This window comes from Colias philodice, chromosome 15 (genome assembly GCF_061535455.1).
Source record: "Colias philodice isolate Cphi_HAF_F1 chromosome 15, ilColPhil1 Martin Lab GWU primary, whole genome shotgun sequence".
NCBI classification, from domain to species: Eukaryota; Metazoa; Arthropoda; class Insecta; order Lepidoptera; family Pieridae; genus Colias; species Colias philodice.
The window spans coordinates 11,132,834-11,201,294 of NC_143100.1; the positions used below are offsets into that span (position 1 = coordinate 11,132,834).

Below are 68,461 nucleotides of genomic sequence, written 5' to 3' on the forward strand. Positions count from 1 at the left end.
TGTCTATGAAGAAAATCAATTAATCTTATCTCATAATATAAACTGTCCCATATATCACAAATACAAGGGAATACGGGATTTCATTTTTGAACCTCAGTCACAATGTAACGAAATTAAACAAAAATAAATGAATCCAAAAAAGATACGAAATTAACGTATAAAATATCACCTTATAAATATCTTCAGAAATTGTATAATATAGAAATAAAAAATAAATATTAAAACATTCAAAATTAATCTCTCTACAAAAATACACATCTTTAAATATCTCCAGCAATTAATCAAATTAATGTTAAGGAGATTGCAATTAACACTTTATTATTATGTTTCATTACCATATTTTCAAGATAACACCATCTTATATAAAAAAATAAAATTATATGAAAGAGGATTTTTCGTATATTTTAACGTGTTTGAATTTAGGTCATTTGCATTGATGATACAGTGATGCAAATTAATTATCACTGTAATAATATTATGCGTTAAGGTTCCGTAGTTTTAAATAGCAAATAATATGATTTTGATTTATAATAATAGTTTCATGTAGGTATGTTTTTTTTAAATCACATTAGTATTTACAGTCATATTTTTCCAATTTGCAACTATACTGGAATCATATTTGAATTAAGAAAAATCTTTACTATCTACTTAGTAAAATCATTGTTTAATGAGATGTAAAGACATCGCAAACACTTAAACTTTATTATTTTTTCATCTGAGTGTTCAATTCTTATATTACATTTTTTATTGCATAATATTATGTAAGTATATCATGCAATAAAAAATGCATTTCTGTGCAATAACTATGCTTTGTTTCAAGTTACCCTCTATACGTGTGCCAAATTTCAAGAAAATAGGTTCATCAGTATTTGCGTGATGGAGTAACAAACAAACAAACGAACATTTATCTTACACTACGCTACCCCAAAATCAAAACTTTCTTCCATTAAATAATTTACTCATCTCAAGACCTTATGTAAGTTGATTGACTCCTCACGTAACGGCATACAATGATAATAAAAACTGTAAACACTCCGCTGGACCGCTATAAAGTTTCATTAACGAAGCCTTTTATGTTCTAGAACAAACTGAAAAAAGTATATAGACTCGTGACCTGTAGAAAGAGGATATAACATTGATTTAGGGCTTAGAACAAAGATTTAGGGTATTCTGTCCTTGTTTTGCTTTGTGATTAATAAATACAAGATTCAAAACATAGTATTTATTCATATAAGATATCGACATTTTTCTTTGTTTTCCTTGAATAATTGATGTTGCTTTTTAAAGAAAAAACAAACTTTATATCCCACAGTAACTCTTTCTTTTAAGCAATGTGTTAAACTCTCTTAATTAATATAATATTATTAGTCGCAATAGCAACCTTTCGTCTAAGTTTTTATCCAGTATAAACCAATTTCCTGTATTTTTCATAAAGATGTGTAAGGAAACTCAAACACCTCTGCTGAAAATCAAGCTGATTGAAATAATCAAATAAATAAACAAAAGAAAATGGCACAACGAATTCCTACCCAACCTCAAACAATCAATTAGAGAAAGTCATTATCGATGTGAAATGGATCACTCTGTTTAATTCGTCTTATTACATAACATGAAGAAGATTACGTATTATGTCTGCACATAAATAAATATTATTAGCTATATCCTCTTATAAAACCAATAAAAGTGTCGTATTTTTGTCACTATCATAAATAAGTGTTGGACGCAAGTGCTGCATTGACTAAACAGTGAAAGGCAAAGTGACGTTTGAGATGAATTATTGTATGATTTCTAATTTAAAGTTACGAAACTATCAGACCGCTTTGTGGAGGGCGTGACTGGCCAGCTAGTTCGCTGGAAAATTGAATGGAGACAAAAAGTTAATACGTTTGACTGACCCACTGTCTGTGTTATGTCGCATGGAGGTAATGAGGCTTCCGTTATAATAACATAATATAAGATGAATATTCTTAAAACAAAATGACAAAAGGCTTCACTAAACTCATGGCTAAAAATATGCTTGAATAAAAATCATTGCATTATCACCGATCCTTGACGTGTAGTGTTGGTGGTCTGAACTACATTTGTTCGTTTAAAGTGGATCAAATAAATGTAGTCTAAAGAAATAGGTTACAAAGTCCAAACATACAAGTGAAGATAATGAATAAAAAATAAATAAAAGTGTTAGTTTAATAAAATCGCTTCGCTCTGTCCGTCTCTCTATTATATGGTTAGCTATCATCTTATTACTGTTCTGTGTTATTACTTAAGCAATAGATATTGTCATCCAAGAGTAAGGCAATACATGTTATGCATTAATGTCGCAGGTATCTTGTCGAATCTGCTATTTGATTGTACGACTCAAGGAAACGAGCTGATACCGATTCACCGCGAAACATACTATATAACATGGATAATACAAAACCAGGGCAGGTCACTAGTGATACAATTTATACAATATAACTTCAATGTAAAATTAATCCATATTTGAAAAATAATATTTTGGAAGCGAAGAGCAACACTTTTATTTGAATCAGGCAAAAATATTGTTTCACTATTTTACTTCACTAAATATGAGTACGATTACACAACCTAGATATAAAAATTTAAAATCCTCAATCTATAAAGTATATTTAGTTCCAAGAGAACTTTGAAACTTTATTATAACAAGATATAAAAATAATTAGAACCTCGACGAGATAGCGCAAGTTAAATACCTCATCGAACTTTGTACATCATTTCTGATTGGCTATTTAGAAAAACGTGTTAAAAATCTTAATTACTCGTCAAAATAATGCTATAAATAATTCTGTGCTAAATAAATAGGCCTGCCAAATTAAAAGGACAGGCGATTGAGGCCAGCTGAGAGAAAGCTTCGACTTCAGAAACAATGCGAATTAAGATTTCTCGAAAACAATTTTACTGGAAAGCTATTGGTATTTATGTGTAAAGTGATCTTGTGTCATCGTATTGAGACCTAAATTATTATGTCCTGTTAGTGATAAGGTAATGTATAAAATCCGTTTGATGCCGTATAATAAAAGCCGTTGTGATGTAATAATTGTTGTTGATGTTATTTATATTAAGTTGTTCATATTATTGTTTCAGGTGACTCGACAGTTGTGTAATAAAATTGAATATAACAATATAATTCAACGTATGTATGTACAAAATAAGATAGAGCATGAAATGTTTAAAGTCGCGTTTATTCTTCTAAAGTTTTTAATTAATGTAATATTTTAATCATTCATAATTTTCTGCATGTACTTTTGCAGTCAAATTTGAATGACTATTTTATTAGAACTACACAGCCATGTTCCTATAGACTATTATCTAATATCTAATATATATTATAAAGGCGAAAGTTTGTAAGGATGTATGGATGTATGGATGTTTGTTACTCTTTCACGTAAAAACTACTGAACCGATTACAATGAAATTTAGCACACATATAGAAGGTAACTTGGATTAACACATAGGATAGTTTTTATCCCGGAAATCCCACGGGAACGGGAACTATGCGGGTTTTCCTTTGCAAACGCGGCCGAAGCCACGGGCGGAAATCTAGTAACCATATAAACCTCTAGAGTACATTTCTGAGGTTCAAATATAGTCTAGAAGCATTTCCCCAATAGTTAACAGAAACTGTAGTTAAGGAAGTCAATATTTTACTTGACTCGCTTTGTACAGGAAAAACGGAGTATTTAACGGCTACAAAGTTGGAACATATAGTTTTGTGTATTTACTCTGACCAGATACATCTGGTGGATACATCCTCTGCGGATAATTTCGCAATCCCCTCGCTAATTATTAAACATCCTACTCATTGTGTATGTCTTGTAAACTGTGTTACTTATGTATGTGAGTACATATAAGGTTATTTTTGCATCCAATTCGTATATTATACTAAAACAATGGAGAAGAACTTGGTTCTTAGTAATAGAACTAATTGTACACATAGTACTAGCTTTAGTCCGTGGCTTTTCTTATACCACATAATATGAGAAGCTAGATAAATAAAGTTGCCTGCGAACTATAAAGCACAAGCTTTCCGCCCGCGGCTTCGCCCGCTTTGTCTAAATCCTAATAAATTATATACTATAAAACCTTTATCTCGAATCACTTTATGTATTAAAAAAACCGCATCAAAATCCGCTTCGTAGTTTGATAGATTTAAGCATACAAAGGGACATAGGGACAGAGAAAGCGACTTTGTTTTACACTATGTAGTGATAAGCTAAGCGTAGTAATTCCTCAAGTTATATCATATAACTGCAGAAGATATGACCGCTCATTTGGCATTTAATACCATAAAGAAGAGAGAAAACCCAAAAAAACACAGATTGTAGATATTATAGACCAATGGGTCAATTGTTATCTTAGGTGTAACATATATTGACCCATTTGTCTCTATCCCACTTTGATTCTAGGAAATTTATGTGACAAATATTGTTCCACGGATATTTGCTAGACAAATGTATATACATATAGACAGCTTTTTTGAAACGATAAAACTTTGTGACGTCACTGTCCGGAAGGACATAAGAAAACATAATATTGTGTACACGTGTGTAAATGGAGATGAAGAATACATTTAAAATAACGCCTACGCCTTCGTCCTATCCAAAAATGAACTGTACTCACAAAGGACCTTCCTCTATTTACTATCCTATTGAAGTCGAATAAAAGTTGAAGAATCTGCAAATTAATGTATTGTGGAAATGTGAATTTCATAGTTGAAGTACAGTACGATACTAATTTTTAATTATATTTATTCATTATACTAAAAAAAACTTATTATTAACATAGAGTTTTGTTAAAAGAACATGAAATATAAAATATAATGAAAACATCGTGTTTTAAAAATAAGGCTATATTTCAAACACTTTACATTAATAGTTGCAAAAATTAATTAATGTATGAATGCGATATTTAAAAAGATAAATATTTTTAAATTACATTATACGTTAATAGGCTTTTTAGCATCTTTTAGTCACTAAACAAATAAAATGGCTATTTAGTATCCTCATGGAGCTAAATGATCTATTACGTGAGCTTTGAGAACTACTTTTGCGGTCTTATATTATAAAAAAAAAACTGTCAAATAGAGAGAGTTTTGAGAGAGCGGATTATGAATTTCGCGACTTTTTTTAAATTGATTTATTACTTAAAGATTCGTGTTTTTTTTTTAATTCTTGACAAAACATATTCTTGTTGTAGTGTAAATAATTTTATTAATGTCAGTATTATTCATTCATCTCTTCTACGAATATAATATGGAAGTATCAACGCAAATTCACCATTTCTAAATTATGCCCTTAGATGCAAGTATTTTCTCACTTATATTATTCCTGCTTAACCAAAAGATATCTAAATTAATCTTAATTAACCCCAAAAAAATTTCAAGACATTAAAAACACTTTATCCCTAAAAACCGCGAACCTAAATACATAATAACAAAACAACTTCAGCAATTATGACCTTTCTTAGAACGTCCCTAAGTAAATGTACAAATTAAACACAACACTTAACCCGTTATGCAATATTCAACTTTAGCAGTTAAGATTTAAGTCTATTTTCGATTAAAGCTTTTGGTTCTATTATTTGCACTGGTGAAAGTCTTGCTTTCATCTTTCAAATATGTAGTTACAAAATCTGAGACGTAATTGAAGAATGTTCGGTTTACGGATGCTGTACTTTTTTGTGGATTCCATAATAAAATTATACATATTTCAATGTAAAGATATAAATAAATATATGTAATATTAGTTGTTATTTTTTTGCGAATAAATAGTCTAATTTATTATATTAAGAAATGGAAAAAAAATCGTAGGGATGTTTCAGGAATTTTTTGAAATATCTGTCATATTTAAATTATAAATATAAATATCATGTTTTGGAAGATTGGATGACTTGAGGTTAACATTTAAATTATTCTTTAGAAAATTTAAGCTAGCTTGTAAAATATCTTTAAATATTTAAACATGGCGTAAACTTTCAAGTGTCTAAGTACATGCTTGACGTTAAGTGTCAACTTAACAACACAGTAAATAATGAAAATGGATGTTTAATATTTTGAAGTAAATACGTTATCTACTGTCGTATAAGCAATGAATATCTTTAAAATAATATATGCATATTTTTATATAATATATCTAAGAACATAAATATATTATTTAATATACTCCACTATTATTATTTTCATATGACTCAAAGTAAACTTGTATTATAGATTAAATGTTTGATTCAATAATAATAGTTTAAAAAAACTAAAAAACACGCTTTTTATAGAAAACTGAACCAAAAAAATAGAAAATTTTATCAAATTAGTGTATTGTCATCGGTCCTCAATAAATCTACAAAGTTTGAACGAAATCTGGCCGTTTAAAGTGGGTCAAAATCGCGCCCAAAGAAGTCGGTTACAAACAAACAAACATACAGGTGAAGCTAATATAAAGCGTGTAAAAAGGATGAAATTGAGAACAAAGTTTAATTTTTTTCTCCAAAACTCTACGATAGCACGGAGGCATTAGGAAGTTGAGGTTTAAATATTGTTATAGCGTATGGTATAACGTAATATGACTGAAATTTCGTCAAAAACACTGGGTTATTTTACATAATGTGCCTGAAATCGTGAACTATAAACGTGGTGCTTCTAAAGATTTTATACAGGGTTTTGGCTTATGAAAAAGCACGTAAGTATTCAAAATACTCGAACATTACATTATAGCGCCTCTGTTCTAAAGAATATAAAGGTTCACAAATAATTCGATCTATTAAATCAGAAAAGGCACTGAACTCTCGACCCTCAAAAAGAAAAATAAACCTTGAACTACTGAACCACTGATTACTATCATAAAATGCAAATAACTTCTTTTTTAGTTTGATATTATTTAAATTTTATAGGCTTAACAAAGACCATATGAATATTTAAACAAAAACTAGGCTAAAAATAAAATTATGACTAATTTTTGGTTTGATGCAAAATAACTTTTATTTTAAACGTGTAAAAATGTCGATGTCGTTCCCTTAATTCAGATTACTTTACATTATTTGATCAAAATTTTCAGCAGATTTAAGAAATGGTGTGTTATTATAACACCTGATGAATCTTTATAACAAAATGATGATCACACATCATTATGCCAGGGTAAAATCGGTTTTGTATTACAGAAAATAACATCTTTACATTTCTATACAAATGTTCGCTTTTATAATATGAACTATAAAATACTAGTGCATACTGAATAACCCTTTTGTGAATAACGAATCTCTAGATACCATAAATTGACATACCTAAATGCATTAACATACATTTCCGTTGAATACTATCCCTTTCTAAGGTCTTTGTACATTATATTACCACAATATTACTATGTCATGTACCCATGTGATGTTCCTTTTCGCTAATGGCTTCACTATAGTTTATTATATTTTTAGACAGTGATAATCCAAGTAAATTTACAATTTGTTTCAAACCAATAAAGTTATCCTCTAATGTTATCAATGATCGAAGCCTCTAGCAAATCCATGCAACCTTAAAATGCATGCAATGCATAAGCATACATTTCATACCAACACAATATTAGTTTAGCCTTTCTTTCCTAAATCAATCTCTATGCAATAAACATCCCTACTAATATTATAAATGCGAAAGTAACTCTGTCTGTCTGTTACGCTTTCCCGCTTAAACCTCTCAAGTCTCAACTGATTTTAATGAAATTTGGCACAGGCAATCTTTAGACCCTGAGAAATAACATAGGCTACATCATTGCGAAATTCACATTTATTGCGAAATATCTGTGCCTCCAGTGAATAAGGGAGTAAGACGAGTTATTCCCTTTGGTTTTTATTGCACCATTGGATTCAGCTCGTCAAAATACACAACATATCAAAAGGTCATATCTCTAGCTGCGTCCTAACCCATTTTTTCGAATGACCCAAACGGTATAAGTAGGGTGTGATTAACGGTATAAGTTACCTTATCCATCATTTTAGGCAATCGCAAAGGAACTATTCGTCTCGAGACAAAAGTACCCACGAACACAAAGACGTATGTGTAGTTATACTTTTTGAATAAAGACTTAATTCATTTTGTTCCATCAGTCCTAACACTATTTTAGTATAAATGCATTTGTGTCATTTTTCTAACATGAGCATAAAGGAACAACTCTTTTAGTGTCATTGGTTCAAGTGACGACATGAGACAGTTTGGCATTAATGCCGTGTTGCTATTGGTCTATTTGAATACTGCACGGAAACAACACACACTATTCCTTATTATTTTTAAATCGTTTTTTCAATAAATCTGCAACAACAAATCTTTATATTTTTTAAAAAAGGTATTAACTATTTTTTGCAATAGATATTAAAAATACAGTTAACACATTAAGTGCATTTAATAATATTATACTCTTTGTTTATATAAATACAGAACGATAATTGAATCATCTAAAAAAAGCCAACAAAAATGTTAAACTCGTTTTTAAATTAAAAAAAAAAATATCTAACTACAATAATCAAGACAATAATACTATAGTCTATAATAGTCACATAAAAAAAAGAATTTATAACCAGTCTTGACAATTATGAATATCTGTGATGAATATTGTTTTCTCCGCATATAGCGTTTTAGCCACTGTGCTTTGGTAATTTGCCTTTTTTATAGGAAAAAAATCCGCAATATCGATACTTCTTTGGTCCTGCATTTTCGTAAACATTTTATGGATACTCTGGTACCACATATTTTGAAAAAATTGGGCTATTTTCACGTAGAGTCTCTTCAAAGTGCGTGCCACAAGTCGTATTTGCATCCAAGGCACCTTCAAATCTGTGCTTAATTTGCTCATAAAATCTTTGCGGCTCATTGTTTTTTCTTTATTTATCTACATTATTTTGATATTATATGATATAGAAATCGTTAAAATTTAAAACTTTTTCTGTATTAACTGAACATACAGGAATATGGTTTTCGGGCTTCTCTTATCTCTAAGTGCTTGTATCCTCAATGTATACCACCATGACATTGTGGAGTTGCCACTTTTATTATCTATATTTTATTATCTCTGGCGTTCCGAAACGGAACGCACTTGATCGAATTTTAAATTGATTCGACGATTAATTTTCACTAGGACAATAGCTAATACGCAAAACGCAATACGCAGTTGATACGTATTTAATACCAATACTCAATTATTGTCTCCTGCTAACCTGTACAGACTAGACTCATTGTGGTGACTGGTGAAACATTGTATAGCATTAACAACATAGTACTGTATTATTGAAAGATCGATTAAAGGTTTATTTTACAATCTACGACTTTCATTATACATGGGTAACAAGACCCATCTTCAGCCACCCAATCCCCTTGCTTGGAGTCCAAATCCAACGGAGGACAATAATCGTCATTTACTAAAATTGAAGGTTCTTCGTCCTAGTATAAAAGTTGTCTGGATCCCATTTTATACTCAATCTATAGTATAATACTATAGATATCATGTGAAACGTGACTTGGAAAAAAAATATTCAAATAAATCACAAAATAAAAATTTGAAACAATCTTAAAAGTTACGAAAAGCCCAATTATAGGTACGTCAAAATGACGCACAACATCCTCTTTACAACCAAATGGCGGAATTTACCGGGATGAGCCAACTATGTACTGCTAGGTCTCGACGGCTAATAAGTTGGTTCTGGATTTTGCAGCGATTCGATGGTAAATATAGAAGAGTTCATACGTCAAATTTACGTAGATTGGACTTCTAGGGTTAAATGCATAAATACCTAAATGTTGTTTTGTTTTAATTATCTAATAATGATTAAAAAACTCGTTGATTTCATTCGTTTTTCAAGCTACGTGCATAGTTTTTCCACTAAAATGCCTCAATTGAGTCATAATGTACACAAATTTCAAGCATAATAAGTCACATAATTTCTATAAAACCAAAACTGGCAATAATATAAGTCGTGTTGTGCGATTATGAATATAGTGCATAAGGGCATAAGTCGTTATATTGCAAAGAGTAAAAAAAAAATTATGTGAATATATTGAGTTATTCCATGAAGTACTCGTTCATAAGGCCACAACTACAAAAAAACACGAAAAAAGTATATTTATGGGGTTGTTACAATATGTGTTCATATGTAAAAATATAGTCTAACATCATATCTTACACATACAAGCTTAAATTTTTGAATTAATAAAGATTTAGTATTATTATATAGTTTTTTGTCTCTCCTGAAAAGTGCTGTTTTTGAGTTATTCCCTTATTCACTGGAGGCACAGATATGTACCACGGGCGAAGCCGGGGCAGACTGCTAGTATCCAATAAATTGTCATCTAGGAACTTCTAGCTTCATATATATGTATACAACATTATATTCGACCTACAGCCTTACATAAGGCTTACATAACATAACCCCGTATCTCCCCTAAAGCTCGTCTTGACGTGAGTTTGTAAGGTGCGCTTGCGCAGTTGACCGCTATACCTTGAGACCGCGGGTCGACATAGATCGCGAGTGTTTTGTGTGTGTTGTGCTTTATTTATTATTTATTTTAGGTAAGTTTCATTATTAAATATTATTCTATATAATTATTAAATTTAATGTTTGTATGTGGTTAATTGTTAAATAATTTTTGTGGATGGAAAAATAAAAGGTGTAAATTGTGTTATAAAATATTTTATGTAACTCAGGGTAAAAAGTATAGGAACTGCACATGGCACTAGGAATATTTTTAATTATAATGCAAATATGAAGCTTTAGACGTTGATTTACAAAATATATTTAATCAATATAATATCTATGTATATTAAAGCTCATCACTAGAATTTAATTATTTTGAATCTCCCCATTTTACATAAATATTGTATGGAAACTATACAAGAACAAATTCTAACTGTATTAAAATATTAAACACAAATAACTCTAGGTATATTTAATGGCTTATTGCTGTTATTTATATACCTACTTTTAATACTGTAAAGAACGAAAACGACTAAACAGCTTTTCCCCATTGAAAGAAAACTTAACCCCTAAACTTCCCAATACAAGACAGCCCCAAAGTCCAAGGTAATATAGATAAAATCAAAGTTTAATAGCAGGCTCCAGAAACTTTTTCAATAACAGATAAAATGCAATTTAGAAGATATTTATGAAAATAACTATCATTTTGTTAGTTAAAGAATTATCCATTTATTGTATGGGAACATATTTGGGTAGTTTTAAATTTTTAGTTGAGAAGTGAATATAATAGAAAGAAGGTACTTTCTTTTATAATTCAAATCATTTTAAAATGAGCAGATAAACCATAATAATTATAATGATTTTCATATGAAATAATGTAACCATTATCGGTTGCCTACCTTAATCCAGCAAAAATAACTTCCTAAATATAAAAAAGAATGACATCGATACTATTATCACTACTATCTACGTATATCTATATATAGTTATATATATATACAAAAATAAAAAAATGAAACCCATTTTCCTTGGTCACGCCATCACGCGTGAACGGGTGGACCGATTTCGATAATTCTTTTTTTATTATATTCCTTGAAGTACGAGGATGGTTCTTATGTAGAGAAAACGTAAATATGTACCACGGGCGATGCCGGGGCGGACCGCTAGTTAAATATATAAAAGCGTTTTAAAGTTTTTTATCTAACGATTTTCATAGCAATTTATAATGTCTTTCGCTAAAGCGCTAGTATTTATTGATAAATTATTTAGATCAAGACTTTTACTTTCATTCAAACGACAGTTTACCTGCTTAAGCCTTAATTATAACATTTAAAAATGCAACGGAACCAATTACTATTACGGCATAGTTTAGTGACCGTAACCATTTAGTAGGAAGTAACTTTACACCGACGGTTATCTACAGATAACTCTCAATACTTTCACTCGAAGCATAGAAGAATGAGCTTTATTTTTCAGTTATTTTATACCTACTTTGCATTTATATAAGAATACTAGCGGTCCTCCCCGGCTTCGCCCGTGGTACTTATTTACGTTTTCTCTACATAAGAACCATCCTCGTACTTCAAGGAATTTAATAAAAAAAGAATTATCTAATTCGGTCCACCCGTTCACGCGTGATGCCGTGACCAAGGAAAACGGGTTTCATTTTTATATATTTAGATAGATAGGTATTAAAGGTAATCCGTTTTTTCTGGAATCACGTAGATAGATGGAGTAGCAAGTACGTCAAAAAATATCCAATTTATACGATTCATGTACATTTACAACTATCAGCAATCTTTATTCCTTTAAAATTAATATGAATATCAGTTTTGAATAAAGTATTAGTTATTTTCCATCTAATTTCTTAATACTAACATAATATATAGTGTAAAGTGAATTTAAAGCACTGTTTAAAATTTGTCTCCTTTCACCCGCAAAAGTGATGATTGTAATGACTCAAGATTATTACAGACAAATTTTATAGAAAGTTTATTCGAAGAAAACAAAAATACATTAACGTGACAATACAAAAAAAGGAACACACGAATAAAACGATAGTTCCAGTTTATTATGATTTGATATAGTTCAAATCAAAATTTTAAGTCTGTAATGCACCACCACCATTAATGTAATCCTCCTAAATTTTCGGGTTGTCTGGCAGAAATCGCTTACAGCGATAAGACTGCCCTCTGTACATGTTATAACTTGTATAGCTCTTAGTTTCTAATCCTGTATTTAGTGTGCAATAAAGAATTTTTCATTTCATTTCATTTCATTCATTTGATTTCAGATTAAGAAGTCTTCATATTATTAGGTACTCTGTACTTTATACAATTAACTCGAGATGTGAGAACCACTTCGCGCGGTCCCCCCGCGCAGTACGGACGTTATAAGTTGGGCTCTTTAATAAATTATCAAAAGTGTTTTAAAAGTTGTGTTTTTTCGCTTCAAAACAATTAATCATCTTACAATTATTACTCCATTATAAAGTGTGCATAAACAATAACGCATATATCCAGCAATAACGGACTAAAACAAGAAAATAGTTTCAAAAGTTAACGTTCACAGTGATATTGTGTCAGTGATTCTCGAACAGTTGCCCGTGGCCGTGAGTACGACTCATCTACACGCTGCAATCTATGATTGGTTGTTTCACGCCAGTAGTTCCCATCTTGTGTCGTATAAACCTTAAATTCGACCATTCTTTCAACTGCAAGTTTGGCTCGTTGCGTGAAGGCACGACTGTCGTATTAGCTGTACTCAACGTCCTGGGTTCGAATCCAGCGAGTCCTCACAGATATTTTTTTTTTCTTTTTTTTTATCTTCTTTTTATAATGCCTAAACCACTCATATGGGGTTGCTGTGACCAGGAAGAATACGATAAAGATTATATAAAATGTTCAAATTGCAAAAAAGTTTTTCATCTGAAATGTATCTGCCCAAGTGATCCTATTGAAGACTATCGTAACCAAGGATCTTACTGGAAATGCCCCCTATGCAGGCCAAAAAAATCTAAAGATGATAGTACTCCCGTGCGTGACAAAGCAGGGAAAGCACCTAGCATAACAAATATAACTAAACGATGTAATAAGCGCCCAGCACTGTTTTCACCGCCACAGCAATCTATGACTGCGATCTCTCATGACGATCTTCGTGAAGTTGTAAGGGAGGTACTAAAGGCGGAAAACAGTGAAATGCTTCAACAGCTAAGGTCTTCGTTATCCTCTGCCTTTAATGCTGAAGTAAAAACACTTAAGGCCGAAGTTCAAGATATAAAAGATTCTATAACTTTCATGAACGCCCAGTATGAAGCATTTCAAAAACTAAAGGAAGCAGAAAAAGACTCAGTGTCTAACTTAATTCTTGAAAACTCAAAATTGCAAAAGACTATAATAAATTTAAACGAACGAATTGAACAACTAGAACATCAAACAAGGGCTTGTAATTTGGAATTGCAATGCATTCCAGAGTCACGAAGTGAAAATGTATTTGATATTGTGTCAAGAATTGGTGATGCTATTGGTTGTAAGATACAGGATGAGAAAATATCTCGATGCACCCGAACTGCAAAGCAAGACCGTTCTAGTCCTCGGCCACGATCGATTATAGCCCAGTTTTCAACCGCCAAAGTGCGCGATAGTTTTTTGGCTGCAGCTATTAATTTCAATAGGAATAAAAATATTGAAGATAAGCTTAATACTAGTCACATTGGTCTTGGTAATGAGCGCAAACCCATATACATATCTGAGCACCTATCTCCTCAAACTAAAATCATCCATGCAGCGTCTAGAATAAAGGCCAAAGAAATTGGCTACAAATATGTTTGGGTCAGGAATGGAAAAGTCCTAATGAGAAAAAATGATGGTGCTGATTTAAAAATTATTAAGAACTTAGCCTATCTTGATAAATTATCATAATATATATATATATATATATATATATATATATATATATATATATATATCTTAGTGGCATGATAAAATGGCTTTCTCTATCAAAAATGCTTAGTATTTATTACCAAAATACGCGTGGTCTTCGCACAAAAACACATGAAGTATATAGAAATATTTGCATTTACAATTATGATATAATCATTTTCACTGAGACATGGTTGAATGACGCTGTGTTAAGTAGTGAGCTTTTTGGAAGTGATTATAATGTATACCGGAGGGATCGCTTCATATCTGGAGCGACAACAAAGAAAGATGGTGGTGGTGTCCTTGTAGCAGTCCATAAAAATATAATCTCTACTCGCTTGATTGAGTGGGACGGTGATGGTGAAGACCTTTGGGTAGCTATAAACGTAAGCTTCGGAAATACAATCTCAAAACTTGTTTTGTGCACTGTATACCTGCCACCACCTTTAAATAAAAATTGTTTGGCTAAATTTTTAAATAATTGTAACAGAGTCTCAGAACTACACGAGTACCCGACTCTTATCGTTGGAGATTTTAATTTGAGTTCATTTTGGTGTTTTAATTCTAATCAATTTAATGTAACATCTGGATCCATTCTGGATTCCATGTTAAGAGATTTTTGCAATGTTAATAATTTAATACAGCATAATAATATTCCCAATGTGCATAATAGAGTTCTAGATCTTGTTTTAGCTGATTTAAATAGTTGTAATGTTAGTGAATGTTTTAATTGCTTAACTAAAATTGACCCATTACATCCACCACTTTTAATCACTACTAATTTTCGCCTCTCTTCAAATTTGATGCCCAATAATAACAGGGAAGTTTATAACTATCACAAAGGCAACTATGTTGAATTACGAGGTTATCTAGCAGATATAAACTGGCAAGCAAAATTTGAGGAGTGCGGTGATGTTACTGACATGGTTGATATTTTTAACGACATTCTTAAAAGATCCATCCAACTGTTCATACCACTTTTTAAAAGGAAGTCTAAACAACGACATCCCTGGATAAGCCAGACGTTTCTCAAGAGACTTAAAGAAAAAAATAAAATAAAACAACGCTACAATAAATATAAAAACCCCATAGATAAAATTGAATTGCAATTATTAAACAGTAGGTGTAATCGGCTTGCAAGAACTGACTATATGAATTACGTTGCTGGCGTTGAAAAAAATATCAAAACTAACTGTAAGGCTTTTTGGGGCTATATCAAAAATAAACGTAAAAATTCATTAACATATCCCGATATTATGCACGATGAAACTCAAACAGCTGATAACGGTGCAGATATATGTGACCTATTTGCAAAATATTTTCACTCAGTGTATGACGGAGCGGAGACCTCGGATCCTATTACGCAACAAGTCCCCACTAATGCTTGTGACAGCCTTGGTTCATTGTATATTGAGCGTAAAAGAATTAGGGAAGTTCTTAAATCATTGGACAGGTCAAAAGGTGCTGGGCCTGATGGATTTCCTCCTATATTATTAGTTGAATGTGCCGATTTACTTTCCTTACCTTTGTGGTTAATCTTTAACGAATCGCTTAATTCTGGAATGTTTCCTATGCAATGGAAATCCGCCAAGGTTGTTCCGATCTTTAAAAGTGGGGATAGTGGTTCAGTTCGTAACTATAGACCTATTTCTATTATATCGACATTTTCCAAGGTATTTGAAATCTGCACGTTGCCTTTTATTCAATATCATTTTAAAAAATATTTAACTGAAAGTCAACATGGGTTCACTAGAGGTCGCTCCACACTTACTAACCTAGTCCATTTTTCTCAAAATATAATTTCTGCCATAGACATCAAACAGCAAGTCGACGTCATATACACTGATTTTAAAAAGGCGTTTGACATGGTTCCTCATAAAATTTTAATTCACAAGCTAGCAGCACTTGGTTTTTCTGGGTCACTTTTGAAATGGTTGGGTAGTTATTTGGACTCACGTTCGTTCTATGTAGTTGCAAATGGGTTTGAATCACCGTATTATAGCATCAAATCTGGCGTACCACAAGGCTCGCACTTGGGCCCTGTGTTGTTTAATATATTTATTAATGACATTGTTAGCTGCTTCCGTAACTCCACGCCATATCTGTTTGCGGACGATCTGAAATTTATGCGTGTAATAACTCGCGACGAAGACACTTTTCTCCTTCAACAGGACTTGAATAGTCTTGTATTTTGGTGTGAATCAAATGGCATGAAATTGAATATTGAAAAATGCTCTTATATAACTTTTTCACGTAAACATGTTGGCATTAACTCAAAGTATTACGCCAACAATCAAGAATTAGTCAGAGTTGAAAGTATCAAAGATTTGGGCGTTACTTTTGATCAAAAATTTACTTTCCTAGCCCACATTGAAAATGTTGTAAAAAAGGCCAACCAAATGCTTGGGTTCGTAATCAGAAACGCAAGATTATTCAAATGTCCTAAGACTAAAATTATTCTTTATAATACCTTTGTACGTAATGTCTTAGAATACTGCTCAGTAGTGTGGCGCCCTCACTTTGCTACACATTCACTTAGATTAGAACGGGTTCAAAAAAGGTTTATATGGCACCTTGCCTATAGTCAAAAATTAAGTAAAAGTCTAATTTCGTACTCGAAGCGTCTGGATTATTTTAAATTGGTATCGTTAGAGAGAAGGCGCGATAATTTTGATATTTTATTTTTATACAAATTACTTAGAAATAATATTGACTGCCCTCAACTGCTTTCCTTGATTGGCTTCCGAACGCCTAGTAAATTCCCACGGAAACCGATCCCTCTGTTATCGGTGCCCGTCATGAGGACCAAGTTGGGTTCCTTCTCTCCCTTACCGCGAATATGTAGAAATTACAATCGAATAATAATAAATCACACACTGGATATACATTTTGACAATTTTGGGAAATTTAAAAAAACCTTACTTACGATCAACCATGTCAGTGTTTAATTAATACTACCGCATAATTTTAAGTTTATCTAAGTTTAAAAAAATGAATTAATTCTGTGTTTTAAATGAATTTACTTGACTGTTTTATGATGTATTTTAAAGTAACGTTTCGCTTTTTACTTATTTTAAATTATAATTATTATCTAAGTTGATTATTATTTTTTATGAATTAAGATTGTGGATAATTTGAATTGAATTAATTTTTAAGTATGTACTTGTTTATAATTTATTAACTAATAATTTTGGAATGTATTGAATGTGTTGTAACGTATTTTTTATAGTGCATGCAGTGCTCATTTTTTATTGGTTGTCCATCATGTTCTTTATTTTTTGTGTATTTTTTATGTAATTTCATCGATGTACAGCTGCTAATGAGCCTTAATAAATAAATAAATAAATAAATAAATAAATGTGACTTGTATTTCTACAGAAACATACAAATATATATTCGATATATACTTGTAGTTCTGCAAAAACATGAAATAAGGTATATTTTATGATAATATGTTTATCTTTCTTCATTCTCATTCCTCACAACAAACTACATTTTTATTTAGAATCTTGAAAATTCCTTTTCTATTTACCGAATACATTTGGGATTAATTGGAAAAAAATTGTACGTGACTCTCTTGTGAAACAAATAGATTTTACAAAGTCAACGGTACACTTTCGGCGGATTTTTCATATCTTATTTAGGTCGGATCGTTATTCTAATGGAAATTTGAATTAAAGTGGTTTAAAATTATTTTAGTGCTCGAATCTTAAATATTTTTGGAGCGATATATAATTACTATGATTACAAATTCATGATTAAAACAAGGTACATTTTCATGATTAATTTATTTATTTTATGTGTTTTGAAATATGTATTACTATTTTTTGAAGTGTCGTTGATGGTCAAGTGCTTACGAGGCAAAACTTTGCTTTCTATTCCACGACATAGGTCTCAAACACTAGAATCCTTTAGCATTCCTCAGAAAATTTGAAATACAATTATATCAAATACTAGCTTTCCGCCCGCGGCTTCGCCCGCACTTTCAAAGAAAAGCCCACATAGTTCCCGTTCCCGTGGGAATTCCGGGATAAAATCTATCCTATGTGTCAAAGTTACGTTCTATATGTGTGCTAAATTTCATTGTAATTGGTTCGGTAGTATTTGCGTGAAAGAGTAACAAACAAACACGTACACATCCTCACAAACTTTCGCATTTATAATATTAATAGGACTTACACGTGTTATACTTAACAAGAACCTCCTATTTAATAGTTACAAGCTAACAAGAATGTAATAATTGTACCCTAGAGCGATCTAGAAAGTTTGTTGTTAGAGATAATTAAATCTGATATACATTCTAAACATGAATAGATTTGTTGTGTTCAATAGCTGTATTACTAAGTAATAGAACAACAACTTCTAATTCCATGCTAAAAACTCGTTTTTACTTATAAATTTAACTATTCACTTCATTAAGCCAATAGTACATTAATTACAATCGTTATATCTAATTGTAATGAACGGCAAGTGTAGTTATTAATTATTTCTTAAATTTATAACTGAAAAATGAATATTTCAACTCAATACTAGCGTTCTCTGCCGTATACTGCGTCAATACATTCATTACAAAAATCATATTTTATACAGCAAATACATGGCAAATACAATTCCTTCGATTCGTATTTTATGACTATACCTAATAAATACAATAATTACCACAAAACAAAACGACTCAAAACCATTGAGATAATATTACTACGTATGGAGGAGACACCACGAACAAAATCTGTGCGCCATTTTTTTGCTCTAACTAAGTTTTAAAAATTATTATCTAGTTAGGTACTTAACGATGAAAGTTATTCCTTTGCACTTTTCCGTATTATTTGTATTATTTGTGCAATATCGTAACACACACGAAGGCATGTTTGATGCGTTTCACTTTAAAACCATTAAAAAATACCGCTCAACATACGTCACATGACGTATGTTGAGTGGAACATAAGTGATGAAGGCGGTGTCGTCTCCTATTAATATTATCTCAATGCTCAAAACTATATAATTTCACTACTCACATACTTACCCTTTCTAATACTACCAATCTATCTTATCTGCAGTAATTTGAAATATCCTTTCATTTGCTACATTTCCTGAATACCATGTCATATTTACTCCGCAAACAAAGGGCTGTACAAAGCTAGAGAGAAATGCAATCGTCTGAATGTCAATTTCTAAGATGACGAAGCAATCACTTACAAGAACTTTGCAACAAGGAGAAATCTCTGGTCTACGTTACATTTGGTACACTTTCTACTCATTTAAGAGGCCCTTAACTGAACCCTTAATGTCATTTTAGTTTGCTGAGTTGTGTTTATATTTGGTTTATATGCATAAAATACAGACAGTAAAATACGACTTACAAAATTATATGACAAATTGTTTTAATTGGTAAGAAATAACCACAGAAATAACTGATTAATTAAAAATCAATATTTATAATTACGATAAAAATGCTAACATAATACCTAATATGAGTTATGTATAAAAATGTCTTATTTAACAAAAAGGTTTCAACTTAATTGTAAGCTTGAGTTTTTTATTTGTATAGTATAGTACCCACTTTAGCCAACAAAAAACTAGAATTTATATTGAATTTGTATGTTTAACCTGTATAAGTAAATATTCAATTGCAATTCGCAAGAATTTAGAGAGCGATGATTAATCAAATCTCTGAATAATATAACTTAGTATAATAAAAATAAATAACAATAGTTTAAAAAAACTAAAAAACACGCTTTTTGTAGAAAACCGAACTAAAAAATAGAAAATTTTTATCAAATTAGTGTATTGTCATCGGTCCTCAATAAATCTACAAAGTTTGAACGAAATCTGGCCATTTAAAGTGGGTCAAAATCGCGCCCAAAGAAGTCGGTTACAAACAAACAGGTGAAGCTAATATAAAGCGTGTAATAAGTCGGGTTTTCCTTCCTAACGCTATCTATAACTCCAGAACGCACGAACCGATTTCCACGGTTTTGCATTCGTTGGAAAGGTCTCGGGCTCCGTGTGGTTTATAGCAAAGAAAATGTGTCTGGTGGCGAAACAGAGTTTGCCAGGTTTGCTAGTATAGTATAATTTTTAACGTAATTTGTTTCAAAAATATACGGTTCTTTATATTATTTGTATATTTTATATGGTTATTTATGATATTTGAGATTGTAAAGAATTTTCGCACTTATCTAAATACTATTATCATTCACACGCTTTTCTAAAAAAATTGCCAAGATCATCTCAATAATTATGCTTAAATATACCCGTACTCATGTTAAGCAAAGATTTCACATAATTTCAAGTAATGATTGTCAAAATATTCAAGGAAAGTTGGTTATGCAAGTTCAAGTTATAAGTTGTAACCCATTGACCGACAAAGTACCGTAACCTTTGCATATCCGGTAAGATGCGTAGTCAAAGAGCTGGGAAACTTTTTATTAGCATGAGGAAAATAATATTTTATTTACATTACGTTTTAAATAAGGTTAAGTTACAGTTATATAAATATATATTTTGCTATGGTTATTGCGCAAAAGAGATGGGTTTTATGTATGAAATAATAAACATTAACATAATTAATTAATAAATTCATAATATACGACATAAAAGATACAATAACAATGAAAGTCAAATAATTAGTAAATATTTCAGGACATTAAGTTCTCAGAATATCTACATATTATGTATTTAGGCCGATAGAGGGATATTTTTAAAAGAAAATTAATCAAAACAAAATAAATAAAAAAACAACATATTCACATATTTTCATTGTATTTCATATTATGTAAGAACCTATGATCAAATTTTAACATAACGCACACTGAAATAAATATATCTGTAAATATGTATAATAATATCGCTCTTACACTATACCCTGAGGTTCAACACATTATAAGATTACAAGATTTTAACACTCAAAAGAAAGTAAAAGTAGCATTCAAAGGTTACGATAAAAAGTTAAAGTTTATGCGTCACTTTAATCAGTTTTTAATGGAAATTTAAAATTAAAACTGCATTTTAATATAACATTTGTTGTATAAGAGTCATTTAAATGTCTTTTAGATAAGGGTTTATATGATTACTAGCTGCGCCCCGTGGTTTCACCCGCGTGGCTCCACTCCTATTGGTCTTAGCGTGATGATACATAGCCTTTCTCGATAAATGGGCAATCTAACACCGAAATAATTTTTCAAATCGGGCCAGTAATTCATGAGATTAGCGCGTTCAAACAAACAAACAAACTCTTCAGCTTTATAATATTAGTATTGGCTGTCCCGGCAAACGAATAGGCTAATATGGTTGGATAATAAATAGTATTTGGTATTAAATGAATGAATGAAGTTATCAGTAACCAACATCATGCATTAAAAATCACAAAAAATGTTCCGAGATATAGTATATAAGCACGCTTCTGTAGCAGCTTTACCATGAAGATGGTATTTATTTCTAAAACAATAATTGTATATTGTATCCTATGTTTATAGATAATGTATTAAAAAAAATACTTTGACAGCCATTTGTCGTTTACTTGCCACCTTGCTTGCCACTAAATTTCATAACATAAAGTTATGCATCTATGAATTGTTGAATTCTTATGTTATTTCTTACCCTCGTCCCATGTACATGTGCTTATTTTATGTAATTATTTTTGTATTTTCCAGGTATCGTAAAAGCTAGAAATGGCGACGTTAGTTAATTCAACGCAGAGTGTTTTAAAAGACACATACGACTATTATTTATGGACTTTATCATTATCAGGTAAGATTACTTTTTAAATTTATATTATACTAGCGGTCCGCCCCGGCTTCGCCCGTGGTACATATTTCGCAATAAAAAGTAGCCTATGTTCTTGCTCGGGTATCAAATTATCTCCATACCAAATTTCATGCAAATTGGTTCAGTAGTTTAGGCGTGATTGAGTAACAGACAGACAGACAGAGTTACTTTCGCATTTATAATATTAGTATGGATTAAAAGTTATAACTTATAAATTTACGTAGGTAGGTATTTTATTTTTATTTTAAACTTCCCTTGCTAAATTTTCTATCTATGTATAATAAATGACTACTCGTCCTGACTCCATCCGGATTTATTCGAGATAACATTCTTAATACTTTGTATTGAAGAAAGATTTTTAAACGGTTATGTTGTTTTTGAGTTCGGCTAGCAAGAATATAGCTGAGCTAATTGAATAGAATATTAGAACTGTTGATTGATTTTCCATGCCTTTTTAATTACCTCAAATAGCAAAATAATTGTTAAATTAAATAAATACTAAAATATAGAGAACGATAATCTGTAAGCGATAATATTATTATGAACAAAATTCATAATCAGGTCTCTCTATATCCTCCCTGAATGTTGTTCATCTTTAGGTCAAAATATAGTCCAAGTGATTTAAACAAAAGGAAATAAAAGTTCAATAGTACATTGTCTTGTATGTCTCATAAATAAAAATCTAAAAGGCTTAGAATGTAGGTAATACAATTGCGAAGTGGCATTCAGGAAAGTATTTCTCGAAGCTATTTCGTAAATACGTCGCATACGGGCGGAGCAAATATTTGAAAAAGTTTTTGTGACAACAGCTACAACTAGAGAACAGTCTCTAAATTTTCTACTGAGCGACAAAAACTCAGTTATAACTGAAGTTTGGGTATTAAAATGGTTCTTAATATCATATGAAGGAACTGTATGATAACGAAAAAAATGTCTCTAGAATATCATGTATTTAATTTGACTTCTATTAATCTATGTCTATCTATCAAAATTCAGTCAATCTCCCAAAAATACACTCGCCATTATGGCACATTATTGTTCCCAAAATCTTCATCATTAATTCTTTTAACTTTTTCCTAATTCTATAGTTGTTTAATGGAGAAATTTTATCAAAAGAAAGATTTAACGTACGTATCATACAGACCACGTTCAACTTCCAATTGCAAACTAAACGATTCGCTTTACGTATGGGACATTAGAAGTTATCCAATAATATTAAACTTTTAAGATTACGTAGCAAAATCCACGTGAACACGTGTGCCGATAAATATAACTCGATGCACAAGTTACCTGCACTTATTTATTTGCAAATAAACATCCTGAAATGGTTGAACTAGTAAGTTCGATAAAGATTAAACTTATGTACAGATTCAAAATAAGTTCTAGAGTCAACTACAGAACAAATTATGGAAGCTTCTATTAATTTCTATTACGTAATAGTTGTAATAGGTAGGTACATAATTAGTAATAATAACTAATCAAATTCATTATAACCTAATATTAATGTTTTTTTTTATCGTAATGGATCTCGTAAGGAAATAATGAAAAGTTTCTTATTCACAAATAAGGTGTTTAGTTTTCCACAATAAGAACTGCTTAAACTTAAATGAATTATTGCTAGAATTTCTTTCTAAATTCACTCTGGTTAACTAATTTCATTTAAACAGAACAAACGAGCTTTTTCTTAAATTTCATGATAAATAATTTATCATTTGTGTTATTTAAATAAATGATTGCATAATACCTGCATCTGTTACTATTTAGATTCATATAATTTGAATAACTGCATTTTTATTCATTATTGAGAATAACGAGAAGTCTAATGTATTCCTTCGCACTTAACCTACAAAAAGCCAGTTTAAAAAACGAAAGTTTATTATTTAACCTGTGTAGTTAGATTGATGTTAGGTATTATAAGCAATATGCGTTTATCGATTTATCAGTGCATATTAACACTTTATTAGTGTTAAATTACAATTTACTTAGATAAAGAGCTTTTTTTTTAATCTACTACGTACATGCGATAATTTATCAAGATGGATATTATTGAATGAGAACGAAATTTGTCACTGAAATAGATATAAGTTTTTTTTAAATAATAATATAAGATAATATTGAGTCTATTTTTCATCCGGGTGAAATGCATATTTTTCCATTTTTCTCCGTTTGTGTAGATGGTTGCTATGGCTGTAGATCTTAAATATTTATTACAATTATCATTTTTTGAACGAACTTCTACATAATATGTAGAAGTTCGTTCAAAAAATGATAATTGTAATAAATATTAGGTTTACACTGGGAAGACTTATTGTAAGTTTTTAAATTCTTCACTTATTATTAGGTTATCCTATCCAAGCGGAAATTCATACAGGAGTGTAAATACATATTTTATCATCTTTATAACAATATGTTTGCTATCGGAGTAAAAAATACATATCATATCGTCACTCCTTCCTTTATCCTAATCGTGCAATATATATATTTTATTTTTATTTTTATTAGTCTTTATCTGTTTGTAATACCGTGCAAATAAATAAATAAATTCCTTGTTCCAGACAAACGAACAGAAGGCTGGCCTCTAGTCGACTCACCGCTCCCCACATTCGTGTACACCCTCCTCTACCTCTTCATAGTGTGGATCGGGCCTAAGCTCATGAAGAACAGACGGCCGTTCAAACTAACCTGGCTGTTAGTGCCGTATAACTTGGCAATGGCTGCACTGAACGCGTATATAGCGGTACGGTTGTTAACGGCGTCGTTTCGGTTGCGGTATAGCTATATATGCGAACCGTGTAGGCAGAAGTATGACCCGGATGAGTTGCAAGTAAGTTTTCATTTTGAGGTGTTTAATATTATACATTACGTGTATTATAGCTGAGCCCCGTGGTTTTCCCGCATTGCTACGATCCTATTGATCTAAGCGTGATATTAGAAAGTCTTCCACAAATAAATGGGCTACCTAACACTGAAAGAATTTATCAAATCGGACCAGTAGCTCCGGAGATTACCGCTTTCAAGCAACAAATAAAGCTTTGTCTTCAGCTTTATAATACTGTATTGATTGGTGTATGTAGATATCTAGATCAAGAGCAACTGTGATGATTTTTGTTATCTGTTAAATCTAAGTTTTGCAAGTACAAGCATTATTTTATGTAAATAAATTTCTAATAGTAATAAAAATAATAATGAGAGTAGTACCCACAGACATTTGATACGTCTGTGGTAGTACCATCATACCATATTTCATAGAACCAATTGAAATCACACTGAAATTCTCTAATTTATGTACACGACAATTCTAGCGGATCCATAAAGTTCAGAAACATTATCATGCATGATACTGCAAATTGTGAGCATGTTACCATTGCAGTGTTGAATCTCATTTCCTATACTAGCATTATTACGCAAGAGTCTGATTGGTCGTAATATGAAAATTTTGTATAAATAATCGATCTAATATTTCAATTTCCAAAATACAAGCAGCCAATTTGCTTCTAATTTTTGTCTTTTTTCGTTTATTGTAAAAATAATACTTTTAGTATTTCTTGTTTTTGATTTAACGCGAGTATTACGTCTTGGAATCTAAATAATCAATCTGGAAAATGTTAGGCGGCAAAAGGAATGTAAGGCTGCCTAGGCTTCTAACATCAAAGTTTCACATCAAACAACACAGAAATAAATAAAATTTCAGTGTGTTTATGAAATATCTGAATATTGTTTCATAATGTACTTGTAGGTATAAAACATTGAAGTTACTTTCACTGAGCAAAATGAAACAAAATTTAAGTTAAACTACTTTTATTTTTGTACGAGAACGAAATTTGTCCGAAAAACAGCTCAAATTACAAGAAAAAGTTACTCGAGCTAGCGTATAACAATTAACTAAAAAAAGTTACAGCATAATATAATAAACTACTTAATTACAATAAATTAATTGAGTTAAAAACTAATAACATAGCAACCGTAAAAAGAATCCCCTAATTGCATTTACTAGACGTAAAACTTTTAATTATTAAGTTTTGTTAAGCTATTGTTAAGCTATTGTTAAGACATTGTTAGCTTGTTAACCATTTTGTTTAATTAAACTTTTCCATTTAATACGTCAAATGTTAAATACTTGAGATTGTATTTAAATTCATTACTTTTTTTCAACATCCATTATGTTGTATAGAAAATTTTTTAACAAAAAAGGATATGTAATGAAAAAGTTTATTAAGTATGCGTTATAATACCTACTTTTTTACTTCAAAACTTGACCAATCATTTGCCAGTAATCAATTTTTAATGAAATTAAATATTACATTTCAGTATACAAATTTAAAACAATATATTAAAATCAGCTCTCCCGGCAAACGTTGCTAAAATATCTAAAAATTTGACTATAGCTCTAAACTATTTACAGATAGCGGACGCAGTGTGGTGGTATTACTTCTCGAAGCTTCTAGAATTCTGCGACACATTCTTCTTCATTCTACGGAAGAAAGATGAGCAGCTAACCTTCTTGCACGTATACCATCACTCCACTATGTTTTCCTTCTGGTGGATCGGAATCAAATGGGTGCCTAGTGGATCAAGTAAGTATACTCTGAAAAAAAAAAAACTGGTTTTTTTAACCTTCATAAGAAATTGTAAGCATTTTAATTGAATATTATCTATTGACAAATAAATAATAAATATTGTTTATTTCTTATCATATCTACATAGGCGTATACATATACATACCTACGTATCCTATCATTTCATTGATTTTCACATTCCTCTTAATTGCTAGGAAGTTTATGTAAAGCTAAAAAATATGTATATGTACGTTACGACAATATATACGTCTAAAGTTTTAAACATACAAAAAGTTGCATCCTAATTTTTATTAACATTTAAACAATTATTAAATTCACTTTCTGGTTTTCACAATTTTTTCTGCGACCACTTTATCGTCGTTGCTATGAAATCCGCTTGAAATTCGCTTTGTTAGTGTCAGTTGCATATTACACTCTTAGCATTGAATGATATTCTTTACGAGTACGTGGGTTTATTTTCTGTGACCATTCTATTCAACAGAAGCTTTTTAGATTCCTAGTTTCTATCAGGACTCTCAGTAGCGACTTATCAAATATACTAAGGCGAATTTTTACGGTAGCACCAAAATGTTTTATTATTTTTGACCTTGATTCTAACCGCATAAATCTAAAAATTCAAGATGTATTACAAAAGTCGATCTCCTAAACTTACGAATCTAAAGAAAATCGATCAGTGTAACAGACGTGAAATGCATCTGGCCCATATCCCACCGGGAACGCGGGAAACCTTATATTTACGTTTATATCCCCGTGGTACAAACGCTAAGTAAATTCACATACATATACGTCTTGTAGCCTTTATAATGTTTGGTCTGAGACGTATACCTATTTAGTATTTACCTCCGCGTCTTGGCTTTTGATCAACAAAGTGCTGGGTTTATTCTGCTTGGCTTTTGCAATGTCATGCACATTCTCTTGTGCTTTTATTGGATATTATATCAAATAATGTTTGTTCAATTTTCTGAATATGCAAGATTGATACAAATATCCTTGCATGAAATAGAAATACAGATAATAAAAAGAAATTCAGTAATAATAATAGTTTTATTTTGTTTTGTTGGCTTTGGTTGGCTTTTGCAGTCTTCAGTCAATCTTTTTTTTATTATTTATTTTTATTTATAAGTACATTTTTCTTCTACTTGTTTTTATATTTTGTTTACTCTTATATCCTACCGCCTCCTTGGTACAGTGGTTGACACGTGAGCCTAGAACCGAGGGGTCGCGTCTTTGATTCCCGGTGGAGACGAAGAAAGAAAAATGTCTCGGTCTGGCAGGACACAGAAGGCTGATCACCTACTTGCCCCTAAAGAAAAATCGATCAGTGAAACAGATGTATGCGTAATGCATCTGCCCCTTACCCCACTTAATTACTAATATATTCATTTGTTTTCAGCATTCCTACCTGCGATGGTAAACAGCGGTATACACGTGCTCATGTATACTTACTATGGACTATCCGTCTTCGGCCCGACAGTCAGCCAGTACTTGTGGTGGAAGAAGTACTTGACTATCTTGCAATTGGTGAGTATATTTGTTTGTAATCATAACAAAAGATCAATGGAATTATCTTTATTAATAACTAGATTTCCGCCCGCGTTTTCAAGGGAAAACCCGCATATTTCCCGTTCCCGTCGGATTTCCGGGATAAAACTTATCCTATGTGCTAATCCAGGTTACAATCTATATGTGTGCTAAATTTCATTGTAATCGGTTCAGTAGTATTTGCGTGGAAGAGTAACAAACACGCACACACATACACACACCCATCCTCACAAACTTTCGCATTTATTATTATTAGGATATATATTAGTAGGATAGGATATTACCTAGTGCTCATATACGGATGTACGACTCTTTCTAGAGCCGCCTTAGTGCCCCTCAGTTACGTTTTAATATTAAACTTACCTATAGGGGCGTGTTATTAGGATTCAATGATAAAATAATAAATTTAAAATTACCAAATAGGATCTCTTTCATTTTAAATCTACAACAATGATATATGAATTGTAAATAAATAATTATGACTTATGAAAATACTTATTTATTTATCTACATAACAAATAGAGAATATGCATTTGATTTAAATATTTTAGTTGGTTAAAATATGTATGATGTACTTATACCATAACAATTTAATGTAAGTATACATTATAATTCATGAGATTCATTTTAATTATTGTTGTATTATAAACTCCTAGTATTATTGTTAAAGATTCACAAGTAACAGAATAAATTAGCAGTAACGGACAATGGTAATTAAGTCAGCCAGAATTTACAGTTGAATCGAGTCCAATTAGCAAAATATCGCAAAGGGAAAAGAGAAGCTTTCCGATTCATTTTGAATGCAATTCTGATTATAAAGGCATGCATTTTTAACGTTTGTTACGTTTTATCGGACTATTCCTACGATAAATCCATACACTTGTATTGTGAAGATAAAGCTTCTATGAAAGTTGTAACTGAAGAATCGATTTTGATAAGTTTTGATATAAGAAAAAGTAACTTAAGACGATATTTTATTACATAAAGATACTTTATTTATTTATTTATTTACTAGATACTTATAGTGTTTCTTCTTCTAGTCATGCATTTTTATCAAACAATTATTTATTCTCACTTACATTAGTTACGAGTCATATTACCATAAATTCTCAATAATAAAATCTCCAGAAAATCTCCTTTGAGAGTCAGTAAAGCTCTCTTGATATTAAATAATTCCTGAGTGCTTAAAAGACTGTTCTCTCACGGTTAATGGAACTTATACTAATTAAGCATTATTTTATACATTTTTTTGATATTTTAATAGCATAGCTGTACATGTCTCAAATTAAAAACGTAAAAAAGTATAATTAGATAATATTTTAAGCATTTCAATAGGAACTGACGAGAAATCAGAAGACTTTAGTGGATTTTTGAATTACTATGTCCTATACTTCGCTGAGAACATTAAGCTGTCTTCATTTAATATGATATCTAGCTCTCAGGTTCTAATGGAAGTGTTTCATTGGTTTATGAGTTATGGAATACGGAATGCACTTGTGCCAATGCACATAAAATATAAGCAATATTTCATGTACATGGGCAAGTGCAGTATCAACAATGCTTAGGTAGATTTAGATATAGGATAAAAATACCTTTTTTTACCGCTAAAATGAAAAGGTTTTCCATTCAACTGTATATTTATTTAACTTCAGACTGGCTGTGATTTGAGAAAACTTTTATATTACAAAGCTAGTACGTCCACCCTGCTGGTGGTGATTTTTAAATTTGGTTAAGTCCTATTAATTTGAAGGTGGTAAGATATTTTGTTAATAATGTTTAAAATGTTAAATCAACCAAACTCTACGAAGTCCAAAGCATTGTTTTACCAACTATAAGTACTGAGCAGTCTCAAAAGATTTCACCATCGATTCTTATTCTCTGTTACCTTTCAGATCCAGTTCACCTGTGCCCTGATCCTGGGCATCAACGGCATCAGGACCGGCTGCGAGTTCCCCCTCTGGATGCACTACGTCCTCATCATCTACATGATCTCCTTCATTGTACTCTTTGGAAACTTCTACATGAAGGCGTATATGGCTAAGGTATGTGATATTGTAAAATCGTGATTTGTGTATACAATATCGTATATAATGTGTGTTAAATGTGAATTGTGTTAACATTATTTATTGCAATCATTATAGAAAAAATATCCATTTTTACTTAAGTAGGTACGTAATTATTGAATGTTCTTCATTTATATTTAATACATTTCTGAACTAAGTACCTACACTAGCCGTTGTTCATCGTAAAAGAATTTGTTCTACAAATTAACTATACACTTCTCATATTACATTTAGGGTCGCTTTTTCAAGCCTTGGTTAAAATTTATCCGTCCAATAAAGTATAACACGAACATTTTAAAATGTCACCTGTAAACTGTCATAGACGGACATTTAGAATACATTTTTGAAATGGTAGTTTCATACGTTATTCGATGAATAAGTTTTAACCAAGGATTGAAAAATCAGACCTAAATTATTAATATTATAGAATAAACTCATCCGCTTATTAAAATGTAATAATAATTAGATCAATGTAAATAACAATCAATGCAAAATTACGATTAATTCATTCACATTTTCATCATGCATAGTCTAGAGTCTAGACTATTGACATAATTTTATAGAGACATTCTTTATTCAATTACTTCTCCAAGTACTAAACAACTACTCAAATAAACATAAAATAATTTCACAACCAAGTAAAAGCGGTCACCAAAAACAAAAACTCACCCACTTAACCTTTAAAAGTGTGCCGAATAAATAACCAAAAAAAAAAGTATTGAAAATGAATGTCAGAAGAAATCTCTCTACAGATGAACAGTGTGAAAACTATGATGCAACGCTTCACTTTCACTCTTACGCAAGTTTTATGTAAGCGTTTGATGGTTAAATGGTACGTGTTAGATAGCTTTGGTACTTTCAAATCGTTTTGAAAACTGTTTTAAAATGGCGGTTTTTAGGTTGGTGCGTTAGGAATGTATGTGTTTTTTGGGCAGTGGTATAAAATTGTTGAAAAACTCAATTTTGTTGTTAAAATAACTAAAATCAAAGATATATTATTGTCGGGTTGTTGTATTTACACGAAAACATGCAAATATTATGTATTATTCACATAAAACAAAACAATTAAAAAACTGATTTTGAAATTCGGGAGGACTGAAACCTACCTCTATCTAACTCCATAAAACAAAACTCATTTTTACTAACTGTATTTTCTCTCTTTTCCAGGGAAGCAAATGTATGGAAGTCAGATACGGACAGTGCCTCGACGACGAAGAAACTATTGCAGCTAGGAAATTAAAGAATAACTAACGTTTAATTATATTTATCTACGTAATTTATTCAAATAGTCGATAATGTAGTTTTAAGAGCTCTCTCAGTATCATACCATTGTAATGTATGTAATAAATAGTTGTTGAATTTAATATTGGTTTTATTAACTTAGTGTGTAAATTGCTGCTTTTCATTTAGGTTATGTATTGAGAAATTATTACACAAATTAGTTTTAGAAATTATAGAGCTGCTAATAAGTTAAACTTAATTCATTTGAAGTTAATCCTACGATTAAATTATTACAGTGAGCTTCAAATAAAAATACCCTATTGTAAATTTCAAAGTGAACTGTGAAGGATGTAAGGACATATTATTATCTATATCTGATACAAAAGTGTGTCATGTTGCGGTATTTGTTACCAAGCTCTTTCGAAATGGCTGGACCGATTTTGATGAAACTTTGAGTGCTTATCGGATCGGTCTGAGGGTCGAACAACATCTATTTTTCATAGAAATTACAATAGGAATAAATGTTAAGAGTACAGCAGAACAAAGTTTTCCGGGTCAGGTAGTTAAGTTTAAATTTTAAATTCGCTGAAAGTAAAATAAGAAATAAGCATACTGTTTACAACTTCTTTGTCTGTAAAAAAGAGAATTTCTATTGTGCCAGAGTATGCGGGTTTAATTTCCACGTCTTAAAAGATATTATAAAAAGGGTGTAATAAATATTTACGACAAAAACCATTTAATCGTTTTTTAATTAAACTTAGATTAGATACACATTATCTTAACTTATTCTCTGATGAATTGGCGCAGTTTTTAAGTAAAAATTTTTTTTATTTTAGTATAAAGATAATAGGAAAGCTGCGTGTTTTTATAATATTATGAAATATAACATTTAGAATCACAGATTTGAATAACAATAACGTACCCTTGAACATACATTTCTTTAGTAAAAAGATTTACCTTTTGTTTTGCTTTTAAAGGAAAATCCAATTGTATTTATCCTCTTCCATTGCCCTCAAGACAACCTCAGATCTTAGAAATAAACAGTGATATTTAAAAATAAGCTCTATTCCAATAACATAAGGTATTAAACTTACTGGCACTGAGCTCAGGCTATATATGCCACTTTTTGAGGTCGTTACAAAACTTCAGGGCATCTCTTGCGCCTGATCGTCTTTAAGACAAGTTCAGATCTTAGAAATAATAGAGTGTTGTTTAAAAATTAGCTCTATTCCAATAACATAAGGTATTAAACTTGCTGGCACTGGGCTCGGGCCATGTAAGCAACTTTTTGCGCCCGCTGTACAACTTCTGGACATCGCTTGCGTCTGATCATCTTGCAGTCCTGGAAGAAGCCTTCGTTTCTTGGGAAACCATTGCTGCCGTCGCAGAATGTGACGAGACCTAGAAAAAATAAGGAAGATTTGAAAATAATTAATAAAACAATTAGTTATGCCGAAGAATTTCACATCTCATCATTCGCATTTGCCAATTAAGGAGGATTACTTGTTGAACTATTGTATAGTGCCTAGTTCCAATATACGATCATAATCATATTTGTCATCTTTTTTTCGGAGATACACCTAAAAACTCTAGCTAAAAAATAACATGTACGTACTTTTTTTTGTTTTCATATAGTTTATTATTGCATAATACGGTTGTAAGAAAGTCCATAGACCAATTATTTAAATACGTAACCCGATTTCAACGTAATTATTGCCCATAGTAAGTGTAGACCAGATAATATCTTTATATAAGAAGCTATAATCATAATAACATATTAACTCATTTTCTTTAATGAGTACCTACTAACTACTGGAGATGTAACCATGGTAGAGATTGTCTAATCTAAAAATGAACGCCCCTCCACTAAACTTAAATGTTTCAATGTGTGAGGACAAATAATTATTGAACCACTTTATATGTGTGCGCGCGTCGATTCTACTGCAAACTTTGACACTCGCGCACTGATTTGTCAACTAATCGGGCGATCAGTTCAGGTGCCTAGCATTGTATGGCGGGGAGAGCGCGCTATGTACGGAATGACACGTCCGTTCTGTCGTGCATCGCGTCATTTATGCACTAGTTGGCCAACTGGTCCTGTCGTTCGGGCATGGACGGGACTGGAGGACTGAACGACCAATGAGGCAGACCAATTTGTGTGTATTGCGTCTATACACGTACTTTGAATGTGAGCGTAAACACAGTGGAGGGGCGTTCATTTTTAGATTAGACAATCTCTAACATCATTATTTCTATCATGTTATCTCAACATATTTAAACGAGACAGTAACTCTGTCTATTTTTCACGCCTCAACCCCTGACCGATTTGGATGAATTTTGGTACAGAGACAGCTGGAGACCTGAGATAGGACATAGGATAGGTTTTATCCCGGAAATACTACGAGAATGGGAACGATGCGAGATTTTATTTGACTACGGATGCGAAGCCGCGGGCGGAAAGCTAGTTGGAAATAAATTAATGTTCAGAATGCATCATGGTCTTTCTTTATTGCCACAACGCGTCCTAGAGTGTTTTTAGTAGAGCCATAACACGAATTACGAGATTTAGATATTTTACTGTAAACACAACACGTTTAAAGCTACATATATTTTCGCGCAATTAATCTTTTTGGTCTTCAATCATCAAATATATTTTTGCCTTTTTGTGTTTTCACAGAAATTGATAGAAACCAATACTATTTACTCAAAGAATATTCTATCAAGGTTAAATGTTATTACTTCATGTAATCCCATTAAACCTTCAGTGACCTGAGAAGCCTTATACTAACAACAAGTCTATTGATAACCTAAATATCAATATTCTAGATTGATTCTGGTGTCTATTTTATGTCAATACAAGATTCCACTAGACAAATTTGTATTGGAATTAAATGTATTTGATCCATATTCCTTGTCTAAACTTAGCTCTTCAAAAAACACGCAAAATGTTGGTCTGAAATTAGAAAGAAATATTTGAAAGAAAGAAAGAAAGATCATTTATATGACTGCATAAAATTAATTCAATTATTTATTATTTATTTAATTTGAAAAAGAAAAATTCCCCATAACCTAGTAGAAAGAGAAAAACAAAAGTAACACACGCTATAAGTACTTTCTATAATAGTCAGGTTTCAAAAAATCTTCATTTAGATTAACTTTAAAATCTATTGGTTATTTTACTAGTTTTTTGCCTCGGCCCTGTGTTGAACAAAGAAAAACCAAGAAATATTTAGCGTATGCCACTCAAGAGTAGCTTTCTAGAGGTGAAATAACTTTAAAATTCGGTTAAGTACCTAGTTGAGTTATACTTATAAATATACGAAAAAAGATTCAAGTTTTGTGTATTTGCATAATATATTAATATATATATATATTAATATTATATATATTAATTATATTAATATTATATATATATTATATATATTAATATTATATATATATTATATATATATATATATATTAATATATTATGCAAATACACAAAACTTGAATCTTTTTTCGTATATTTATAAGCAGACTAATACGGCTCATACTTCCCCTGAGATACAACCTTAGTCTAAGAATTATAATATATTATGTTTTCGACACTATTTACTAGGTTCTTATCCTGGCTTTACCCGGATTAACCCGCGATATAAAAAATTAAATGTACCATAATAATGTAACGTATTAAAGATGTAGAGCGCTATCTTATAGTTTATTTTTAAAGTAGGGCAAAGAGTTACTGAATTAAATCGAAATAATTGTCTAAAGTCTCTTTTTCTGTTTAAATTATTAATATTAATTTTATGCGGTTAAAAATTTAACTTATTATTCGTCTCTCTTTAGATTTAATTTTCACGGAAATATTTTTTAAGAAAGTGAGATTGTCCCGGTTCACGTTTCTTAAAGATATTTTTATTTCATAATAATTAAGGTCGTAACATTGGACTTTAAAATATTTTAATTTTGAGGAATTGTTTTTAAAATTTAAGATTTTTCGATACCAGAATTGCTTAAGCATTTATAGGTAGGTATAATATTATTATTTTCGCGACATACTTCATTAACGAAGTAGTTATTCGTCGTATTAACTCTGTCCGTCTATCTGTCCTTTCTTCACGCCTCGAAACACTGAACCGATTTGCATAAAATTTGATCTTAAGATAGTTGAATACCTGAGAAGGGAAACAGTATTAGAGGTTTTACCCCGGAAATCCCACGGGTAAAGGGCTAAGCAGGACCTTTTACTGCGCGGGCGAAGTCGCGGGCGGAAAGCTAGCTAGCTATTTCATTAAAAAAAAAAATCTTTATTTCACCTTTTGGATATACAATATTGGTTATGAGGCTCTGGCTCCCTTGCTAGGCATAGCCTGTGTTAAGATGAATGAACCGACTCAAAGTTGCAAGGGAAAGTTATATTAATTCGGATGTTGGATATAGTTAAATATGTATTTTGGAATAGAAACTATCAGTAGCTAACTCGTAGATATTAAATAGGTAATATTATATCAAAGTTGTAATATGTAGAGTTTTAGTTTATTACCGATAATTCTGACCGACTAATATAATAAACTTGAATAAAAAAGAGTAAGGAAAACATATGTATGTTTTCCTTTGAGGATAGATCCTTTCTCCGTGAAATTTAGTAAAAAGATGGACTGGAATACCAAAAAGGATACTTACTCTCTACCAGAATATTATTATCATGCGAGTAAAGCCACGGGCTCCAGGTAGTTTTTATTTCACTTTTATTTAAGAGCGAATCATATTTCATACGTTGTTTCTAATTTGGGTTTCTTTTCAGTTTTTAGGATCGTAGCGGAATGTTAAAAAGTTAATTAATCTTCTTCAAGTTTGAGGTTAAAAAGCTTAAACATTTTTTTAATGACGCTGTTATTTAGAATTTCAAACAATGTACTCTTTAGTTGTAGGTAATATATTTTTTACATATAAGAAGTTATAAATACTATGTAGTAGGTACTCATTTAAAATCTCTTATCCCGCATTAAATGAAAATCTATTTATAAACATCGCCAAAGTCTATCTCTACAAAAAAGTTTATCAAAATGTTTACATCGCGTCAAAACGGAACATATTATATACATATTTTCTGCATATTAAATGTTGACCTAGAATTCCTTAACAAACTAGACGCTATTGAAATCATTGTTCAAAGAGAAACTTTTAAACAATATTGCAGTTTCACGCGAGATAAAAATGTACAATCCCACTGGAATTCCAGGGCTAGATATCCCGGTAATATTATCCAGTACATGTATTTTGAGTTATTGTTCGTAGCTTAAAAGCATGAATGTCGAAACTTGATTGCATATTTTTAAGTTTTAATGCTCTAAGATTTAAGTAATGGTTATATGCATTATATGATTGTCGCAAGTTATGTTCTTAAAATCTCTTATTTAAATAGGGTATATTTTTTATTTGGTGATACTTTCATAAGTTGAACATTTGAAATAAAGTAGTCACAATTATTCGTATATGTGGATAATGTGTGCATGCTTGAAGTCTTTACATATTTTACTCATAAGCGGCGAATAAGCTCTTTCGAATAACAACAGTTTGATTGGAGTTTGAATTTTTATTTTTTTTCCAAAGGAATTTTGTTTTATAGGCAAGTAGTAGCCTATACGTGATTATTGCATCTGTATAATATTATGTTAATTATTAATTTGTGTATGTCTGTTTATAGGCATTAATTATAATGGATGTATGTTGGTGTTAATTTATTTTTTTATTTTTTTTTATTATTTTATAAAAAAAAATAAAAAATAAATAAATAAATAATGTTTATATAAATAAATATCTTTGTCTTATAATCTAAAAAACCTTTACAGCTACAGATAAAAATCACAATTACCAAGTCCCCAAACACGTCCACCACGAAATTCCCCCTCGAACTTCATACCATCAGCTCTCCAGAACACTCCATGGCCGTGGAACCAACCTTGCATGAATTCTCCTTCATACCTAGAACAAGATCCTTACATATTATATTAGAACCTTGGAATAAAGTGCTATTTGTACTGAGCACGAGAAATACATGTAGTCTTTTATCGCTCTATTGATATAGTTTATTGAAGGATTATTTGCATATAATAATATTATGTAAGTTATGATAAGTATACGATGGATGCTATTTGTTCGTCTTGTTTTTACTACAATTCATATAAAACTTACTATGATCATACTTTTGAGAAATCAAAGAGTTTTAACTGAATTTAAACGCATATTTTATTTATTCATTAGATCAACTTTAATGTCTGCATTTAGATATGATATTAACATAAAATTCAAATAAGAAAATACTAACGTATTATTAATTGAATATAAATGCTCAGTGATTTAGAAAACCATAATGGATAATAGGTACCTAAGATTTAAATATTCATCTATGTTAACGTGTCATCTCTACTTAACTTAAACATGAAGCCTAAAGTTAAATGACGTGCTTCTAACTGAAATTTTAGTAAATGGTGTAAACGTTCATTATTTAAGACAAATGGTTTTCAGAAAATGTTAAGTGCTCGTCACTTCATAATCAATCTTTAGGTGTTATTTTAAGTTTTTATGAAAATATTCAAAGGGATGCATCTAACTAGTACCTATTTTAATTCTGATTATACTGAATCAAACTTTCGAAGAGAATAAATCGTATTGTCATAGTAAATAAAGTCTTTAGCAATATTCAACATAAAATAATATCTGCGCCTGATCAAATTTATTAGCACAAAATTGGAAACACAATTTTGCTAAGCTAAATTGAGTGAGAAAAATGTTTAATATTTAAGCATAATATTACTCATACTTCCCGCCAATATTGCTACAGATAAGTTGGAGTAAATTTCATAAAATGCTGTGTGAAGATTGGAGTTTTTCTTCGAAATCCAACCGTCTGGAAGTTATTTATCAATGTGAAACAGGGAAACGATTGAATAATGTATTTTTTGGATATCTAATGGATTATGGAAAGATTTAAAAACTCGTTACAAATGAAATATTTTTGTCATGCTTTATCCTAAATTTACAACTAACATTTTATGTACAACAAAAAATTAATAATTAATAATAATATTTTTTTTAGATAAATATAATAAAATATAACACTAGCTGTGCCCCACAGTTTTACACGCATTGCCCCGCTCCTGTTGGTCTTATCTTAATGGTATAATATAATATAGCTATAATAATAGATAATAGCTTTCCCCGATAAATTGGCTGTCTAATGCTGAAACAATTTTTCACATAAACTAACAAACATTTCAGATTTATAATATTAGTATAGATACTCTTAATCAGGCAGTATTTAAATACCAAATAAAACGCAGACATTCAAGGTGGCATTTTAACGTAAAAATCACCAATGAGCCGTGAATTATTGCGACGTTTACTCAAATCAAAAGTCGGCCGTGCTTGACGACCTGAATATAATTTATTACCCTTTAATGTGCTTTGCCGATACCTTATTAAACACCTTATAAATATTATGAACTGCCATTTAATATGCTTATTAAAAAATATATCATGAATTTATAGCTGCTATATACTGACTACGGAAAAAGCTATACTTCGCTAATGCACACTACAAACTGCATACAATACATACGATACAACACACATATTACTGCAAGCTCCAAAAACCAGATCCATATAATTAATTTTTAAAAAAATATTTTATAACATACAAATTATGATTGATTGGATCTGAAATTGGTTATAAAACAACAAGTTTAAAAAGGAAGGAAGTAATTTTCTTTAACAAGAGTAACATGAGAAAAAATATTTTATGATAAATATTTTAAAACAAATCTTCCATAATTAAACAATTATAATAAGTGATATGTATTAATCTCTTAATCTCTATTATTTATTCTTAAATTAATTATTCTAAATCTCTATTTGAAATAATTACGCAATTGTGGAGATACTAATACTTTACATTTATCATAAAAAAAAATTATGTTCTACAATTTTCCACGCTTATCCCATAGGTAGCAATTTGCTGTAAATTGTCGCTAAGAGTCTAAACCTAAATATCTGATTTAATTATTCGTCCAGGTATTTTGTAATTAATGTTCCAAAGGGTATAATGGCCATGTTTCTAATTATTTAGAATCTGTTTATCTTGCTTGCTCTATAATTACAGGTAATTTTTAGCTTAAAAGATGCAAAAGAACCTAATTTGTTTAGGGGCATAATAATTGAAACCCGACTCTTTTGTTTTAGTGATGCAATAATCTAATCTACTTTTTCTATTTTACATAAGGGCGTATTCAGAAAGAAAGCTTGAAACTTATAAGCGCTTATCGGCGCTTGTCATGTTCATATATTTTCCTGTCAGTGCTGGTAACCCGCGCAGGAAAATATATGAACATGACAAGCGCCGATAAGCGCTTATAAGTTTCAAGCTTTCTTTCTGAATACGCCCTAAGGGTTTATGCCAAAAAGACTATGTTAGATCATCTTGGTCACAGATTAACATAACATAACAGCCAACAAATTTTCTCTTTGAAAAGGCTAAAATAAAGGATAAAAAGGTAAAAATAAGAACTTCTTATTTCTATTCTAGTCTCAATTTCTACAACTACCTATATAAAGTTGCGAAATAAAACGTCTCACGACCAATTTACGTATATTATTTCACAATGAAAACGAAATACAAAACAAAATAGACATTTTTATTTATCAGGTCTAGAATTTACTAGAAAACATTTCAAATATCCACAAACAAGTAATGTAGTTTGAACACTATCTAGGCCAAAAGCTACTTAATCAGACCAGTCGTATCTTCGTCCCATCTGGAGAGACAAGGTAACATAATATTATTCAGAGAAAACTAGTATAAGTCTAGACTACACAGTAATTGTGACATTATGTAATACTAGCTTACCGCCCGCGGCTTCGCCCGCTTGGTCTAAAACCTAATAAATTATATACTAAAACCTTCCTCTTAAATCACTCTATCTATTAAAAAAAACCGCATCAAAATACGTTGCGTAGTTTTAAAGATTTAAGCATACAAAGGGACATAGGGAAATAGGGACAGAGAAAGCGACTTTGTTTTAAACTATGTAGTGATATTGTTAATTATCGATTTGAATATCAATCAACTCTCACTGCCATATTTTTTATTTATGTCTTGAATGAGTTAACTGAAAAACAACTTCACTGATACAAATTTTACCGTAAAATGTTCGAAACGTTTGGTTAATTAAAACAATGAATAAATCGCGTTTAAAATCCGTTTATAAGTTTTAATTTCTAAATGTATAATAAAATCAAACACAAGGAAATAGTATTTGATAACTCACATCAATAGAAAAAGCTAAAAGCATTTTTCCTCGCTGACGTAATCTTTTATTTCTATTATCCTAGCTCTGGGTAGAGCCGGGAAAATTCTCTTGTATGTAGTGTATCATACAATTTAAAAGATAACTTTCTCGCTGTATTGTATTCTGCACGTCATCTCAGTTAGTAGACAAATAATATTTTTGTCAAGATTCTATTATTTGATAAAACATATTTATAACAATACAGTGGGTGTATTTTTAAAACTTATTTGGTGAGTATTTATTATCATAACTATGGTGAAAATATTAAAAAGATTTTCCGTAATAATTTAATGAAATTGAATTACGATCAATAAAATGAAAATAGTCTTTGTCACAAGAATTTATGTAACTTACTTCTGATGAATAATATCTCCAGAATCGGTTTAAAAACTTTCCCATTGCATCCATTACGCGTACATACTAATTTGCATATTATCAAATCACACCCAAACATACTATATTACCACTATCTATAATTATTTAGGACACAAAAAAACATACTTTTACTTACTGGCACTATTTAAACCACAAATAGGAACTCACTTGGCACCATCAGGGAACGTCATAACTCCGAGTCCAGAGCAGAGGCCGCTCATCAAAGACCCGTCATACCTCGTCCCATCAGGCAGGATAAGGTGACCCATTCCATGCTTCTGGCCCTTGGAGTTCCAGTCACCCACATACTTGGTACCATCTTCGTATTTGTACGCGCCGGTCTTCGCCGCGCCGGGTTCTGATGCTGGAAGTAGATTTAAAGCCACGTCATCTATACTAATATTATAAAGCTGAAGAGTTTGTTTGTTAGAACGCGCTAATCTCAGGAACTAATGGTCCGATTTGAAAAATTCTTTCGGTGTTAGATAGCCCATTCATCGAGGAAGGCTATAAGCTATATATATCATCACGCTCAGACTAACCGGAGCGGAGCCACGCGGGTGAAACCGCGGAGTGCAGCTAGTTTTAAATATAATAAAAAGAAATAAAGTATGGGAAAACGTAGTTGTAATGTATGTTAGTTTACTTGTTATAATAATCAGCTCTACTAATCCTCTATTGAGAAACTATAATACGCTCAGGTTTTAATGTTTACATGATATTTTTAATTCATGTGTAGATGTTTTATCAATCACAAAAATAGTTATTTTTCTGTCATCCTCCTGTCCTTAATGAAAATGCACTGTTAGTATTAAATCTTAAATAATTATATAATGTCAGTTGGGTCAGCGATTGAGCTTGGATCCCATTTTTACATTTGTGGTTTTGGTGGGGTCATTACTTTTTGTACAGAAAATTACTATGCAAATTTGATTTACTTTATAAAATGTTATGTAGACTTTTAATAAGAAGACAGGCTCCTGAAAAACAGTACTTCTAATAAAAAGTATTGGTTCTGAGATACAGTAAACAGACTCTTTATTAATTGAAGATGTTCGTAAATTATATTAAACACTAAATTTATACCGTTACCGTAAATTCAAACTAGCACAGTACTAATTAGATATTATGGTTCATGTTTCAAACAACCTTACTCTAACGTTTAGTTTGGCCTTTCTTCATACTGTACATTATCTTAATAAGGCTATATTATATTCAAAAGCATCAGCATAACACCTCTTGTTTCTAAGAGTTCATTTAAAATGTTTTAGAATAAAAAAAAACATTAAAATAAATAAACAAAACGTATAATATCGGTTAATCTGAAGTTTTTGAATAGGGATTGAGATATATTTTTTTATTAAACTTTAAATTCTGACAAAGTGAAATAAAATTATAAAGCTTTCACAGATTCTTCCCTTTGGGATTTAAAGACAAATGACATCAATGAACTTCCATTAATTTGATTGAAGGCTGATAATAATTGGTAATATTTTCACTAAAGTATATTTTCCGAACGGCGTTCCAAGATAAATATTTTTTTAATGCGGATAACATTTTGGTAATTCCGTCATAATCAGTTATTATGGTAACAACGAATTGATACAATTATTATGACATTAGTCTATGAAATTTTCAGTAAAATAGGACTTATGGAATAAAATCACAAATTTTTTTTTTTTTTATATACAGAAATAGCCAGGCATTTGACTGCACAATTACCTGATGGTAAGTAGTGATGCAGTCTATGAAGAGGCATGTCTGCCTAGATAGAGCCTATTCACTCTTGCCTTGAATGTGTTTAAGTTGTATTTATCCGGGAAGACGGAAGCGGGACTTATATTAAATCACATCATATTTTACTGTCTTTTTATGAATTCAGTACAAATCAATTTCAGAAGCGATTCATTCGTGTAATAATATCGAAATAGAATATTAAAATATATATTAGATAATTTTCTCTTTTATGAAAAACATATTACAATTCTATGAAACATTTCATTAGGTACGTGACAGAAATAATATAAACTATTAGCTCAACCAAGCTCAACAAATTATCCCCTAACTAGTACTCCCCTTGCAGATTTGTCAAATTAGAGGTCTATTACACTTGATATTCGGTATACAATGTTTGTTTACATAACTTCACGTTAATTTGATTTATTCTATATGCCTACATTTGAGTAGTGAAGTGATGTACTTTCATGTGAGTGTTGTAAATAAGCTTTTATTTTAATTCGTTTAGGGATATGAAATTGTAAAATTTAGATTTAAAAATAAAATCTGTGTAAATGACTCTTTGAGGCTTTCAGGAGTAAAGTAAATATTTTAACTTTTATTTATGAAAAATTAGTAAACAAGCTAGAGGTTGATATAAATATAAGATTTCATTAGAATCGTAGTTATACTAAGCCTAAAATTTTTGTCACTTAAGTTCCCCTCAGTGATATAGGATTTTCACTTGGTTTTCATTACAGCAGGTAAATTACTTTAAAATGTTATTTATATAATCATTTTACTTTAAAATGCTTATTTATAAGATACATTGCAAATAATTTGGATAAGTGCTCTTACAGTGAACAGGTAATATTCATGGGTAGTGAAATATTTACCTCAGAGGTTTTTTTCAAAGGATTTTTACTGTATGAATCAAATTAAATGAAATCTTCTTATATATAAAATTCTCGTGTCACAATGTTAGTCTGCATACTCCTTCGAAACGGGTGGACCGATTCTCATGAAATTTTCTGTGCATATCGGGTAAGTCTGAGAATCGGACAACATCTATTTTTCATATATACCACGGGCGAAGCCGGGGCGGACCGCTAGTTTTATTATAAAAATTTAATTTCTGAAAATGTATTTCATTTTTGTTTTTAGGAAATGGAAGTTATAATCCTGAATTTTTAACCGTTGAATATGTATTTTTGTGTTACATATTTTGATTTGAATAATTTTGATATCAATGATAGGTCTAAAATGAAACTCGACGCGTTTGAAATCGGATATCCCTGTCACTTCTAAGACAGATGAGGATAGTGTTATATAATTAAACATCTTGAACACAAGCACCGTTCAAGCATTCGGAAATATACCGTTTAGGAATGGATTGGATTTCTGAAACGCGAAATCTATTACCTGTTTGAATAGATTAGAGTTTTGGGTTACGAATCACGACGTGGTCTTGTTATTTATAGTCCATTGAATAAAAAGTCCTAGAGTGCGTGAGTTAGTAACGTAAGATGTTTCTTCGGAAACATGTCAAGAGTCCCTAGGTAATAAACATACTAAAACCCCGGGCCACTAGGAGGAGCCCCGGAGTGGGGGGAGGGGGGAAATGGGTCCATTTTTTCATTTTTCGCTTAAATCTCAAAAACGGTACATGTTAGAGAAAAACTTTCAAGGAAAAGTTGAAAGGCCATAAAATTATCTACAAGTTGTACCTTAATCATTTTTTCCTATATCCTACCGTTTCTGAGTTATACGCAGTAAAACATGATTTTGGCTCAAACAATTTCCACATCAATCGATCAAAAAATATTTCTTTCTTCCAAAAAACTCAAATGTGCAACTTGTGACCGGTACTGATAGATTCCTCTTAATTAGGTCTATAATTGGTAAAATAAACACATTCCTCCATGGAAGCCTTTAGGAGGAATCGATTGTCAAAATATTATATTATGGTAGTTTGAGTTACTGAACTTGATCTTTTTATTTTTTTCTTCCAAAAAACTCAAAAGTGCAACTTGTGACCGATACAGATAGATTGCTCATAATTGGGTCTTTCATTGATAAAAATACCAGATTCCACCACGGAGGCGTTTACGGGGAATTGAATTTTATTAGGGTAGTTACGATACTTGAACTTTTTATTTTTTTTCTCCAAAAAAACTCAAAAGTGCAACTTGTGACCGATACTGATAGATTGCTCTTAATTAGGTCTATAATTGGTAAAATAAACACATTCCTCCATGGAAGCCTTTAGGAGGAATCGATTGTCAAAATACTATATTAGGGTAGTTTGAGTTACTGAACTTTATCTTTTTATTTTTTTCTTCCAAAAAACTCAAATGTGCAACTTGCGACCAGTACTGATAGATTGCTCTTAATTATTTCTATAATTGGTAAAATAAACACATTCCTCCATGGAAGCCTTTAGGAGGAATCGATTGTCAAAATATTATATTAGGGCAGTTTGAGTTACTGAACTTGATCTTTTTATTTTTTTCTTCCAAAAGACTCAAAAGTGCAACTTGTGACCGGTACAGATAGATTGCTCATAATAAGGTCTATCATTGATAAAAATACTAGATTCCACCACGGAGGCGTTTACGGGGAATTGAATTTTATTAGGGTAGATACGATACTTGAACTTTTTATTTTTTTTCTTCCAAAAAACTCAAAAGTGCAACTTGTGACCGGTACCGATAGATTGCTCATAATTAGGTCTATCATTGATAAAAAAACCAGATTCCACCATGGAGGCGTTTAGGAGGTATTGAATTTTATTAGGGTAGTTGCGATACATGAAGTTTTTAACTAACTACCCTAATAAAATTCAATTCCCCGTAAACGCCTCCATGGTGGAATCTGGTATTTTTATCAATGATAGACCTAATTATGAGTAATCTATCTGTATCGGTCACAAGTTGCACTTTTGAGTTTTTTGGAAGAAAAAAAATAAAAAGTTCATGTATCGTAACTACCCTGATAAAATTCAATTCCCCGTAAACGCCTCCGTGGTGGAATCTGGTATTTTTAGCAATGATAGACCTAATTATGAGTAATCTATTTGTACTGGTCACAAGTTGCACTTTTGAGTTTTTTGGAAGAAAAAAATAAAAAGATCAAGTTCAGTAACTCAAACTACCATAATATAATATTTTGACAATCGATTCCTCCTAAAGGCTTCAATGGAGGAATGTGTTTATTTTACCAATTATAGAACTAATTAAGAGCAATCTATCAGTACTGGTCACAAGTTGCACATTTGAGTTTTTTGGAAGAAAGAAATATTTTTTGATCGATTGATGTGGAAATTGTTTGAGCCAAAATCATGTTTTACTGCGTATAACTCAGAAACGGTAGGATATAGGAAAAAATGATTCAGGTACAACTTGTAGATAATTTTATGGCCTTTCAACTTTTCCTTGAAAGTTTTTCTCTAACATGTACCGTTTTTGAGATTTAAGCGAAAAATGAAAAAATGGACCCATTTCCCCCCTCCCCCCACTCCGGGGCTCCTCCTAGTGGCCCGGGGTTTTAGTATGTTTATTACCTAGGGACTCTTGACATGTTTCCGAAGAAACATCTTACGTTACTAACTCACGCACTCTAGACCCCCCTTGGAGGGACTCATTCAGTGGACTATTATACATAGTTTTGGCTATGATCTCTTGCCTACTTGTAACATTTTTTAATGTTTAACATCATCACTGGACAATAGATAGTAATTAATGACTACTTCATTATTCTCCCATAAGAACAGATAAGCTCGTTTATATTTGCTTCTGTAAGCGTATGTTATATAAATTAATCTTTGTTCCAAATTCTATGACCTATAATTACAATAATTGTGTTGATGAAATTCCAAACGTAAAGTAAACGTGTATCTTTCGGATTTCACCAGCTGCCTCAAACCTTTACATTTCGATTTAATCAATCCATACTAATATTATAAATGCGAAAGTAACTCTGTCTGTCTGTCTGTTACTCAATCACGCCTTAACTACTGAACCAATTTGCATGAAATTTGGTATAGAGATATTTTGATACCCGAGAAAGGACATAGGCCACTTTTTATTGCGAAATATGTACAATAATATTATGTAGTAGTTAATAATATCAAATCTTTTTTATTTCTTACTTTTCCGTTTTTGAAGTCGGTTGTTTTTAACGCAGTAATTTTTATTTAATACTTTTTAGTGTATTTTTCAACACGAATCAAACGAGCCCAAACTCGATAAAGTTGAGTCAATATATTACTGAGTTCCTATGGCCACCTTCCGATTCCATCATCAAATCAGCTTCATGTCATGATAATGTTTCATCGCTATCAAATTTACATACGTATTCAAAATTTCAGCTCAATCGGTTACCGGGAAGTGAATCAAAGTTACTTGCTACATATCAACTTAGTCATCGAACACAGACAAAAATGCTCATAAAATAAAAACTACTACTGGGCCAAATCGACACCATCCCGCATCGAACAAAAAAAGAATCACGTAAATCGGTTCAGAAACCTCGGAGTAATCGGTGTACTTACATTCATAAAAAAAAATATACCGGCCGAATTGATAACCGCATAAAATCGCATGGAGAGCTTAATTTTCATTAAAGGCTCTAATCGCACGGAAAGCTAAATTTTCACAAAAAAGCTCTATTCGCACGGAGAGCTTAATTTTCTCAAAAAACTCTCATCGCACGGAGAGCTTAATTTTCACAAAAAGCTTTAATCGCACGGAAAGCTTAATTTTCACAAAAAGCTCTAATCGCACGGAGAGCTTAATTTTCGCAAAAAGCTCTAATCGCACGGAAAGCTTAATTTTCACAGAAAGCTCTAATCGCACGGAGAGCTTAATTTTCACAAAAAAAGCTCTAATCGCATGGAGAGCTTAATTTTCATAAAAAGCTCTAATCGCACGGAAAGCTTTATATTCACAAAAAGCTATATTCGCACGGAAAGCTTAATTTTCACAAAAAGCTCTAATCGCACGGAGAGCTTAATTTTCACAAAAAGCTCTAATCGCACGGAAAGCTTAATATTCACTAAAAACTAATCGCATGGAGAGCTTAATTTTCATTAAAGGCTCTAATCGCACGGAGCTAAATTTTCACAAAAAAGCTCTAATCGCACGGAGAGCTTAATTTTCACAAAAAACTAATCGCATGGAGAGTTTAATTTTCACAAAAAGCTTAATTTTCACAAAAAGCTCTAAGCGCACGGAGAGCTTAATTTTCGCAAAAAGCTCTAATCGCACGGAAAGCTTAATTTTCACAAAAAGCTCTAATCGCACGGAGAGCTTAATTTTCACAAAAAAGCTCATATCGCACGGAGAGCTTAATTTTCGCAAAAAGCTCTAATCGCACGGAAAGCTTAATTTTCACAAAAAGCTCTAATCGCACGGAGAGCTTAATTTTCACAAAAAAGCTCATATCGCACGGAAAGCTTAATTTTCACAAAAAGCTCTAATCGCACGGAGAGCTTTATTTTCACAAAAAACTCATTGCACGGAGAGCTTAATTTTTCTCATTAAGCTCTAATCGCACGGAAAGCTTAATTTTCACAAAAAGCTCTAATCGCACGGAGAGCTTATTATTCACAAAAAGCTCTAATCGCATGGAAAGCTTAATTTTCACAAAAAAGCTCTAATCGCATGCGGCATGAAGAGCTTACTTTTCATAAAAAGCTCTAATCGCACGGAGAGCTTTATATTCCCAAAAAGCTCTATTCGCACGGAAAGCTTAATTTTCACAAAAAGCTCTAATCGCACGAAGAGCTTAATTTTCGCAAAAAGGTCTAATCGCACGGAAAGCTTAGTTTTCACAAAAAGCTCTAATCGCACGGAGAGCTTAATTTTCACAAAAAAGCTCTAATCGCATGGAGAGCTTAATTTTCATAAAAAGTTCTAATCGCACGGAGAGCTTAATTTTCACAAAAAGCTCCATTCGCACGGAAAGCTTAATTTTCACAAAAAAGCTCTAATCGCATGGAGAGCTTAATTTTCACAAAAAGCTCATATCGCACGGAAAGCTTAATTTTCACAAAAAGCTCTAATCGCACGGAGAGCTTAATTTTCGCAAAAAGCTCTAATCGCACGGAAAGCTTAATTTTCACAAAAAGCTCTAATCGCACGGAGAGCTTAATTTTCACAAAAAGCTCTTATCGCACGGAGAGCTTAATTTTCACAAAAAACTCATCGCACGGAGGCTTAATTTTCAAAAAAGCTATAATCGCATGGAGAGCTTAATTTTCATTGATGTAATTTCACTTATTTCGATGACATTTTAATGATTTTGAAATAAAAAATTGCGTATGGCACCTATTTAACAACGAAAAAAACGTCTTGCAATAACAAATTTATGTCTGATGGATCTATCTAAAGGCAAAATATTAAAAATTACGCGTTAATAAATGACTTTAAATTACGGATATTTTCCTGTGCGCACTAATAAACGCAACCACTACCGCCAGCCAGACAGCGCGGACTCTAACCGAAATAGCAAGAGAAACAGTATATCAAAAACCCAACTATACTAATATGACTTTTTTTAAACGTTAATAGCTCCCGTACCATAAAAAAGATTTGACATTATTATTTACTAGAGTGCGTTTCACGAAAGAGTTCCCCTGCCGTTATGTTGGCTTACCAGACTGTCAAAAACGAAAATATTTTTTTTTAATCAAAAATGACAGAGAAAATATTCTCCTTTCTAGGCAGCCGACCCCGTAAGATACGGGATAAGGCTAGGAAGAAAGGAGAATATTTTCTCTGTCATTTTTGACAAAAAAAAAATATTTTCGTTTTTGACAGTCAGGTATGCCAACATAACGGCTCGTGAAACGCACTCTACATAATATTATTTATATGTGCTATTTATTAAAAAGGTTTGATGTCGGTGCACGGGCTTAATACTAAGTGCTTAATGTTCGGCACCAACTTCAAACCTATTTAATAAATAGCACATCCATACTAATATTATAAATGCGAAAGTAACTCTGTCTGTCTGTCTGTTACTCAATCACGCCTTAACTACTGAACCAATTTGCATGAAATTTGGTATAGAGATATTTTGATACCCGAAAAAGGACATAGGCCACTTTTTATTGCGAAATATGTACCACGGGCGAAGCCGGGGCGGACCGCTAGTTAAGGATATAATTAAATTACTTTAAAATGAAATGTCAAGTGACATTTAAAATATGCTTCAGTTTCTTTTTTACCTTATCCGCTAGTTAAAATAACAAATGGGGAATGAAAATCTACGTCTAATGGTGCATATAGACCTTAAAACATAGAACTAGAGCTCTAGCTCTTTAAAGCAAGAGCATTATTTCATGATGTTTTAGTAATAAACGAAAACTCGTATTCAGTGTTGTTCAGTATTTTCGAACGCACTAAGAACAACGAAAGAATGCTCTACGCCTGTTTTCACTAAAATCATCTGACATAGTTGGCTTCGAATTAGCATTTGCTCGTTTGATGTAAATGCACCGTAATGCTAGGCGTCCATTAGAGGCGGATCGGGCCGGGCCGCATCGCAACGGGCCGTCTGTAATGGACGCGCTGTTTGCTCCTGCGTCCACCTGTACGGGGCGCGGCGGACCGCCTAGGCGGATTTTATCTAACAGACGCTCGCCGCTTACATCCGCCTGCCTGCGTCCACTAGACGGGTCGGGGCGGGCCGGGCCGCAGCGCACCGCCGGCAGAAATCCGCCTGTGAAGCGATATCCGCCAATGCGTTGCGGCCCGCTCCGACCCGATCCGTCGCTAATGGACGATGTTTCATACAAAACATAGGCCGGCGTATTTTTGCGTTGCGATGCGGCCCGGCCCGATCCGCCTAGTGGACGCCAGCCATAATAGTATCTACTAGGGAGGGAGATCAGCAAGCGGAGAAACCCTTTCTTGTTATGAATATATAGCTCATGTTATCGTTAATCCAATTAATAATTATCACTGTGACTTATTTTAAACGAATTCTAAATATAACAAGGAAGTATCAGAAGCCTTACCATCAATCATCGTTGGTATGTTCACTCAACACAGGCCACTAGCAAACTGAAGGGATTCCTTGGTCAATGCTTAATCTAATTTAGACTTCGCGTGATCTGCTTACACGTGACAATGTCTGTATTTAGTGAATTTATAGATATAGCATTGTCAAACATTAAGGGCTTCTCCGATTTTTTGTTTTGCGATTTTGATGAAGGTGACACATTGATTGGTGTAAAATTTGGGTGAAATGTGGTACACATTGAAAATAAAAAATGTGAGGTATAGAATTTGATACATTGTTTGTTAGAAAGAGCTTATTCTCTTGTCCTATTGGTTCGGATTAAAAATTATGAATGAATTGGATAGTCCATTTATTGAGTAAGGTTCTAAACTGTAATATAACGACACGCTACGAACAATACTGCTGCTACGCATGAACAGAAAAGTGAAACTTCTTTAGACGCGTTGAGAGTAAAATCACGTCATGGCAATACCGTCACGTCATGGAGTAAGGCGACGATTTTGGTATCTTTGAATCTTGTCAAAGAAGTTTCACTTCTGACAAGTGTGCACGGCACACAAGCTCTTTTTTAGAGTAGATAAGACGGGTAACTAGTCCTTCATAAAACAATTCCTTTCACCTTCAAGATGTTCCGATGGTCGAAGTGTTAATCAAATCCGATTCATCTCTCGAGACTATCTAACTTTCTGAGAGTATAAACTATAAAACATAAATTATTGAGTAAGTAATTGAACGAGATTTCATGGAAGGGCATTAAATTTTAATTTCTTCATTCGTATAGAAAAAGCTTTTCCACGCTAGGCTCTGCTTTGTGTGAAATTCTACGTATTTTGTCTCGATAGCATAGTGCTATCGAATTTATTGGAAACTATTAAGATGATGGATTAAAATGAAAGCAGATAGTAATATAATTTATTATCGACTATAGAAGTAGAAAAATTTTATTCGCAGAATTATTACAACTCTTCTGTGTAGAAATTGCTATTCCTTTATTTCCCAATTACTAACTTAATGACGAAAAATATTCCTTGTTGCATATTGTATAATGTTTATCAAGAGAACGATATTATACACTTCTTTAAAAAATATGTCTGTATGGTAAGACACACAAGACTGATCTTACCGACCTTAAGACCTTAAGAAGACTTATCTGACCTACTTGTCCCTAAAGAAAATCGATCAGTGAAACAGATGTATGCATTAAGCCCCATTTCGGGACACGGGACTTCACACACACACACACACATACATTATATTAAGAAATCTTAACGAAATTGTTGAGTGCATGCAATCGATTTCCAAGGAAACAGTACTTTTGTTTACCAAGTTGTGTTTAATTAATTTATTTCAGAAATTCTAGACCAGACCGCACCTTGAACTAATAGTCCTAGATTAATCTTCAAGACCAAACTCTCCTTGAAATGCCCTGGAGAGAATCTTGCTCCGGTATTGTTTAATAATATCGCATTATTCAACTATTTCCAATCTAAAGTGGCATACAAATAATATTATGCACATACTTGCATATGCAAGATAGATAGGTAGGTAGTAAAAATATTGGTAGATAAAAGAATTATTTTAAGAAATACAAGTACTTCAGACCTATTCGAAAAATATGTGCTAGAAGAATATAAAAAGTGCGTATAAAAAATAATAACTGTATAAACGACAACGAATAATATGTTCCTGTTTTTGAGCATAATAATAAATTACCTTTAGCATAGTGACAATTGAAGGCGTCATTCAGAGTTTTCTAATATTAAAACATAAAATAGAATATTTTATGCTCTTGGAAATTTGCTTTAACCCTTGCTTTTACCCGTCGAAGCCACGGATTCGGATATTTAATTTTAGTAAGTAAAGTAAGTATAATTATGTTATTACAGATTATTACCTACTGTAGGTATATTTATTTAATTATCGTCTTATAGGGAATATAATATATAATTTGACTGACCGGTTGGCTTAGTTGGTAGTGACCCTGCCTTCCAACCCGGAGGTCGTGGGTTCGATTCCCACCCAGGGCAAATATTAATTGTGTGATGAATGTTTGCTCTACGTCTGGGTGTTAATTATCTATATAAGAATTTATTTAAAATTATATTAGTAAGTTTATCAGCCATCTGGTTTCCAAAACACACGCGAAAGCTTAGTATGGAATCAGATCGTGCCGTTTGTGAAAATTGTCCTGAATATTAATTATTATGTATATATAATCGAAATCCATTATCTAATTCACATTAAACTAAATCGAATCAAGTGCATGCACTAATACGATATATTCAATGTCGTGTTTGGACTAATATCACGCTAATTCAGTGAATAACATAGTAAATTAGAGTATTTACTCGCATGTATAATTAGCTTTGATATCTAATTATTGGATTTCTAGCAAGTGCTTCTGGCTTTGGTAAATTTTATATTATAAGTAAATAAATCTAAACTAATATTATAAAGCTGAAGAGTTTGTATGTTAGTTTGTTTGAAAGCGCTTATCTCAGGAGCTAAGTCCGATTTGAAAAATTCTTTTGGTGTTAGATAGCTCATTTATCGAGGAAGGCTATACGTTAAATAATATCACGCTGACCAACAGAAGTGGAGCCACGCGGGTGAAACCGTGGAGGGCAGCTAGAGTTTAATAAATGTATTGTAGTATATTATATTACTAGCGGTCCACCCCGGCTTCGCCCGTGGTAGGTACCTACATTTTTTTTTTTTTTTTTTTTTTTTTTTATACTAAAACCGACAAAGGAGCGGGCGGTGTACTGATGAAGGTGATCACCGCCGCCCATAGCAATTGCAACGTTAGGTAACCTTGCGATTGTTTTGCCGGCCTTTGAGGGACGCGTAGGCTCTTTTTTTGAAGGCATCCATGTCGTAGGTAGATGGAAACACCGAAGAAGGCAAGCTGTTCCACAATTTTGTTGTTCGGGGCAGAAAATGCCGTGGAAAACGCACAGTTGTTGATAGCCACTCATCCAGATGGTGCGGATGGTACTTGAGCTTGTGTCGTGCAGTGCGATTGTGGAATATGGCAGCCGGTATTAAGCCAAAAAGTTCCTCGGAACACTCCCCATTGTACAGGCGGTAGAATACGCACAGAGACGCAACGTCCCGCCGCAGTGCCAATGGATCGAGCCGATCGGTTAGCTCGGGTTTGCCGACGATTCGAGTGGCTCGACGTTGCAGGCGGTCAAGAGGAAGTAGTTGGTATTGGGGTGCTCCAGCCCAAAGGTGAGAACAGTATTCCATATGAGGCCGAACTTGTGCCTTATACAGTTGCAGGCGGTGAGCTGGCGTGAAATACTGTCTCGCTCTGGCGAGCACCCCAAGTTTCTTAGAAGCCAATTTGGCCTTGTCCTCTAAATGACCCCTGAACTGCACGTCGCTCGCAATGTCGACACCGAGAATTCCGATATTCGGCGTGGCTTTGAGGAGAGTGTTTTGGAAACGAGGAGTCACCGTGAACGGCTTCTTTTTGGCGGTGAATGCGCACACTTGTGTCTTTGATGGGTTGAACTTCACAAGGTTATTCTGACCCCAACTGGAGATTGCATCCAGGGTTTTATTAATATTGGACACAAGTTCGTTCCGATACTGATCCACCTGCTCCTGAGAAATTCGTGCGTGCCCGGAGTATGTGGCATCGCCAGTGCTATCATCAGCATAACAATGAATATTACGTATTTGCAACATATCATTGATATGAAGAAGGAATAGCGTAAGCGACAACACACACCAGCATTCACAGGCTGTGGCTCTGAGCACGATCCGTCGACTACGACCTTAATGCTGCGTGCCTTGAGAAAACTGGAGATCCAACTGCATAGTTTCTCAGGAAGCCCGTACGAAGGCAGTTTCGAGAGGAGACCTTTGTGCCACACCCGATCAAAGGCTTTCGCTACATCTAAACTGACTGCCATAGCTTCCCCCTTACTCTCAATAGCGGAAGCCCATCTGTGCGTTAAATAGACCAAGAGATCGCCAGTCGATCGACTTCCACGGAAACCATACTGGTGGTCACTTAACAACTGGCGATCTTCTAGGTAACGCAACAAGTGGCGGTTGATTATGGTTTCCATAACCTTGGAGAGTAAGGAGGTTACCGCAATCGGCCTGTAGTTTGATGGGTCAGAGCGTGTGCCTTTTTTAGGGATCGGGTGTATCAGGGCGGTCTTCCAACTGCTTGGGACAGTACCAGAGGTGTATGAGTAACGGAACAGGCGCGTTAGAACCGGAGCCAACTCGGGAGCACATGTTTTTAACACTACTGCAGGAATGCCGTCAGGTCCATTCGACTTGTGAATGTCAAGGGAAAGTAGGGTTCTTCGCACGGCACATTGCGTGAATTTCACATCAGCCATAGTACTATTACAATGTGGTATAATGGGTGGAGTCTTTCCCTCGTCATCCAGAGTCGAATTTGACGCAAAGAGACTTGCCAAGGTTTCGGCTTTGTCTCTTGCAGTGTGGGCCAAAGTATCGTCATCCCTGCGTAGTGGAGGAAACGTTGATTTACAGAAATTGCCCTGAATGGCTTTGGCAAGGGACCAAAATGCGCGAGTACCAGATGAGTACTGTGTCAGCTTCTTACCAACGCCTTCAATATACTTTGACTTTGCTTTTATGATACTTTTCTTGTAAGATCTGGAAGCAGCATTGTATCTTTTTTTCAGTCGTCTAACTTTAGGATCCTTTACTGCTTGAGCTTCTGCCCAGGCTTGGAAGCGTTCCTGTTTCAAACGAAATGCCGTTCTACATGAACGCCCAAACCAGGGCTTGGACTTGCCACCAACGGGAATCACAAGGTTAGGAATATAGAGCTCCATTCCCTGCAAAACCACATCGGCGACAGAGTCAGCACAAACATTAGGATCACTAGACGCAAAGCAAATTTGCTTCCAAGGGTAGGATGCAAAAAAAGTGCGCATCCCATCCCAATCGGCTGACCGATAGTGCCAAACACGACGGTAGGTGGGTGGTCGCGTTCGAGATTGGCGGGTGAGAGGCACTACACTCCGAACCATACAGTGGTCAGATGACCCAAGAGGAGCCTCAACGGTTACCCGATAGTCGTCAGGATGTGTGGTCAGCAAAAGATCTAACAACGACGAAGTATGATCCTCCACATCAGGGATTCTCGTGGGTGAAGTTACGAGTTGCGTTAGGGCGTGTCCACATGTACACGGCACGGCGCCGTCAACGCGCAACGATGCGATGTCGCGGCGCGGTGCGTTGCCGCGTCGTAGAAATTAACGTTGCCGTATCGTAAAAATTCACATCACTATGCCGCAACGTTACAGGGCACGGCAGCCTTGGCAGAGAAGTGGCAGTCTGTAGCACAGTGTGATCAGGTTTAACAAAATTCTGCGATTTTAGCAGAATATGACCCCCGCAGAAATTCTGCTAGTTGCTTGGTTAATCTGCTAAAATATGCTAAACATTTAAAAAAATCCTGAATTTCTGCTCTGCTGAAGGGTGGCCAAGGCAAACACACCAACAAAAACGTTACATAAAATAGAAATGATAGATTTTTCTATGTTTCTAGCACAACTATTTCAATGAAACCTAGTTAACTTACAATAAATGTTGAATTATGTTAAGATTATTAAGATTCTGCTAAAAATTGTCAACTTTATCTATTGTGCGGCGTATTATGCTAAGCCCTAAATCAGGGTTCATATTCTGCTAAAATCGCAGAATTCTGGTAATTCTGATCACACTGTGCTACAGACTGCCACTTCTCTGCCAAGGCTGCCGTGCCCTGTAACGTTGCGGCATAGTGACGTGAATTTTTACGATACGGCAACGTTAATTTCTACGACGCGGCAACACACTGCGCCGCGACATCGCATCGTTGCGCGTTGATGGCGCCGTGCCGTGTACATGTGGACACGCCCTTAGGCTATAGGATAAGGCAAAGTCATGAAAGGAACGCCCCGCGTGGTCCGTGGTTCGTGATCCTAACCATTCAACATGGTGGGCATTAAAATCACCTAGCACTACAATTTCAGCGGAGGGAATCCTTTGCAATAAACTATCAATCGTTCCTTGAACATGCTCAATAAGCCGGTCAGATTCGGCGTTTCCACTATGAGACCGGTAAAGACACGCGTAAATACGGGGGTGGTCATCGCAGTCAACGCGTAGCCATAATATGGATAGATTATTGCCTTCAATGGTACCAAGGCGGCGGCAACAGATGTCCTCCCTAGCGTAAACGCACACACCGGCGCGCGGTACAAATGAATGTTCCAGCACGTATCCCGGGTATTTAAGGTACGAGGTGTCAGCAGGGGAAGAGATCTGTGTCTCCGTTAAAAACAGTAAGGCTGGCTTAGCTGTCTCTAGGTGGTGATGGACAGCTTCAAGGTTTGAGTCAAGTCCCCTAACGTTGCAAAGGTCCACAGAAAGAAGCGTGGTGGGGGTTGCCGCAGAAAGCTTACTTTTTAGGGTTCCGTAGCCAAAATGGCAAAAACGGAACCCTTATAGTTTCGTCATGTCCGTCTGTCCGTCTGTCCGTCTGTCCGTCTGTCACAGCCGATTTACTCGGAAACTATAAGTACTACAGTGATGAAATTTGATGGGAATATGTGTTGTATGAACCGCTACAAAAATATGACACTAAATAGTAAAAAAAAGAATTGGGGGTGGGGCCCCCCATACATGTAACTGAGGGATGAAATTTTTTTTTTCGATGTACATACCCGTGTGGGGTATCAATGGAAAGGTCTTTTAAAATGATATAAAGTTTTCTAAAAAACATTTTTCTTAAAGTGAACGGTTTTTGAGATATCAGCTCTCAAAGTCGTAAAAAGTATGTCCCCCCCCCTCTATTTTTATAACTACGGGGTATAAAATTCTAAAAAAAATAGAGGTGATGCATGCTAATTAACTCTTTCAACGATTTTTGGTTTGATCAAAGTATCTCTTATAGTTTTTGAGATAGGTTGATTTAACTGTAATTTATTATATTTGCTGCTACGGAACCCTTTGTGCGCGAGCCCGACTCGCACTTGGCCGGTTTTTCTTCTTCTCCTATCGGTACGACAGAGCGGAATTTTGCCCCCCCCAGAGTACGCGGGGCAGCCCGAGCAGGAACGCTCAGGGAGGGATTCTCCAGAACCATTGGTGCTGGTACCCTCCTGGGGTAGTCCATTTTTAAATACCGCTGCCATATTATTTGTTTGAGGGGGATAGGGATTGGGCCTCCGGCAGTCTCACGAACTCATGCGAAACGCAAATAAAAGGAAATGCTTCACGCTGGTGTTAGGTGAGACAGTGGTACCTCCCCGGACAAGCTACAGCCCAGTCGTGCTACACACAAATGTAATAATTGTATGTAGCTGTAGCTCTACCACTGTAGGGAATAAACGCCAGAGCCTCGTCTGTTGATTAGCAGGGTGCACCACGAGCAGGTGAGGTTGGCTTTGGCTGAAAGATGGTAGACAGCCATTACACCCCAAAACCTACATGTTTAAATTATCCTATCTCTCAAGTTGGATCGAACTGCACATGGTGTGCGAATTTTATTATAATCGGTTAAGTGGTTTAGGAGTCCATTGAGGACAAACATTGTGACACGAGATTTATATATTATATTAAGATGTATAATTCCGGACTTATATAAATTGTATATTATTATTTTTGTTATTTTTGTAATCTAATTATAGTATAATCTAAGTATAAAATTAAATGTATTAGTTCTATGTAATTTAAATATAATATTATGATTGTATTGCAATACCTGCATGAGGTTGCTAATATGTAAAAATGTATTGGTAAGCAATAAATTATTTGAATTTGAATATTATAAGATTATAATGTCCATCTCCCAATATGAAGTGACGCACGCAAGTCGATTAATCTTTGTAATTGTAGGCAATAAAAGTTCGACGACACATCCTCATTAACTCGAACGTTTTTCCTGACGCTACGCTCTAGGTAGCTCCTATATGTATTGTTTCTTGATAGAACTGCATCTTCTTTAAACAATAGTTTTGTGGCTGTTGATTTTATTACAGCTTAATAATCTATACTAATATTATAAATGCGAAAGTAACTCTGTCTGTCTGTCTGTTACTCAATCACGCCTAAACTACTGAACCAATTTGCATGAAATTTGGTATGGAGATATTTTGATACCCGAGAAAGGACATAGGCTACCTTTTATTGCGAAATATGTACCACGGGCGAAGCCGGGGCGGACCTCTAGTTATAAATAAAATTTGCTCGAGGATATTGAAGTGAGCGGGTCTACGATACGGCTACGACATAGTATATAAAATCTTTATTTTTAATTTATTATTTTAAAATCATATTCAAGCAGAGATGGCTTAGAACCGGCTTTCATAAAGTACAATACATATTTGTATACGTAGTATATTATTATTAGTCTGTGATATTACTTAAATAAAATTCCTCCATCTTTCTCTTCATTCACGCATAGATAATATTCAACTTTGTAACAATTCTTGTTACAACTCTTTATTATTTATTCATTCTTGGACAATAGAATTATCAATTCCATATTTTTGTTTAGACAAAAGCATAAAAATAGAGGAAAGTAAATACGTATAACTAAGTATCTTATATTTTATAATTTTTAAAACTACAGTGCAACTGTTACAATTAAGATGATTCCAACGATACCTTTCAAGGCCAAATTCATCAAGCAGTTTACGTTACAAAGCGTGCCAAATTATAATCTAAGTGATGATATAACATACATTACCAGAATCCTCCTTCTTGTGCAGTCGGTTAAAACTGCCTTTCACGTGTTTATAAATAACTGGAATAGGGAAATACGTCTGAAAATCAATTATATTTTAGATAAATTAGGTATTTCTCACTGAAATAAAGTTATCACTACATAGTATAAAACAAAGTCGCTTTCCCTGTCCCTATGTCCTTATGTCCCTATGTCCCTTTGTACGCTTAAATCTTTGAAACTACGCAACGGATTTTGATGCGGTTTTTTTTAATAGATAGAGTGATTCAAGAGGAAGGTTTATATGTATAATAACATGCATTAAATAGTGGAGAAGTGCTGTTATTTTTGAGGTTTCTAATGTGATGTCGTATATAATTACATTTTTTCCGCTTACATTGCAAACGCAGGCTGAACCCTACGAGTTTTATCAAAATAATGTACTAAGTATTATATACATTGAAAAGGTCTACAGAAAAGTCCGCGATGGTATATGTCTATCTCTTATGGATAACCCACAATAACTTTTTTTGTCATTTACTTTTTACGACAAATAATGGTTAATTTTCGATGCGATTTTAACCAATACAGCATTAATTCTTAACCAATTAAATACCTCGAATACATTGTTCATTTAATATAGATCTATATGGCCCTTTACACCGTATGATTTAAGTGAATATTTTCGAAGATATTACAGATTTAAAAATTGCGGGACGTAGCGTTTGCGGCGGTACCGGCCGGCCGGCCGCCCGGCTATCTATTTTATACCCGTGCGAAGCCGGAGCGGGCCGCTATGTTTTTATATACAACGTTCGCAGTTTTTCTGTAGTGTATTTAGTATCAGCATTGCACCCGTGCGAAGCCGGGGCGGGTCGCTAGTAAACTAATAAACCCTTAATTTTTTGCACTAGTTTTCCAGTAATTCAATATTTTATTTATAAAACACTAATTGAAAATAAACATTGCACAATTATTGTATTTCGTAGAAATTATATTAACGACTGTAGAAGTTATGTAATTAATCTTCGCTGCAAAAAATTTAAGCTCTCAACAAAAGACTTAGTAACAGTGGACAATTTTCATTTAGAGTCAATAAAAATTGTTCATCTGAACTAGTATTTTATCGGGGAAATGGTTTATTTATTTTAAAGCTTGAAAAAGTAATGTTCATTCCTAATTAACTTTCATTTGAATTTGAAAATGCCGAAATAATGATACTTTTTACTTTTTGTGAGCAGTGGTGGCTCAGTGGTGAGACCTCGGACTTCGAATCGATAAGTCCGGGGTTCGAGACCGGGCGAGCGCGCAGGAAATAAATTGATTTTTCAATTTATCTGCGCATGTTGTAACATCACCACTGCTCGAACGGTGAAGGAAAACATCGTGAGGAAACCGACATGTCGAAGAATCAAAAGTTCGACGATATGTGTCATCCGCCAACCCGCACTTGGCCAGCGTGGTGGATTATGGCCTGTACCCTCATAGGAGGCCCGTGTCCCAGCAGTGGGAACATATATGGGCTGATGATGATGATGATGATGATGACAAACATAAATCTGTAAATTCTCATATCACAATAAACTTTATTTTATTATACAGGTCTAGAAGAACTAACCATACAACAACTATAAGTGCACGATACTTGCACTCTATTCAAGTATCAAGACGTGCAGCTGAGCAATCTAACACTTCCCGTCTAGTGCAAGGACGATGTATTGTGGGACAAATATTTGTAAAAAAACTGTTTCTTTACAACTGTTTTTAGATAATTCTATAATTTTGTATATATATGTATATATATATATATACTAGCTTTCCACCCGCAGCTTCGCCCGCGCAGTCAAAGAAAAACCCGCATAGTTCCCGTTCCCGTGGGATTTCCAGGATAAAACCTATCCTATTTCCCGGGATAAAAATTAGCCTATGTCCTTTCTCGGGTATCAAAATATCTCTATACCAAATTTCATGCAAATTGGTTCAATAGTTAAGGCGTGATTGAGTAACAGACAGACAGACAGAGTTACTTTCGCATTTATAATATTGGTATGGATTATACAGGGTGTACCAAAAAGTAGTGATGAACGGAAGCTGAGAGGTAGAGGACCTAAAGGGCTATCCGAATCACCCCCATGTATGTTATGCGATTTTTCGTATTTTCGGAGTTATGACGTTTTTTTCAATTTTTCACCTATCGCCGAGTACGATGATATTTTCACTCATGCTGACGTCAATGATTGCGGAAGATGCTTGATTTTTTTTGTGTGCTAAGCTGAAATATAAGCCAATTCAGTATGGTAACATTTACTATCGTTAGATCTTTGAATGGAATAAAAAAAAGAATTAAATGGCAAGAAAGGTAAAATTTCCCGGTATGTTCACCACTTCAAGGGCCCGTAAAAAAATAAAATCACATAAAAAAAGTTTTCCGTTTGACTTTTAAAAACTTGCTCTATCTATCAGATAGCTACCCTGAAAATTTCATTTAATTATTCAGAAGGCTTCAATCGAAAAATTTAAATCTAAATGTGGTAAGTGCAAAAATTGAATTAACATGATGATCATTAAAACCAATAAATAGGTGTTTAATTACCAGAAATTTTTAAAATAACCCCGCTGTTGCTCAATGCAAGTGCGACATCACCGTAAAAAGTTGTCTTTTAAATGTCTGAATACCCTTTTATCATTTTTAATGGTTTCTTCTGCTACTATGAATTTCCGGGTTATTTCGTCCAAATTGTGGCAGTCTCTCGTCTTTGTAGTATCCCCACGAAAAAAAATCAATAGGGTTTATGTCCGGGGACCGTGCAGGCCAGGCTAAAGGGCAAAGATACCCTGAAAGATGGATTGGTCGTTGCAGCCTGCGCATGCGCCGGTGACGGCTGCCTTAAGGTCCTCTACCTCTCAGCTTCCGTTCATCACTACTTTTTGGTACACCCTGTATACAATGAATAAAAAATATGTCCTATTTCATATTTTAATTAAATAATATTGTTATAACATTATGTTTTTCTAGAATATAATATTATATGGTGGTAAACGTAATTTTAATTAATTATTATTTATTCGTTTAGGTTTCTTATGAATCGTTTTATAAAATAGCGTTAACTAAATAAATAAAAAATTGGTTGTCTGTAAAGTCGGTTTACTGACGATAGTTGAACGTGACAACGTCCGATTGTGCTTCTTTGTCGCTCGTTCCGCGCTCTCGCTTGCACTTCAAGCCTATGGAACGCCTCAGAGCGAGGTAACGCCGCATGAGTCATGTTTTTTCGTGCGTGAAGCCGGCTCTATCGAATTATAAGACGTTGTCACGTCAAAAGCAGTTTGTTTAATTAATATTGATTGAAAATAAAATATACTCTTTACCTACTCACCTTTATAACTTGCCTTTGCTAAGTAAAATCTCGACAGTCAAAACACCACTCAAATCGGGCTAATCTTTCGATAGGTAACAACGTGAACATTATTATTTTCGTTTATATTTCATACTAGCGGTCCGCCCCGGCTTCGCCCGTGGTACATAATATTTACGTTTTCTCTACATAAGAACCATCCTCGTACTTCAAGGAATATAATAAAAAAAGAATTATCGAAATCGGTTCAGCCGTTCTCGAGTTATACGCTTACCAACACATTTTGCGATTCATTTTTATATATAAGACTAGCGGTCCGCCCCGGCTTCGCCCGTGGTACATATTAACGTTTTCTCTACATAAAAACCATCCTCGTACTTCAAGGAATATAATAAAAAAAGAATTATCGAAATCGGTTCAGCCGTTCTCGAGTTATGCGCTTACCAACACATTTTGCGATTCATTTTTATATATAAGATTATTGTTTTTGTTTTACACATACAAGTTTAATTAGAAATTTAACTTCAAATCAGGCAATACAGATTAATTCAAAGTGCGTATCCAAATCCACGAAATATTAAATTTAAATCAATAATTTGCCGCAATTCTATACTAGCGTAGACAAGGGATTGAGGGGCCAATGAAATTAAATGTTATATAAACAAGGTTGGTAACCGTCAAGATAGCATGCCACGCTATCGATCCAAGGTCACGCCGCAGTCATGGGGCTTGAAATGTGGAGACATGCCAAATGTGAATAAAAATTTTGTGTTTTATAGTCTTTAGCACCAGTAAAAAGTTGTCTTTTCTCTAGGTTTATGTGCGGTGCAAGGAAGGCTGTGTTTGACATTATAAATTCTACTGAATTTAGTATGTACCTACTACCGTCCTCAGCTATTTTGGCTTTCCCTAGAGACCTTGGACTTGTATATTAGGTAAACGTATTTTCCACATGATTTTAAAATTGTACTCAACATTGAAAACTTACAATGTCCCCGGCTTTGTGGGTGCTATGGGCGACGCTGACAGCTTACCATCAGGCGTCACGTCTGCTCTGTTGCCTCCTCTCACATAAAAAAAAACATTTTTTACACACGTGGTCTGTACCTTCATAAAAATAACAATTTAAAACAGAAATTGCTGAAATTAAAGTTTAAAGTTAGGCAATTGACGCTCAAATATGCAGTTTTCACTGATCAAAGGACGGTTGATGAAACATGCTTTGAATGCGCGTCTGAGCTTTTATGCACAATTTCTACTAATTCCTTACTGCTGGCTGCTCACAGATTAATTCTGATAGTATTTAATAATACGGTATAAATTATTTAGTATGCTAGCATTCCGCCCGCGGTTTCGCCCGCCTAGTTAAAAAATTAAAAAAGGTAGTATTGTAAATAATAAAGTTTTCAATAGCACCAGTGCAAGGATGTTGGATAATGTCATTGATTTGAATTTTATTTTTGAGTACACTTTTCTTCAAAATGTAATTGACAAAACATTTTATTTCTTCAAATAAATTTTCCAAAAATAGTCTTCATTTTATGACCATAATATTTCCAAATATTTTCTAAACAAACAAATAGCATTGAAAATTTATAGCATTTGGATAAATAGCTTTTTTCATGTAAATAAAAATGAAGTCCCGAGGTCCGACTTAATGAGATACAGTTTAAATAAACAAGGTTTTATATTTTATCAAAAGGATCTTAATGAGGGTTTTAAATTCGTTTTGTAAATTAATTAAAGTCCCATGTATTGTTAAGTTAATTAATTGTCTATCTTCGTAAATGTGCAGAATTTATGTTTGCCCTACTTTAAAAACTAATAAAAAAAGGAAAAGGTAATTTTATTCGTCTATGTATTTCTTTTTATTAAGTACGTCAATTTGTAAAATTCTTTTAATTTTTTAGGTTCACATGCGTAGGTATATTGGACCACTACCTATATTTATAAAATTATGAAATTAGATAAGGACTTGTTTTCTACACACAAAAAAAATATTTTCATTTGCCATTATTTTTGGAAAACTGCAATATCTTTGTATATTTGGGGTCTTTACTTGACCGTTCTTATCTTAGTTTATTAAATTATGTTTCTTTTATGGCCTTGCCGCTAAAATTCTGTACGTTTCAAGTTGCATTGTACTAAGAATTTTCTTTTCTTCAATACTTTTGTATTGTAACTTTTACTGTGGAGTGGGAATTTTAACAGGAGAGTTATTATAGGGATGGATTAATAAAAATTAAATGTTTTGAAATACATAATTGTAACTAGAATGTACCTAATTACAATTATTTCTTATTTGAATAATTATATTGACACCAGCGCTATCTGTTAGTCGCTATCTGTTATAATAAAGGAACATGGACGTATAAAAAAAGACGGACGCCGTATTACGAACAAACAACGTGAAGCCACAATAGTAAGCTAGCGATCGTGTAAAGACAATAAAAACGCACACACTCTCACCATAGTAAGCTAGTCGGCCGCCATTACGTCGTGAACTACCGACTGATTAACTGCGTCACTGTTTCACAAAAAATATTTAAAATGCCGTCTTGCGTGGTTAAATGGTGTCGCAACAGTACAATTTTAAATAACAAAACACAAGGGATTACATTCCACAGGGAAGCAAGTTATTTCTTTTATGTTTTAATGACAAAATTATTACGGCAAAATTTATAGAGAAAAAAACAGCCGCCATTGTCATCAGGACAGCTGTTGCCGTGGCAACATGGCACACACACATGGATGTTTCGCCGCCATTACTAGGCTTCACTCAATGTTTAGGCGATATACCGTCCGTCTTTTTTTATACGTCCATGTAAAGGAATATATAATTTAAATTTTGATAAATAAAGGGTTTCTATAGTGAATTAATTAATGTTTTTTTCTTCAGATACCAACATTGTTAGTTTAAAAATCTAAAACCCATTAATACACAAATAGGAAACGAATGCATCATTATATAATTTGTCATCGTCAATGTGACTTTATCAGCAAAGAAATATCTTTTCACGCCGCGTCTATTCTGGCTTAGCTCTATTTACCCGTGACCTTGAAACCACGGTAAGTATAATTGATTGACGGTTAAAATTTCTGCTTCAAACCGAACAAAAGATTATGAACATTTGTAAATATGACCCTTTTCTAAATAATTACCGTTGATTGGTTTGTTCTGTTATGATTTTTCAATCCTTGGTTAAAACTTATTCGTCGAATAATGTATAAAACTACCATTTTAAAAACGTATTCTAATTGCCCGTATTGGACAGTTTACGTGACATTTTAATATTATCGTGTAATACTTTATTGGACGGGTAAGTTTTATCCAAGGATGGAAAAATCGGCCCTAATTATTGTGATACAGTTTTGATTCAATATTCTATTATATTTGTGGGGTAATTGAACCTTGTTGAATTCAGGGAATGCTAGGTTGAATATTTAAAATATTTATGCGTGGGCTAGGTTTCTAACAATAATTTTAATGAGTTTGTTACACTAATGAATTTGATATACTATTAAGTGCTTGTATTACAGAGACTTGTATTATTAGGAGACGTTTTTGATTTGCTTCTAGACATAACAGTTGGCTGTAAAGAAAATCGATTATTAAAATAGACTTGTCTCTTGCCTCATTAGGGGACTTAAGACCTCACGCTATTTATCGTTTTAATGATAATATTATGCTTGCATGATCGTTAAGTTTAAGTAGGAGTATATTATAGAAATATTGTATACAATAAAGATGTACAATAAAGAATATTCATTAATGAATAAAGAACATAGACGTTTTAGATTTTAACCCATGATACTAAAATCCAACAATTTAAATTTCTGCTGCAATACGTTGAAAAGTGCGTTAAAATATAACTTTATACCTAAGCTAAAATTAAAACGTCAGGTTGGCGGAATAAATCCAATCAAGGTGCTAATTGAGTGCTTATAGTGAGAAAAATAAGCTACTAAATCTGGAGGTAAATTCAAATGAAAGGAAATTTTTATTTTCATCTCAATTCATGGAGTGTTATTTTGTTTTATTTAATTATTTACTCGACTTGGAAATAAATGGAAATATGGTTGTTTTCCCTTTTATCCAGTTATTGGCAAAATTATCATTGCATTTTTATTAATATCCTCGTAGAGCTGTCATTTTTGGCCAAATTAGGTGCAAATCTCGGAAAATCGAGATACCCAGTATTAATATATATTCCAAACAACAAAAGTACTTTAAAATTTAATGTTATTAACTCCTTTTAAATGCCTTTCCCACACTAAATACTTCAAATACTGATTCAGATATAATAATTTGTAGATATTGCATGGTCACCTACTTATAAATAAATATGTGTCTCTATAATCAAATGAGTTGAATAGTGTCACCTACCTATAAAGTGTGATTTTTTTTGTATTTTTTTTTCTAAAGCAATATACAGCCATTTATATAATGGTACCTTTTCACGGCCAAGCGTGGTCAATGCCGTCCGAACGGTACTGCAATACTACATTCAAATGACATATACGCGGCGAGGCTTATTAAAGGGCTGTTCAACATTTTGGCGGTAAATTTGAATTTGGAATTATGTAACGTCTTACGATGTACCTATTTGTGTTTTTTTTGGATAAGCTGTCTGTTACCTTGTGTCGCATAAATAAAGGCAACTTTGAAATTCGGAATGAAAATAGTGGTGCCATAGTCAAAACTATGCATGGACATACAAAAAATAAACCCTACGGAGTTGATGTAGTTGTTGACCCTATAAAATAACAGAGCATTTATAATTTAAAAAACCTCATTAAATTTTTCATGAAGATACTTTGCTTTGACTAGATAATATACTTTGTAATAAAAAAAAACTGCTTAAAACCGTGTTCTTTCTTCTTTTATCATTGCAGAACTAGATATACCTCTATACTACAAAACAGATTAGATTAAATTTAAGATTTACCTAGATTAAAAAAATAACTGAGTAAAGTTATTTTTTTAATCTAGGTAAATAGTAGTTTGTTTTTTCGTAGGAAATTAAGTTTCATCTCAACGAAAGGTATTCAAATATTGGTAAGAGTGAGCACTTGAATAACTAAGAATGTTAAAAGCATTTGAAATTGATCTTTTAAGCATCCTCTATCTAAATACTTATTTGCTGAACTTTATTGAATATTTCTATAAATTTTCAGGTCTATTTGTTAATTGAAATTCAGATGAAATGAAATTATTTACTTTGTAAATACTTTTAGGTTCAATATTTGGATAACGAATAAATGCATAATATATAATCGATCTCTATAATCGAAAGAGTTGAATAGTATTATTAATCTCTTCTTTTTATGCAATCGCTAAGCCATTATTATCGTATAACACATCGAAGAAGAATACATAAAATAGATGGAGTTTG

General features: G+C 32.9%; 2 protein-coding genes across 2 annotated transcripts; one reads left to right on the forward strand and one right to left on the reverse strand.

The window, feature by feature from the left end:
* Positions 1–10,420: 10,420 nt before the first annotated feature.
* Positions 10,421–31,694, forward strand: LOC149482507 (very long chain fatty acid elongase 4-like). Its single transcript, XM_089704353.1, has 7 exons — positions 10,421–10,556; positions 22,034–22,130; positions 24,704–24,972; positions 26,551–26,722; positions 28,119–28,246; positions 30,160–30,309; positions 31,498–31,694. Exons 2-7 carry the CDS (start codon positions 22,052–22,054, stop codon positions 31,579–31,581), a joined length of 882 nt encoding a protein of 293 aa, XP_089560479.1. The 5' UTR covers positions 10,421–10,556; positions 22,034–22,051; the 3' UTR covers positions 31,582–31,694.
* Positions 31,695–32,328: 634 nt separating this feature from the next.
* rtp (MORN repeat-containing protein retinophilin) lies at positions 32,329–51,085 on the reverse strand. The gene is made up of 4 exons (XM_089704360.1): positions 50,995–51,085; positions 41,424–41,619; positions 37,409–37,518; positions 32,329–32,952 (listed from the first exon to the last, which is right to left on the reverse strand). Exons 1-4 carry the CDS (start codon positions 51,002–51,004, stop codon positions 32,798–32,800), a joined length of 471 nt encoding a protein of 156 aa, XP_089560486.1. The 5' UTR covers positions 51,005–51,085; the 3' UTR covers positions 32,329–32,797.
* Between the last annotated feature and the right edge of the window lie 17,376 nt (positions 51,086–68,461).

Excerpts from the sequence above, each read along its gene's own strand:
- LOC149482507 (XM_089704353.1), top strand. The coding sequence starts at position 22,052 with ATGGCGACGTTAGTTAATTCAACGCAGAGTGTTTTAAAAGACACATAC. Across the intron at positions 26,723-28,118 it reads ATGGGTGCCTAGTGGATCAA|CATTCCTACCTGCGATGGTA; the intron begins GTAAGTATACTC and ends ATTTGTTTTCAG. Across the intron at positions 30,310-31,497 it reads TGAAGGCGTATATGGCTAAG|GGAAGCAAATGTATGGAAGT; the intron begins GTATGTGATATT and ends TCTCTTTTCCAG.
- rtp (XM_089704360.1), bottom strand. Across the intron at positions 37,519-41,423 it reads ACGTTCCCTGATGGTGCCAA|GTATGAAGGAGAATTCATGC; the intron begins GTGAGTTCCTAT and ends ATCTTGTTCTAG. Across the intron at positions 32,953-37,408 it reads TGGACGTGTTTGGGGACTTG|GTCTCGTCACATTCTGCGAC; the intron begins GTAATTGTGATT and ends TATTTTTTCTAG.